The following is a 72,089-nucleotide window of genomic DNA, read 5'->3' on the forward strand; positions in this document are numbered from 1 at the left end:
CATTGTTTTGAAAATTTTAGTTTCTATTTTTGAATGTGTGTATCAAAGGTTATATTAGGGGAGAGGAGGTCTGCCACTCTATCACAAGGATGATGTCATCAGTGATGTCATTTGAGATGTCATCAGTGATGTCATGAGTGATGTCACTGACCATGTCATGAGTGATGTAACATGTGACGTCATCAGCAGTGCATTGCGGGACGCGGAGTTATAGTTAGCTGAACTAACTATAACGGGGGAATTTCAATGGTTTTGTACGAGTGAAAAGTCCAGCTAACTATAACGCCCCTGAAACCTATGGTTTTTTCAGTGAATTTCTAAGGTTTTTTAAATGCTAATTCCTAACTATAACATGCCTGAAACCTATGATTTTTTCAGTGAATTTCAAAGGTTTTTTAAATGCTAATTTCTAACTATGCCTACAGAGATAGGACATGTGAAGAAAGAAGAAAAAACGCACAGAAAGAAAAAATAAGAAATTCAGAAAGAAGCAACAGAAGTCCTCAAAGACGAAGAAAAGTGCAGGAAGAAGGATAACGTGCAGAAAGAACAAACAGAAGAGCAGAAAGAAGCCTTGTTGCAAAATCATCCTGTACCCTCAACTTTTTCAGACGGATACTGGTGGTAACTGAGTCTGACTAACCAGTCCTAGAGCCAGTGCTATGTTAAAAGACACTCAGAATACAGTGAAAACACCTGCATAAACTAGGAAACACTATGCGTTGGGGTCCTCCTGTGATAAGCATGACCTCCTCTGTAAGCCCCTAGTAAATAATAGGGCAGTGGATTAAAACTACCTCTTAAAACGCGCCACAGGGCGTGTTTGCACACGTCACATCAGGCCCCGTCCCCTCACTTCCCCACTGTGTAAACACGCCCTGTGGCCGTTTTAAGTTGGGAGATTAAGTCCCCTTGAATCCTGAGGGTCCCTAGGGTCCAACTAGACCACTAGGTACCTCCAGTAAGCGCCACAGAGCTGCGTTGCAGAGAGATGTAAAAAGGGGCACGGCCTAGACCACCTCTCTACAACACAGCGCAGTGGCGCTTACTGGAAGCACCTGGTGGGCTAGTTGGTCCCCAGGGTCCCTCAGGATTGAAGGGGAATTATTTCCCCAACTTAAAATGCGCCACAGGGCTTGTTTGCACATGTTAACTCAGGCCCCGTCCCCTCCCTTCACCACTGTGTAAACACGCCCTGTGGCCGTATTTAGTTGGGAGATTAAGTTCATTTGAATCCTGAGGGTCCCTAGGGTCCAACTAGCCCACTAGGTACCTCCAGTAAGCGCCACAGAGCTGAGTTGCAGAGAGGTGTAAAAAGTGGCACGGCCTGGACCACCTCTCTGCAACGCAGCTCAGTGGCGCTGACTGGAAGCACCTGGTGGGCTAGTTAGCCCCCAGGGGCCCTCAGGATTGAAGGGGAATTATTTCCCCAACTTAAAACGCGCCATAGGGCGTGTTTGCACACGTCACCTCAGGCCCAGTCCCCTCCCTTCCCCACTGTGTAAACACGCCCTGTGGCCGTTTTTTAAGTTGGGAGATTAAGTCCCCTTGAATCCTGAGGATCCCTAGGGGCAAAATAGCCCACTAGGTACGTCCAGTAAGCGCCATTGCAGAGAGGTGTAAAAAGGGGCACGGCCTGCACCACCTCTCTGCAACGCAGAGCAGTGGCGCTTACTGGAAGCACCTGGTGGGCTAGTTGGCCCCCAGGGTCCCTCAGGATTGAAAGGGAATTATTTCCCCAACTCAGGCCCCATCCCCTCCCTTTACCACTGTGTAAATGTGCCCTGTGGCCGTTCTAAGTTGAGAGATTAAGTCCCCTTGAATCCTAAGGGTCCCTAGGGTCAAACTAGGTACCTCCAGTAAGCGCCACAGAGCTACGTTGCATAGAGGTGTAAAAAGGGGCGTGGCCTCAGAACACGTGTCTGCAATGCAGCTCCCTGGCGCATACTGGAGTTACCTGTTGGGCTAGGGACCCTCAGTATTGAAGGGGAATTAATTCCCCAACTTACAACTGGCCAGGGAGTGCGTTTGCAGAGTGCTGCAAGGAGGGGGCGTGGCCTCCGGCGCGATGCCGGTCTTTTATTTATTTTATTTTTTTAAGAAGGAGGGCTGTGTGGCCCCCCTTCTTTTTCTAATTTACTGGCCCTGGGGTCCCCATCTCCCAGGGCCTGCACCCTAATTTATTTTGTTGAAAAAAATAAATTTGGCCCTCTCAAGGCCTTAATCGGCCCCGGGGACACCAACCCCCGGGTCATGACCTTTTTTAAAAAAAAAATCTTTAGGAGGGGGCTGCGTTGCCCCCCTCCTCAGGCCACTTATGGCCCCGGGGACCCCATCCCCCGGGGCCGGCCTTTGTTTTTTATTATTTAAAAAAATATATATATTGATAGAAACACCTAGGACATGCTGGACAAACCGTATGTATCTATCACCATGACAATTTGCGTGATATTCATTAAAAGGCGACTATGCATAGAATGAATCCACATGGAATGTATTTACACCTCTAGTGAAGCTCTGACGTGTCTGACGCCCTACCGTGCCTAATCTCGGCACCCCTGCCGGTGGGTACTCTCCAAGTAGACACCCTTGTCGTTTATTTATACAAACATGCGTAGCTATTGACAGGCACATTTAATATACACGCATACCAAGCCATTCAAAGGGAAATCGACAAAAATTCGACCAAACTATGCAAGAAATCCCCCTCACGGTTAATAAAACACACATCCACCGCCGGATGTGTAATACTTTTTATTTTACTCTCTGGAAAGGAGACGAACCTCACTTGAGAGTCACAGCATGCTCCTGGCTGAGCCCAATGCTATGTTACACTCACCAGTGCCCGCCGAGTGCCACACACCTCTGTGTTGTATTCCACGAGCTAGTGCGTATGCTATGACACTCTCTAGCCCATGTGCACTGTAACACCAGCCCGTGAATATGTCATGCCACACTTGCCTCCGCACAGGTTATATTGCCCCATCTAATGTGCCTTCCTCGATGCCTATGTTATAACGCACAGCGCTATGCCATACATATTACAATCTGGGATCCATATCTTTGTCACAGTGCATATGCAACGTTACACTCCCCAGCACATATTTTATATTACAAATTTAGAGACTAGTTAGGTTACACAACACTGCCCTGTGCATATTACACTCCAAGGCGCATATCGCATAGCACGCGCTAGTGCCTGTGCTATCTCGCGCTCTCCCATGAATTGCGCACAATGTATTGCATATTATATTTCACGCCCCGGTTCATCTTATATCACACTTTTTGGTGCATTGATTGTACCATATACTATCTAGTTTTCATTTTCAATCGTGCTCTCAGGACTATGTTCTAAATACCACTGCGTCCACCTACCCTTTTCACGGGCATTACATTTTGCGATGGGGGTGGAGGATCAGGGGGTGTTTCTGCCAAGTGAGCCCGGAGTCACAGTCACAAACGTCCTCTTCTTCCTGAATAAAAGTGAGATTATGCTGCATACTTGTTCATATTTTAAGTAGTTTGCACAGACACACATTTTAAAAACAATAAAGTTCCTAATACCCACCTTCTCTGAACAGTTAGCTTGCTTCCCCATCCACCTCCTCCCTATCCTCTGTTGTCTAAATCCATGGACTAGTCTCCTCCCTCCTGCCATGCATGGTCTGATGTGCTGCTGCTGGAGCGGGTTATGCAAAATTTTTGTATACCTATCCCATTTTGCATGTCGTTATATTAATTAGATTAATTAATTAATCATAATCGTACTAATGGTTTGGAGTGATGTGGAAATAACTAATCAACCTTATTAATGACCGAAATACACGTGGGATTTGCAGCTGCATGGCCTAATTAATGACGTGAACTAAATTTTATACACATATTAATGATAGAGAATTAGAACATTGCATGATATATGTCGCTTTGGTGATGAAATTGTGATTCGTGCTTTATTTAGTAAGTATAAACCGCATTGAGTGTTGCTTTTGGCTAGATAAATACACACACATATGGGTATTAGCGAGGGAATAACATTTAATTAGTCATTTCTATGTATTAATTACGTTTTTGTGTTTCTTTGCTTAAGTTGACTATTCTGGCCTATCAAATGATGGCTGCTTTTGGTGCCTAACCCAACTGCCGACGCTGAACCAGGCTTGGGTGAAGTGCGCCTGCGCTAAAAGATGAGCAACAATGGCCCTGTCTTGACCCCAGGCAAGCTGTACTTATCAAGGCCACTGGGAAAGGTGCCAGTGCTACAGACAAAAGGCTTTATTAAAGAACCGGAACGAGCAAGTATGCTGACAACATGGACTAAACCTTATGGGAACGGAGAGGTTGACCCCTGATCAGCCAATCAGAACAGTTTAAAACTCAATATTGTTACATTTTGCTATTGAAAGTATTATAAAACCCATAGAATAGAGAGGTTGGAGGATCGCTGCTTCGATTTCCTGATGATATGCTGACGAAGAGGACGGTGACACTGCAGGACAGCTGTTAGCCTGAATCTTTGACGGACTGAATTAATGCCCAAAATCCTGATGAACTTAACCTGCTAAATTGATGGGCATAGATTTGCGAGATTGCCAGATTTGACATAGAGGACGACTTTAGCCAGAATAGGTAAATATGAATGACAACTTGATCAAATGAATGATTAAATCTGCAATTTTAATAGAAATTTAGATTTGAACATCTACAGAAATGAGTTGGGTTGTTTATTCATTGAAATGTGTTAATGAAAAGGTTAATTAGAGTATTAGAAATTCACTTAAATCTACAACTAACTGATCTATCCCGGTCATGAGGGGAATACCAAATGTAGAACCTAGGGCCTAATGAGTATTAGAAGGGTTTGTAGGTTTGTTGCTCATTAGGGTAAAGTGGTATCTTCCTCCCTCATTATCCAGCACTTGGAAGGATAATCGCCTCTCGTACGGACTGATGGTGAGTGTGTGTTGGTGTTATGGGCCCCACCAGCGAATGTATGGATAGTGTGCGTGTGTGAGATCTTTTGGTCCGCAACTGTAGGGAGGGATTTTGCACTCCGCGCTGGAGCACTGCCACTGCCCTCCATTTAGCATGATGTACCAGTCCACTCCTCCTGCCCTCCATTGCCCATTTCTATGGCCCATCATTGACCTCCTGATTAGCCTCTGTGCTTAGCTTGCTGCCCCTATACTCCTTCCCCCTGCCCTCCGATGTCTTTGTGCATGCCCCTGCTCCATCTTTTTTGCCCACCATGTTTCATGGACCTGCCACTCCTATCTACTCTGAGTGTTCTGTTGAGCTGCCACTCCCCTCCCACCTGCCTAGCATTGTCAGATGACTGTAACCTGTCCCTGCCACGTCCACCCTGCCTGTCCACATGCCATGCCCCTATCCCCTTCCTACTGTCCTCCATGGTCCATTTTACTGCCACACCCTTCTGCCTTCCCTGGTCTGTTGTGCTGCAACTGCTCCTCCTGCCTGCCCGTTCGGTCTGTTGTGAGGCCCCTTCCCCTGAACTCTCTTGTCTGTGCCCAGGTCCTGACCCTCCCTTCTATCCTCCATGGTCCTTTGTGCATGCCCCTGCACCCTCCTTTTTGCCCATCATAGCCATTTTGCTGCCACTAACCGTCCCGCTTGCCATGCATAGTCTTCTGAGCTGCCACGGCCCCTCCCACCTTCCCTGTGTGGTCAGCTAGCTGCCTCTGACCCCTCCCACCTTTCCTCCATGGTCTGTGTGTATGCCATCATAGTCTCACTGTTGCTCTCCATGGTGTGTCTTGCTTCTAGTGCCCATCCTGCCTGACCTCCATGGTCATCTTGCTGCTCCTGTCCTGCCCCCTTGCCCCCAGCCCTTGTTTCCATGTGCAGACCCCTATTCCCTCATTTCCTGGCTTGTCTGTTCCATTGTAATGCCCCTGATCCGTCCCTCCTGCCCTTTATGGTCTGTTATGCTGCAGCTTTCTCTCCTGTCTGTCCATTATGGTCATCTGGCTACCATTGCCTCTTTCCCCTCTGTTCTATGTTGTCCATGTGCATGGTCCTGTCCCCTCCCTATTGCTTTCTATGGATTGTTGTGCTGCACTCCCGGCCCGCATGCCCTGTGTGGTGTATTGTGCTGCTGCAAACCCTGATGCCTGCTCTGTAGGGTCAGTTTGGTGCACCTCTCCATGTCCCTCCTGTCCTCTGTTATCCAAGTCCATGTCCCTACCCCAATTCCTCCTGCCTACCATGATCCAATGTACCATACTTGCGAACATTTTGAACTTGGTAAGAGGGAGATTTTGAAAAAAACTGGGGTATTGATTTTCCCCATTGAGTTACATTGAAAAAGAGGAGATTGTAGACAAGAGACAGATCAAATAAAGCCCATTTGAGCTTAAAAACATTGGACGTTTCCTGGCTGAAACGGGTCTGTTGGCATGTATGGTTGTACTACCACTGCCTCTTCCTTCTGCCCACAATGGTCTATTATATTGCCACAGCCTCTCTTGCCAGTGCTGTATTGTTGGTTTGTTGCCCCTGCCCCCCTTTCCACTGCCCTCCATAGTCTGTTGTGCTGCCACTGCCCTTTCTGCCTACCCAGTGTGGTCAAGTTGTTGCCTCTGCACTCTCCTACCTGCCTTCAATTTTCAGAGTCTGTGCCCCTGGCCTCTGCCTCTCAACAGTATCCCAATGAACAACTAGATTGCTAACATTCTATATTTATTGCAAAAGTGTGAAACGCCTGACGTCATCTTGATGTAATCAAAACTGTAATACCTAGAGTATTTCCTTTAGAAATTACATATATGAGAGGGTCTTATTTGCATCAAAATTATGGTTAGTGCTCTAAAAAACTAAAATGAGGACATATTTTCTGAGTTTTCAAATAGCGACAAATAACTTTTACATTATTTGTATTCTTTATGTTTTTTTATACAGTTGACCACTTGATTAAATGTTGCACCTAGGGGAGAGGATGTGGTGTTACTTCCAGAGCTGCAGACTTTGCAACTGGGGAACCAGGTTGGAGTTTCTGCTTCAGCTCAACATTCTGTGATTCTGGTCAAATCACTTAATCTCCCCATGTCTACAACCAAAATGAATTTGATCTTGTGTGATGTAACCAATGCTCATGTAAAGCACTCCAATACCTGACAAGTCTGCACTATATAAAACTGCAAATACACAAAAAATAAGTGTTTTGCACACTTCTGTCATTGGGCTACATCTGGCTGATATTTTTGCTGCATTTGGGCTCTTTTGTCTCTGGTGGCCATCTTGGGTTTTATTTGTTATGAAGTTTCCTAATTTCCTCATTAACTGCAGTCTCCTCAGTAGGAAATGCTTTCAGTTTTTTACTTTGATTCCATCAAGAAGGTATTCAGATATGTCACACATTTGCCATAAATTCTGAATGTTAGCACTCTAGTTGCTCATTAGATCATTGTAGTAAAGCTGCTGCTCACCACGGAAGTCTGCAGCTGGTATTAAAAGTGCATGTTTCAGTCTGCATATCAGAATTGTTTAATGAAATAGAACAGGATGTGAGAAGTCACACAAATTGTGCCCTAATTTTTCTTTCTTCAGCAATAATCATAATTTCTATGGCAAAATGAACCCCCTCATTGTGTTCCTTTTTAAATTAAATGTTTTAAGTGTTACCAGTTTATTTTAATCAAGATGGCTTCAGGTGTGCCATACTTTTGTCATACGTAAGACAGTAAGCGCTCTAGTTGTTCTTAAGAACACTCTGGGACATTCTGTCATTGGGCTATACTTGGGCTACATCTGGGTGATATTTGGGCTACATTTGGGCTCTTTTGTCTCTGGTGGCCATCTTGGGAGATTTATTTGTTATGGAGTTTCCTAATTTCCTCATTTACTGCAGTTTCCTCAGTAGGAAATACTTTCAGTGTTTTACTTTGGTTCCATCAAGAAGGCATTCAGATGTGTCACACATTTGCCATAAACTCTGAATGTTAGCACTCTAGTTGCTCATTATATCACTGTAGTAAAGCTACTGCTCTCCAGGGAAGTCTGCTGCTGGTATTCAAAGTGCATGTTTCAGTCTGCATGTCAGATTGTTTTTATGAAATAGAAGAGGATTTGAGAAGTCAAAGTGTGCCCTAATTTTTCTTTCTGCAGCACTAATCATAATTCTATGGCAAAATGAACCCCCTCATTTTGTTCCTTTGTAAATTAAATGTTTTAAGTGTTACCACTTTATTCCAATCAAGATGGCTTCAGGTGTGCTATACTTTTGTCATAAGTAAGACTGTTTGCGCTCTAGTTGTTCGTTAGAACACTCTGGGACATTCTGTCATTGGGCTATACTTGGGCTCCATCTGGGTGATATTTGGACTACATTTGGGCTCTTTTGTCTCTGGTGGCCATTTTGGGAGATTTATTTGTTTTGAAGTTTACTAATTTCCTCATTTACTGCAGTCTCCTCAGTAGGAAATACTTTCAGCTTTTTACTTTGGTTCCATCAAGAAGGCATTCAGATGTGTCACACATTTGCCATAAATTCTGAATGTTAGCACTCTAGTTGCTCATTAGATCACTGTAGTAAAGCTACTGCTCACCAGGGAAGTCTGCTGCTGGTATTCAAAGTGCATGTTTCAGGCTGCATTTCAGAATGTGTTTATGAAATAGAAGAGGATTTGAGAAGTCAAAATGTGCCCTAATTTTTCTTTCTGCAGCACTAATCATAATTTATATGGCAAAATGAACCACCTCATTTTGTTCCTTTTTAAATTATATGTTTTAAGTTTTACCACTTTATTCCAATCAAGATGGCTTCAGGTGTACCATACTTTTGTCATAAGTAAGACTGTTAGCGCTCTAGTTGTTCTTTAGAACACTCTGGGAAGCTGCAGTAGAACACAAAGGAATCAACTGACAGTCTCTGCCCTTGTTGGATGTACATGTTTTACTGAGAATGTCAGACTTCATTCTCACATGACTGAGAAAGATAATGTGAATTTACAGAAAATATGCTCTCAGTTTAGCTTATAGATCACCTTCCAAACCTCTGTGGGAAAAGCATGAGAAAATAGTTTTCTCTCAAACATGATTCATGATATCACAGCAGAAGGCTTTTTCACATGGTAAAATCATCTTAAAACACACCACAATTCCTAAAATGAGTATGGTACCATCAACAAATGATTTATAATGTAACTAAAGTCTTAAAACCTTCTATTAACTGCAATGCTTTTTAATGAAGTTCTATCATGTATATTGGTCCCAAGATGGCTGCCAACACTTCTTGGATGAAGTACTGACAGCCAATCAGATCTCACGATGAGATGTGTGGTTAGGCTCTGCCCAGATATATCTATATTTTTAACTCAAATGTTCTCAGAAACTACTGAAAGGATTTACACCATTTAAGCAAAAGGCACGAGTCTGAACTGAGGACTACCTCTTTGCCAAATTTGGTGTAATTCCGTTCAGCAGTTCGGGCTGTAGCTGCGTCTCGGCCCCCGCTTGACGAATCACCGTAAAATTCAGGATAGGAGCAGACCGGAGCTGGCCAAAAGTTTGGAAAATTTCGCGAAGATTCGTCAATTGGCGCCAACGTTATTCCAAATAGAATGTTGCAGATTTCCTATGGAAAATAGGTCCTAACTATAACTACCTACTGGAGACTGGCCCTTTGGCGTTCTTCCTCCCGAACACCCAATCCGGCGGCACCCAGTCAACAATCTGCAACTCCACTATTCCAATATGAGTTTTTTCAAAAAGTTCATATTTATTTTGCTTTTACATGGCAAAATGTACAGTCCCTTAAATCCACAATCTCTGACTGATGCGTTTCGCAAAATTGCCTTCCACTGGGTCCTCAGATTACACTCGTACAAAAACATAGTAGTATATATGTTTAACAATCATAAACTCTTAGAAAACACTTACACTCACCAGATGATGTCATCAGGAATGTCAATTGAGGGCCACAAGTTATAGTTAGCTAAGGACATTATAACTGCTGAATTTCTATGGTTTTGTACGGGTGAAATCTCAGTCTAACTATTACGTTCATATAAACTTTGCTTGTTTTAAGTGAATTTCTATGTTTTTTTAAACTAATAATTGTATTTGCAGAGTAGTGGAGAAAGGGGGCAAGACCACTGACCAAGTCTCAGCAATCACACTGTGTGGGACTTACTGAAGGTAGCAGGAGGGGTACTTGACCCCCATAGACCTCAGCATCCAAGGGAACTTCATCCCCCAAACAGTAGTACACACGGAGGTGCGTTTGCAGAGTGGTGGAGAAAGGGGGCAGGCCTGGCGCCTAAGTTGACCTCTCCACAATCCAGCTGTCTGGGACTTACTGGAGGTAACAGCTGGGGTAGTCGGCCCCCAAGGACCTTCAAGAGTCAAGGGGACTTCGTGCCCAACTAGTAGTTTGCCAGGAGGTGCATTTGCATGGTGGTGGTGAAAGGGGGGAGGGTCTCTGCCATGTTGCCTGGGTGGGCTTTTAAAAAAATGTTGTTTGTTTTATTAGGGGAGAGGGCAACTTGGCCCCCTTCCCTGGACCATTTCAGTCCAGGGGACTCCATCCCCTGGGGCCAGGCCTTTTTGGTATGGAGGCCTGGCAATTTCCTTTTTTAGAGAAGGGGAGAGAGCCACTTGGCTCACCTCCTGGGCCGATTTCAGCCCAGGAGCCCAGCCTCCATTCATGGGTGCCCTGGTCCCACACTGGGCACTCAGTAAATTTGTTGGACACCACAGGGAAACCCTGAAGTCTCCTGCAGTCACTGCCAGTACCCTGCCTCCTACGGGAGATCACAAATTGTTTGTCATTATTTGTTCGTTCATCCTTTGAATTGTCCTGGTAAATGGAAGGCTAAAAAACTAAAATAATTAAAAATATTGATTAATTCAAGAAAAAGAAAGGTCTTTGACACTCTGGTGCCGATCACGATCCGGTAAAAAATATCCCCGTGCGACTCGTATCCGGTCTTTTTACCGTACGAATCGTACAAGTGCCGTACGAACTGGCAATCACGATTTGCATGGTAAAAAGTCCATACGAACCGCATTGGGAATCATTCCCCACACGTCCTCGGGTCGGAAAATGTGTCCGACACGTCCTCGTACGAATTACCGTACAAACGTGAAAGGTGAAGTCCGACCGAGGAATCACGATCCATCCCGTGCGTCCGAGGTTACAACCGGATGGAAAAATCACCGTCCGCACCGAACTCCCATAGCAACCATGGAGACGTGCCCGCATACGCGCCGCCCCCCCAGCCCCCGTAGGTACGCGCCGACCCCCCCCCAGCCCCCGTAGGTACGCGCCGACCCCCCCCAGCCCCCGTAGGTACGCGCCGAACCCTCCCCCAGCCCCCGTAGGTACGCGCCGAACCCCCCTGTATGTACACCCGTGTACGTGTCGAACCCCCCCGTGTACGTTCAAGTCGTACCCCCACCCGTGTATGTACGGTGCGTACCCCCCGTGTACGTACGAGTCGAACCCCCCGTGTACGTTCGAGTCGAACCCCCCGTGTACGTTCGAGTCATACCCCCACCCGTGTATGTACGGTGCGTACCCCCCGTGTACGTACGAGTCGAACCCCCCCGTGTACGTTCGAGTCGAACCCCCCCGTGTACGTTCGAGTCGTACCCCCACCCGTGTATGCTACGCGCTGGGGGTACGCACCATACATACACGGGTGGGGGTACGACTCGAACGTACACGGGGGGGGTTCGACTCGAACGTACACGGGGGGGTTCGACTCGAACGTACACGGGGGGTTCGACTCGTACGTACACGGGGGGTACGCACCGTACATACACGGGTGGGGGTACGACTCGAACGTACACGGGGGGGTTCGACTCGAACGTACACGGGGGGGTTCGACTCGAACGTACACGGGGGGGTTCGACACGTACACGGGTGTACATACAGGGGGGTTCGGCGCGTACCTACGGGGGCTGGGGGGGGTCGGCGCGTACATACGGGGGCTGGGGGGGTTCGGCGCGTACCTACGGGGGCTGGGGGGGGGTTCGGCGCGTACCTACGGGGGCTGGGCGGGGGTTCGGCGCGTACCTACGGGGGCTGGGGGGGTCGGCGCGTACCTACGGGGGCTGGGGGGTGGTCGGCGCGTACCTACGGGGGCTGGGGGGGGTCGGCGCGTACCTACGGGGGCTGGGGGGGGTACGGTGCGTACCGGGCCACCTACTCTGGTCGATTCGCGCCGTACTTCGCTTTTGCGGCACTTTTTGGGTGCCGTGAAAATATTGCCGTCCGGACTGCTGTCGGTTCGAATCGTAATTCCTGGGTCGTGAAACGCTGCCTGAAAGCGTCCCGACGTCGCGTCGCAGCATTCCCGGATCACATTCGTATGTATATTTTCGTCGGTCGGTGTTTTTTACGATTCGTACGGAAATGGTGTTTCCGTGCGAATCGTACTTCCATGTTTGTAAAGTTTTACGACCGGGTACGAGTCGGACGGGGAAAACGCTCCGACCGACGGTTCGTACCCGGTTTTTACCGGATCGTAATCGGCACCTTTTTGTTTTCTCTCAAGATGTGTCCTCATAAAAGAAATTGAGCTTTAAGACTTAGTGCAGTACTAGCAGTTGTATTGTTATATATCCTACGGGAGAAGGCATTGCTTTCACACACAGGGAACTGCAGAAAAGGCAGCTCCCTGTATGTGAAAGAAATACTGCTCTGCTTCTAGCAAGGAAGAGCATTTCTAATGCTTATGCTTGCTAGTTGTGGAGCATTTGCACCACACGAAACAGCTATGTCTAGGGGTGGGCACCCTGTTACATATCAGGAGCCAGTCCTGGTGGTCTCTAGGGCCATCTATGGCTCCAGGAGGGGGGCCATGCACCCGGGGAGCTGGCGGTCACCAGGGCCAAGAACAACCCAGCTGGGGCCACACAGCCCTCCTCCCAATTTTTTTAAAAGACGTTTGCCCTGGGGAGTTGGTGGTCTCTGGGGCCAGGGGGGTTCCTGAGGCCACCCAATACAACTTGATTGAGGCCCAGGGAGGTGATGGTCCCCTGGGCCGGGGGGACGAGAATCACCATAACAAAACATAAGTTTCGGGAGGTGGTGGTTCCCAGACTATAGGGGTCCATGACGCCCTCTGAATTTGTTTTGAAATGTGGCCCTGGGGAGGTGGCAGTCCCCCGGGTCTGGGGGAGTCTGAGAGGCAAATCCATTAAATAATAAATAAGGCCCGGAGCGGTGGCAGTCCCTGGGTCATTAATAAGACCCATGAGGGGCAGCCCGTACACTCCCCTCTATTTAAAAAAACACCCCCGGACCATTGGCTTAAGGCGAGTCCCAAGATGGCTGCCAATACCTCCAGATTTGAAGTGTTGGCAGCCAGTCAGATCTCAGCCCAAGATCGGGAGGGGTAATGGATCCTCTGCATCCCTATTTTTCTTAATATCTCAAAAACTACTGAACGTATTTGTGCCAATTTACAAAAAGGTCACTTTCTGGACCAACAGCTACCTTTCTGCCAGATTTGGTATAATTCAGCTCAGCAGTCCGAGCTGTAGTAGTGTCTAAAATCTCTATATGAATTAACATGGGGAAAATGAGTTTTGGGAACCCCCTTTTTCTCGGCTCCCACTTGACGGATCGCCACAAAACTTTCAAGGAGGCAGGTGGAATGAGCATCATACTAGTTTTGAAAATTTCACGAGGATTCGTCAAATAATGCCAAAGTTATTGGCAAATGAAAAACGCTCTTCCTCTGGAAATTACATCGTAACTATAACTACCTACTGTAAAGTAGGTTATTTATATATTTATTCACAAAAAAACAAAGGTTACAGCGACGTTATAGCTAGGCTGACATTTCACTCGTACAAAACTAGAGAAATTCAGCGGTTACAGTTTACTATAACATGCGCCCCCCAATGCACTACTTATGACCTCACATGTTAAATCACTCATGATATGGTCAGTGACTTCACTGATGATATTACTGATGACATCTCAAATGACATCACTTTAGATTTTTTTCTGTGACCCCCCTCCCCATGCCGATTTTGACCCCAGGTACCCAATCCCCAGGAGCCCGGCCATTTTTTAAAAATAGATTTTTTCAAGGCTTGGCCCCCCCTTCCCAGGCCTTTTTCAGCCAGCCATGGGGACCCCATCCCCCATGGCCAGGCCATTTTTAGGTCTCGCCTAGCGCTTTGTTAGGCATGAGTATATATTGTAGTGTGAAGCTTCGTGGAAGCTCCGCTCACTCTTTGCCCATTGGCTTTTGTCTTAAATGCTGCCTTCAGATTGGTTTGAGGCTTGTTAGTCACTCCTCATTCATCATTTGTATCCTTCCACAGCTATTGGCCCCTTTACTACTAACACTATTTTCTTTTAGGTCTCGTCTAGCGTTGCCACGCGATGCGCTGCCATCGCTTTGCGAGACATGCAGTATATACTGTAGTGTGGAACCTTCGTGGAAGCTCCGCCCACTCTCTTCCCATTGGCTTTTGTCTTAAATGCTGCCTTCCGATTGGTTTGAGACTTGTTAGTCCCTCCTCATTCATCATATGTATCCTTCTACGGCTCTTGGCCCCTTAACTCCTAACACTATTTTCTTCCCTGTCTCCCCACCCCACCACCCCCTCCCTCAGTCTGTGACTTCTCACCCTCCCCCGCTCAATCAATCAATCAATCAATCATCGCATTTATATAGCGTGCTACTCACCCAGAGGGTCTCAAGGCGCTGGGGGAGGGGGGTCCGCTACTGCTCGAACAGCCAGGTCTTGAGTTGCTTCCTGAAGGCGAGGTGGTCCTGGGTCAGGCGGAGGTGGGTGGGGAGGGAGTTCCATGTCTTGGCGGCGAGGTAGGAGAACGACCGTCCCCCTGTGGTGGCTCTTCGGATGCGGGGGACAGCGGCGAGGGCGTGGCTGGTCGATCAAAGCTGGCGTTTGGGAGCGTAGAAGTTGAGGCAGCTGTTGAGGTATCCTGGGCCTTGGTTGTGTAGGGCTTTGTGTGCGTGGGTGAGGAGGCGGAAGGTGATTCTCTTGTTGACCGGGAGCCAGTGCAGGTCTCTCAGGTGTCCGGAGATGTGGCTGCGACGGGGGATGTCCAGGATGAGTCGTGCTGAGGCGTTCTGGATCCGCTGGAGTCTCTTCTGGAGTTTGGCGGTGGTTCCGGCGTAGAGGGAGTTGCCGTAGTCCAGACGGCTGGTGACGAGGGCCTGGGTGACCGTCTTCCTGGTCTCGGTGGGGATCCACCGGAAGATCTTACGTAGCATGCGCAGGATGTTGAAGCACGACGAGGAGACGGCGTTGACTTGTCTGGTCATGGAGAGGGAGGAGTCCAGGATGAAGCCCAGGTTGCGTGCGTGGTCTGTTGGTTTGGGTGCGCTGCCTAGGGCGGGGGGCCACCAGGAGTCGTCCCAAGCGGCGGGTGAGGATCCCAGGATGAGGACTTCCGTCTTGTCTGAGTTCAGTTTCAGGCGGCTGTTCTTCATCCATTCGGCTACCTCTTTCATCCCTTCGTGAAGGTTGGCTCTGGCGGTGGCGGGGTCGTTGGTGAGGGAGAGGATCAGCTGGGTGTCGTCGGCGTATGAGATGATGTTGAGGTTGTGCTGGCGTGCGATGTCTGCGAGGGGGCTCATGTAGACGTTGAAGAGGGTTGGACTGAGCGGGGAGCCTTGAGGGACGCCGCATATGACTTCAGTGGCTTCAGATCTGAACGGAGGGAGACGGACTCTCTGTGTCCTTCCGGCGAGGAAGGAGATGATCCACTCCAGTGCCTTCTCCTGGACTCCGACGTTGCTGAGGCGTTGTACTAGGGTACGGTGGCAGACAGTGTCGAAGGCCGTGGAGAGGTCGAGGAGGATGAGGGCCGCTGTTTCTCCATCGTCGAGCAGCGCTCGGATGTCATCGGTGGCTGCGATCAGGGCGGTTTCGGTGCTGTGGTTGGCCCGGAAGCCAGACTGCGAGGGGTCGAGGGATCCGTTTGTCTCGAGGAAGGCGGCCAGCTGCTTGTTGACGGTCTTCTCGATGACTTTTGCAGGAAACGGGAGCAGCGAGATGGGGCGGTAGTTCTTGAGGTCGGTCGGGTCGGCCGATGGCTTCTTGAGTAGGGCGCTGAGTTCGGCGTGCTTCCAGCTCTCCGGGAAGGTGGCGGTGTCGAAGGAGGTGTTGATGATGTCCCGCAGGTGGGGTGCGATGACAGCGTCGGCCTTGTTGAAGACGTGGTGAGGGCAGGGGGTCGGTCGGAGATCCGGAGTGGATGGAGTTCATCGTGCGGACGGTGTCTTCGGTGCTGATCGGAGTCCAGGCGCGGAGGGTGGTGGTGGGGGGCGGTGGTTCGGTCGTGGCGTTCGTCGGTTGATTGCTGAAGCTGTTGTGTATGTCCGCGATCCTGTTGTGGAAGTAGGAGGCGAGGGAGTTGCAGAGGTCTTGCGAAGGGGTGATGTTGTTGTTTCCGGCGTTGGGGTTGGAGAGCTCTTTAACGATGTTGAAGAGTTCCTTGCTGTTGTGGGCGTTGTTGTCCAGTCGTTCCTTGAAGGCAGTTTTCTTGGTGGTGTGGATCAGTTGGTGGTGTTTTTGGGTGGCGAGCTTGAGGGCAGTCATGTTGTCCGGTGTTGGGTCTCTGCGCCAGGTTCTCTCGGGGGCTTGGCAGTTCTTCTTGGAGCTCTTGAGTTCGTCGGTAAACCATGGGGCTTTCTTGCTGCCGGGTCTGCTAGGTGGGGTCCTCAGGGGGGCGAGCTCGTCTGCGCAGTCGCTGATCAACTTCGTGAGGTTGGTGGCCGCCTGGCTAGGGTTCGTTGTGCTGGTGGGAGGGTTCATGTTCAGGGAGGTCGTGAGTTGGTCGGCTGTGATCTTGTTCCAGCTCCTGCGTGCAACCTGTTGCTGGTGGTTGTGGGTCGTGGTCCTTCCGAAGCTGAAGTGGACGCAGCTGTGGTCCGTCCAGTGGAGTCCAGTGGCGTGTTTGAAGGCAATGTCCTTGCTGGATGAGAAGACGGGGTCGAGTGTGTGTCCGGCGTAGTGGGTGGGGGTGGTCACCAGCTGCTTGAGTCCCAGGTTGGCGAGGTTGTCCAGCAGGGTGGTGGTGTTGCGGTCGTTGTTGTTCTCCAGGTGGAAGTTGAGGTCCCCTAGGAGGATGTAGTCAGCGGAGCAGAGGGTGTGCGGGCTGATGAAGTCGGCGATGTCTTCGCTGAATTGTGTGCGTTATCCCGGGGGTCTGTAGATGAGGGTGCCTCTGAGGGTGGTCTTGGGGTTGATGTGGACCTGAAAGTGCAGGTGCTCGGCGGTTGCGAGGGTGTCGTCGGTGTTGGTCGTGATGCGGATGGTGTTCCTGTGGACGATGGCGATGCCTCCTCCGGTGTGGTTGATGCGGTCCTTTCGGATGAGCTTGTAGCCGTCTGGGATGGCGATGGCGATGTTGGGCGCTGAAGAGGCGTTCATCCAGGTTTCCGTGAGGAAGGCGACGTCTGGTGAAGTAGTGTCGAGCAGGTTCCAGAGCTCGACGGCGTGTCTGTGGACGGAGCGGGTGTTGAGCAGGATGCACTTTAGGTGGCTGCTGCTGTTGCTCGTCGAGGTCTTGAGCACTGCTGGAGTGGTGCAGGTCCGTATACAGGTGAACTTGCAGGTGTTGCAGCAGAAGGGTCCGTGGGTGCGTCTCGGGGTGGCTCGGTAGCACCCCGGGATTCTTCCGGCGTTGAGTGCCTAGAGTTCGGTGGCGTCGTAGGTCCGGCGGGTGGGCATGGGTCTGCGGGTGCCAGGGGTCCTGGCACTGGGCGCGGTCCAGGCGTGGACGGGCGCAGACGGGCTTACCTTTGGCGCACCTTCAGCGCTCAGTCGGTGCTCCCGCTGCGCGCGTCCGCTGCGCGGTCGCTGAGGGGGCGACATAAGAAGGGATCCGGGAGGGCGGGTCAGCTGGGAGGCGGGGTCGCGTCCACCAATCGTCTGGCGAGGGGGTGGGGCCGCATGCAGGAAGCGGCGGGAAAACGAGATCAGGCTGAGCGGGCGGCCCTGCGGTGGCTGGGGCGCTGCTATCGGCGGCGGTGAAGATCACTCTCAGCAAGGAGCTCTGGAGCAGGAGCGTAGAGGAGCGAGGGGGAAACCAGGCCAGAGGCGCAGTGGTCGCTCCCCATGTGCGTGCAGGGTCCCCTTAAGGGATCCGGGAGGGCGGGTCAGCTGGGAGGCGGGGTCGCGTCCACCAATCGTCTGGCGAGGGGGCGGGGCCGCAGGCAGGAAGCGGCGGGAAACGAGATCAGGCTGAGCGGGCGGCCCTGCGGCGGCCGGGGCGCTGCTATCGGCAGCGGTGAAGATCAAACTCAGCAAGGAGCTCTGGAGCAGGAGCGTAGAGGAGCGAGGGGGCAACCAGGCCAGAGGCGCAGTGGTCGCTCCCCCCCACTCCCGTTCGTGTTTTCTTGCCTGCCGGCACTTCCATTTCCATCTTTATTATTGGCCCCTTGAAATATGCGAGTTCAAGATGCGTGCTGTACAAACACTTCTCGTGTTTAATGAACTAGATTTTAATGTTACTTTAAATATAATAAGACTCTAGTCAACATTTGGGGTATGCATGGCAGCTGACGCCTCTTAGTTCACAAATGGCATTGTTGTCAGGTGGGAGGAGCGGCAGTGTTTTAACTCATGCTTAAAACAAGCACTTTTAATAACTTCCTCTCAATTCAGTGCAATAATCTTGTGTACTGAGGTGACGCGCTAAAAAAATGCACTTTTTTGAATTCTGAAGATACAATATTGCACATTTACATCATGTTTACTGTATGATTAACTTGCCGATCATTTTCACGGCTCGCCCACTGGCTCATATACGCTTGGCTCGTCTCCGGCTGGCTCTATCTGCTAATTAATATATTGGCTCGTGCACCTCTAACAAAGAGGGATGAATGGATACATGACAGTGAGCCCGGTAGATGGTAGAGAAATAGACTGGTGCAGACAAACAGACAAAGTCAGTCTCCATCGCCTCACGTCAGAAATATCACTTTCAATAACCTGGAAATCTGCCGGCAACTCCCGCATGCCCCAACCTCATCCCCCTCACCGATTCTTAGGAGAAGCGGCAGATTCTGAGCTGTGCCCTGCTGGTGCGGAGGAGCACGGCAGAGTCTGTAGAAGTGCTGGGATCCCTAGCCTCTCCGGGCAGGCACCTAAGCCTTCAGGGTGCCTTCACACTCAGGATAAATGAATACATTTTGTTCTGTGCTTTAGATGCCCCTCTGTGAGCACTGTCTAGTAGATGAGTACCTCATTGACTGATCATTCCATGGCACTACCAAAATTACATTTGGACACATTTGCTCAACTGTAAAACACTCCCTTCTATGGGTCATTTAACAACTTGGAGCTATGGGGTTAGGTAACCTACTTTGGATGCTGTGTAAAAGAGTAAATACAAAAATTAATGCAATGAAACTAAGCAACCAGTACTGTCTAAAACACTGTGAAAACTGACACGCATTCTGGCATTTTGTTTAGTTAATGTCAATTTTCTCATAGATGCGAGTAACGTACTCTTAATATCTTAATGAAATCTGCACACTTTTAACTAATAGCACCAGGCGACCTTTGACAACTAGGCAATGAATACATTTTCATGTACCCCCGAAGCCCCCCTGCCCCCCGCCCCCTTGGCAAACTTCATTGCCTCCCAGTGTTTGGGGGATAACCAAAACGCAGGAGAGTGAGTCAAATAGTCTAGAAAATGAAAGAGAAGACGGGATTCGGATTTACATGCTCCAATCCCGATCACGTTGGTTAGTCTGTAAGCACTACTTTTATTAATGAATTTTGCATTAGTAAAGCACCACTGTGTGCATGTGTGGTGACACTTCACCCATGAGGTACATGCCAAGCAATTGTTGACACAATCCACACTTTGCGTCTTTTTCAATATATTTATTACGAAGTGCAGGACCTTTCCAAGGGATTTTGCACGCTACATACATTCACTCCAAACATAAAACGTGTAGGTAAAAAACACTGCCATTTATAATGCCAATAGCTCTAACTCACAAATGCGAGACCTATTTGCATTTCAAATGTTTTTTTTTATTGACGGGCCCCCCTACTGAGGCTACTTTCGGCCCCTTAGACCCCATCACCATGGGTGAGGCCACAACCTTTTTTTATAAAAAAAAGGGGAAGGGGAGCCTGCGTGGCCCCCCTACCCGGGCCAATAATACCCCGGAGACCCCATCCTCTGGGACATGGCCATGTCGTTGGGGACCACAGGGGGCCTCAAAGCCCCCGTGGTCCCTGCAAGCTCCTCTCCTCCTGCGGGAGCCGGCATTGCTTTTGGGCAGAGGGAGATGCAAACATGGGAGACAGCACCAGCCCTATCTGCTTTCACATGTATTTTATTGACTTTTCCTTTCATTTTCCAATCCTAAAGTGCTCAGTGCTGATGCAACAGGCTGATGCGTTTCGGCAAAAGCCTTCTACTGAGCCATGGATTTCCAGTGTCAAGAGAGTCCATTTGAAGGGAAAAGTCCCTCCTTTTTCCACCATCACCCAATTAAAATTGTTACATTGAAACTTGTCCTGGTTTTTTTTTTTTTTAATATAAATATTTTCACTGAAAAAACCAAAGGTTACATGAATGTTATAGTTAGGTTCAGATTTTACACACACAAACCCATACACATTTAGCAGTTATATTTATAGTTCACTCGTGCCCTAAGGTAACTTTAACTTATGTCCCCGCCATGCACAGTTATAGTCTTTTGAGTTAACTATAGCTGCTGAATTATTATGGATTTGTGTGTGTAAAATCTGAACCTAACTATAATGTCCCTGGAACTTTATGTTTATTCAGTGAATTTCTAAGGTTTTTACATTTTGTTTCCTAAAGTTTTGGAATGATCCATCAAGCAGGGGTCAAGAAAAAGAGGCGGAGGGAAAGGTGCATTTCCCATGTTAATTCAAATAGGAAATTCAGATATAACTACAGCCCGAAGCACTGAAGCAAATTTGGCCGAACGATCGCACTTGGTCCAGAAACTGTGTTTTTTTTTTATTTAGTGTAAATCTGTTCAGTTGTTTTAGAGGTAATAAGAGAAAAACAAATTTGTATATGTAGAGGAGCAAAACCTCCACAAATCCTCCCAATCTCATGCAGAGATCTGATTGGCTGCCAACACTTGAACCAGGAAGTCTTGGGAGCTGAGTCCCAAGAAAAGCGTAGTAAATAAAGACAAGAAGTTTGGTTAGGAATTCCCTGCCCCCGTAGGCCTGGTGCTGAGATACAACAGTGCAAAAATACCTTTTTTTTAAACTTTTGCCACAAAAATTGCAAAGGAATCACTAAATTGCAGCAATAATTAAACAAAAAACAAACACGGTCTCTTTTGCTTGTTTACAGTACAGCCCCAAGGTGGGCCAGGTCCCGGGGGTATGAAGGCACAGGTCCCCCACCTAGGGATATTTGTATCCCTGGGTTTAAAAAAATATATATTGTCGGGAGCTACACAGACCCCCCTCTACGGCGGGCTCATGTGAGCCCCAGGGACCACTACTTCCTTAGGGCTTCAGTATTTTAAATGGAGGGAGCTATGCAACCCCCCCTCCAGGGGCTATTTGAAGTCCCGGGGACCACCACCTCCCAGGGCTAACATAAAATATTTAAAAGGGGGGTGTGTGTACCCCCCAGGCCCTAGGGACCACCTCTGTAATTTATAAAATATATGACCCCAGGGACCCCTACCTTCCAGAGGCGGGCCCATGCCAATAAAAGGAGGGGGATAGCGCAGCCCCCAGCCTGGAGCCTCTAATGGCCCTGAGGCCTGTCACCCCCCGGGCTGGCTCCTGCTATCTCCTAAGGTACCCACCCTCAGGAGATAGCAGTTTGCTTTCACTTAGTGGGAGCTGTGACGGCTCCCACCTAGCGAGAGCAAACATTAACTCCACTTCCAGCAAGCGGGTCTGTCAAACTACTGCTGCTTGCTGGAAGTGGAGTTTTCCTCTGTTTCCTTGATCGCTGCCATGCGGGCAGGAAAACAGATGAAATATTACTCCCGCACACAGGGAGCTGCATAATTAGCTCCATGCATGCAGGAGCGATTTTGCCTCCCGCAGGAGATGGGGTGACGGCTGGTACTGCGGTGGCATTGAGGATGTCCCCACGGTCCCCATCAAGGCACATTGGGTGCTCTGGTAGATGTGGCCGGACCTTGGGAGATGGGGCCCCCGGGGCTGGAATCGGCCCAGGAGGGCCACATGCCCCCCTCCCGCATTGAATTTTGGCCAGGTGATGGGGTCCCTGGGGTGAAACTGGCCGAGGGAGGGGGACTGTAAAGCCCCCACCCCCATTTGGTTTTGGGGGTGCCATTCTGGCCCTGATGCTCGTTTCACAGAAGTTAAACCTCAACGGGAAAGCCCTTACAAATATACATTTAGCACTTTCTCTAGTTGAAGCTCCACTTATGTAAAGGACAAATTATCCTGACCTCCTAGGCTAGAGGAAGGCAAAGCAAATGTGTTTTCTCCGCAATTCCACATTGTAAGACGATCTGAAATTCATTGTTGATCTATTGGAATGCAATCTGTAGTGACTGTGACTAGTGGGTTCTTTTTTGGCTTCTCCTGCTGAGATCAGGGTCCATGGTTCTCCCTTTAAATGACTGCAAGTATACAAATGTGCAAAATCACCTGAAGACCCACCCATTTGGCCCCGCCCTGCTCAACTTAGTAGTACACAATTGTCTTCCTGCCTTTTGCCAGGATGATAGGCAGCTTACCTAAAGGACCACCAGCACATTTCCTGCTGATTTTTGTGGCACGTTCTTGAGGCAGAGGAATATGAGGACATCTCCATCAAACAAAGAAGCACTTACTTCATATAGTTAGGAGGCAGGACCATATTTTGGTGGACATTTACCTCTTTGTAGTCTTGCTACCTTCTCTATATAAGGATTCATGTTATCACCGAGTGCTGGATGAAGACGCATGAGAAACAATCACGTTGCCAAAATGCACACAAGGTCACCAGAGACATTTCCTTGTGGTTTGTAACACAACTGTAGTGTGGAGCATGCAGTAAATATTTAACCTTTTGATTTAAAGAGAATAGATAGATAGATAGATAGATAGATAGATAGATAGATAGATAGATAGATAGATAGATAGATAGATAGATAGATAGATAGATAGATAGATAGATAGATAGATAGATAGATAGATAGATAGATAGATAGATAGATAGATAGATAGATAGATAGATAGATAGATGGATGGATGGATGGATGAATATATGTGTGTGTGTGTAGATATAGATGTGCAATTTCTAATCAGAGATCTCTTAAATACATGCAAATTGATTTTATTCATTTAGGCCAGTTTGTTTTGTCAAATCGCCATCCTTTAGAGCAGAAATTGAATTTTAGGTTTGTGCAATACAGAAATGTAAGTGAACTGTCTTATAGAATTAACATGAATGTAAAGGTTCCTTGGCTTCTGAATGAATTTTTTCCAAAGATATACATGAGATGAAAAGAAGGGTGAAATATTTAGAGGAAAATGCATTTCAAAGGCTTCAGGAGCTCTTTTCTTGGCTGTTACTAGCTCAAACAGACCTAAAATAACTCTTGATGCTACTCATATCCCACTTACGCTTCACCTCATTGATTTATGATGTTCTAAATGCCTAGTTTACCCTTCTAATCCTTTTACAGTCAATTAGCTGTCTTAAAACCAGAACTATGCACGACAAGCATAAAATTAATGTAAATTATAAAGAAGGGACTTTAAAGGGCTGTATTATTAAAGATGTTAGCTCATGTAAAAGCGGCTCCTAATTAAATCAATGTACCCACGCTCAAGGAATATACAGCGCATTTGTAATCTTGAAAAACTCGAAGATATTTTTCATGGAATCAAAAATCAGTGTCAAATATATTCAAAGTTATAATCCTTCCTTCGTATTGTAGATACTGTATTATACAATGTTAGTTTTGTAGGCCAAAAACAATTTGGCGTTAGTTATATTTCTACTGTTGTTTCAGTAAAGTTTGGGGAGCATCCACGGCTGATGGATATTGTTAGGACTGGGAATGATTTTGATGCTACTGGTGAAAGTAATACTGTCAGAGGGTTGCTCAAGGAGGATAGAAGATGGTGAAAGATTTGAGAGAAAAAATGGAGAAGTTAGAGCATAGAAGGAGTTGGAAAAGTGGAAAAGAGGGGCAGATAAATGCAGGAAGGTGAAGGGATAGAGATGGCAAAGAACCAGAAGAGAGGAACAGGGAGAGAGCCCGAAGAGATAAAGGAATGGGGGCAGAGAAAATGCATGAAGGTGGAGAGGAGACGAAGACAAATGCCTGTACATCCTAATATTAGTAGTTTTTTTTCAGAAATGTCATACCACAATTGTTAAAGTGAAAAGATTTAAGAGAAGGTGAAAAACTACTACAAGTCATGTGGGACAGCTTGAAACGCATGAGGGACACAGATCAGTTAGCTGGAATCAGTGAAGATGAGAGAGAGAAACTCGGTGGCAGGGAAGTAAGCGGGAGTAAGTAATGGGTAAGGAAATAACAAAAAGAGAGGGATGGATGTAGAGCAAATGGCTGACAGAGTAAATGGAAGGAATGTATGAAGATTGAACATTTAAGGAGAAAATAGAGACAGACTCATCGGAGAAAGGGAAAAGGAGTAAGCAAAAAAGAATCAGGGAACTGGAAGATATGAGGTGCCGAGTGGTACAAAAAATGCTTAAGTTTAAACAGGAGGCAGGAGAGAGAACTTAACAGGAGATACAGCAAGAGGGAGGCTGGAAGCAGCAATCTGATGCAATTTCAAGTCAGGAGTAAGGAGTTTATCTAGTCTAGCCTATTCATTGTATTCTGGTACTTCTAGTCTTGCATTACCTATTTAGAATACAGGACTTAAAGTACCCCGTTATGAATGAAATTCACTGACACATGAGTTAGAAGTTAGAAATAAGTGACTGCAGACAAGTTGAAATTTCTAAAGAAAGTAGATGTTGGAGAGGAAAAGAGTCAAAAAGTAAGTGAAGAGGGCAAGAGTAGGATGGGAGCATTTGGGTCTAAATGGAGAGGTGCAAATAGGGAATCTAAGGTGAGCAGAACAGAGGTGTGACAAAGAATGAGGGGGAGCAACAAAAGAGAAAAATAGGAAGAGATTTAATTGGCGATGCACGACGAGAGGGGAAGAGGAAAAGGGGGTGCTATGACAGACGTGGAGTGCAAAGAATGGAAGAAGAGAGAGCGGGGTGAAACAGAGAACTGGAGTGCAGGAAAGGAAGAGAGAAAAGGTGGGATAGTCTTTATAAATTATTTACCCAAGAATCTGTCCCCCTAATTCCTTCCTCCACATATCTACCTCTACAAGTACCCATTCTCTAATGACTGTCTAAATGAATCCCCAATCTGCCCACAGTAGCACACTACCTCTACTAACCACTATCTTCTACCCACATCTCCAGTACTAGGACCTCACTGTAAGCCTCAATGTATGCGCCAATTCACCAATAGTGCCAGACTCTCTCCAAGGATACCGCCACCTCCTTGTTACCAATCACCATTCTTTGCATTTTCCCCCCAACTATGTTTCCCCTAGTACTAGTGTACATGATTCCCTTAACTCGCCCAGTATCAGTCTTAAAGCATTGTCAAAACCCCCATCCAACAAATTCTTCATTCCCTATGTCGTGTGATTTAACTTTGTGTCATGTCACTTACTGTAACATCACTTCCTGCTCATTCAGTTGCATCAAAACTCACAGCTTAAGGATGAGCACTCCCCAGGAACCTTGGAGGTTGACACCATTGCAGTGGCATGAAGGGCTTGATAACTGAGTTACGTTACACAGGTAACCATTTTAACCTGGGACGGGAAGCAAGATGATGGCCGTGTGAGGCAGTTGTTATGGAGCTCTCTGTCTAGCAGCCGGAGCTGCAAGCACAGCATAGGTTCCATACCAGAGAGTATGCTCCCTGGTGCTGTGGTCAGTGTTTGGCTTGCCGTGATCCAGCAAGATACGCATGGCGACAGGAAGCGCGATCTTGTGCTAAAGGGAAGAAAGCTCTTCTTTACATGGAAGCATCTGGTTGCAGTAGCTGGGACGATTTGCAGCTGCAGCGGCAGAATCAGAGTGGCAGGAAGAATGGGTCCTTAGGCAGCTGGTGCGGGGGATAGGCAAACCAAATGTCAGGGGGGCCCTAGCCCCATCAACTCAGTCTGGTGTGGCTGTGAAAAAGATTTCTGGCAGTAATGTGGCTCGACAGAGTGGGTCATGCCCCCTCAAGGAGGAAAGCAGACTCGGCAGAGCAAAGAGGGAAAGGTCATCCCTCCCCCAACCACGGACCTCAAGAACTTCAATGATTATTGAGTTACAGTGGAACCAAGCAGGGGCCCACCAGCATGTGGCTTTGTCGGAGACCAGTTCTGAGGGCACAGGTTTAGTGCTCTGGGTGAGCAAATGCAGCAGGCAACAGCGGAGCCAACTGGAGGTAGAACGGAAGGAGGAGGCTTGGCTTAGGATGCCCACCCTCAAGGACAGCAGGCGCAAAAATTAAAGGTAAGAACTCTACCACTTCCCCGCCTCTCAAAGTGACTGGGTGTGATTCGGCTGAGGCCTTGCTGGCATTCATGGATGCCCTGTCAGGCTCTGATATTGGCACTAAGGCAAAGGTGGGAAAGGCACTAAATAGTGGAGAGAGTAGCCCCCAGCTGGGGGACATGGGCTATACAAGGTTGCCTCTTCCTTATAAGCTCAGCAGGCACGACAAATGCCAATACTCTGGTGCAAGAAAAACTGGCTTAGACCTGGATGGAAGTCAATCTTTTCTTCACTGTTGGATAGTACTGATTGGTCTGTCTAGGACTCAGAGTTGATCAGCAAATCCAGCGATGGTGCTCCAGATGAGCATAGTGATGGTATACCCTCTTCAACAGCTTGTAAGACGGCTAAAAAGAGTGGGCGGCAGGCTCCAACAGTGAAGTGCCTAAAATGGGATTATTCACTGATGGAGCAAATCGTTGGAGGCATAGCTGAGGCTCACCAGGAGACTCTTAATTCGAAAACCTCTGGTTTAGAGTGTATATACCAGTGCATTGTGTTGCAGCAGTAGGAAACCCGATGGACAGCCACACATCCCAAGCTGAGACTCTTAAGCTACAAGGAGTTGTTCGCAAAGTGGCTGTCATGTGCTGCAATAGTAAAATCAATAATAAGTAAAAGGTGCCTTCAAGGGATTTTGTTTAAAGATTCTTACTCTGATGTGCTAAACACAGAGGGGCAGATTTATGTTGCACTTGCGCCACTTTTGCGCCGCCGTTGTGTCACTTTTGTGACGCAGCAGCGACGCAAATCCTGCGCCATGGTGTGGGGTATTTACAACGTGACGCATCTGGGAGATGCGTCACGTTGTAAAGCCCTGCGCCACATGTAGGCGTTCCAGGGCAGGTGGGAGCGTTCCGGCGCAGGAACGCCTCCTAAAAGTGGCTGAGTGAAATCTACAAGATTTCACTCAGTCACTTTTAGGCCCATGCTGCGTCAAAACCCTACGCCTGCTTGAAGCAGGCGTAAGGATTGACGCAGCATTGTACCAATAGGGCCCCCCAGAACATTGCTGGAGCTGCGTCGCGCTTGCGACGCAACTCCAGCAATGTGCCACTTTTACGGCACAGATGCGTCACGCATCTGTGCCGTTTTTGCCCCATGGTGCGCCGCATTATAAATGCGGCGCATCCATGGTGGCGCAGCTGTGGCGCATAATAACTGGCGCATCCCTGCTGATATGCAGGGATGCGCCAGTTAACATAAATCTGCCCCAGAGTTACCTAGGGGAATATTATCAAGCACCGCGTTAAAATTATCGCCGCTTTAGCGGCAGAAAACTGCCGCTAAAGCGGCGATAATGGGCTTGATAATATGCCGCAGAGAATTCCAATAGAAGCCCATGTTGACACCAGAACATGGGCTTCTATGGGAATTCTCGAGGGCATATTATCAAGCCCATTATCGCCACTTTAGCAGCAGTTTTCTGCCGCTAAAGCGGCGATAATTTCAACGCGGTGCTTGATAATATTTCCCTAGGTAACTACGTGTTTAGCACATCAGAGTAAGAATCTTTAAACAAAATCCCTTGAAGGCGATAATTTTTACGCCGTTTCTTGATCATATGCCCCTTGGTTGTTCAACCCCAATTGGTCTTGAACCCTTAAACAATTAAAGCATATGTCAAATTATTGAAAATGAACACTCAATAAGTGAGACAATGATATCAAAGAACATGGGAATATCTTTTTTCAAAATAGTTCAAAATTTTATATAAATAAAATTCAGTAGGGTACAATCAAAAAAAAATAATATAGCAAAACACCATGAAAGAGGATTTACAAATCAACCTACAAATCGTGAATGTGTACATCTATTCTAAAATAATCAAACGAGTAACGGAACTAGGGATACAAAGAACAGTTACTTAAATACAATGAATATTTGGGAAATAGATGAGGAAGTCGATGGTTCTGTCTGTTGTAGCGGTTGCCCATCAGACCATCTTCAGGACGTATAATCAATTGCATAAAAATGACCCTTTGTAGCAGTCTGAAAATCGAGTGGGACCCAGACAAGTCTTGAGACAGAAGCAGATTTGTAAATAAAGTTCACTGGTGAAATGTTCACTCTAACGTTAAATCGCTTGTTGCTATATTATTAGGGAGCATCAATTGATACGAAGTTTGCAACTATATGGGTAAGTTGAACGACAACACTTAGAGTGTGAAGTTTGTAAAGATCTTTCTAATTCATCAGGTCACTGTGTTGCGCATTCACTGGCATAAGTCCTGTGGATGTAAAGCAATTCCGAGTTTGCTCGACTAACGCGCGTTAAATTAGGTGGCCATAGTAAAATAACTGACATCTGGAACCCAGGGCTTCGGCCCTTGAGTCGGACGTTGTGGGGTCTCAAGAGCAGACCGAGGCACACGGGAAAATTTTCATGACTATATGTGGTAGACTTGTTTTGTCAGACTTTTGCTGAACTAGAGGGCTGGAACTGGGCCCAGGAGATCCAACGAGTCCATAGAATCCCATAGGTCCAGAAGCAACTCAAGATGAAATTTGGGAAACCACGGGCAATCCTGGTTTATATGGGCAACTTTCTGCTGAGACAAGCAATTTATGAGAAAGCAAGGCCAGAAGGCAAACGTAGTGTGGGGTACTGCTCCTTCTTTGTGAAGCTTGATTTTTGTCACATAACTGTTGAGAGGTGCTGAAGGCTTTGCCAACTAATCAAGCCCTTCCAGGGCAAGGGGGCTCAGGCATTTTTGCTGAATCTCATGCCTAAAGGCGGTCTGGAATAACAAAATGTGAATGTTTACTATTGAAATGAAGGCAAAGGAATCTTTGGAGGACATGTATAGTTAAAATCGGTGGGCCTAGGGCACAGGGACATTTGACTGTCGAGTAATGCCTATGATGTGGTTATGTTGAAGCACAATATGGTGGTGTTCACATCCCAACAGACCAATGTGTTGTCTGCTCACTTTTCATGGGTGGTGTGGATGTAGGTGGGGATGGTATGAGCAAAGAGGTTGTTTTATGGGCAGTAGGGTGGTTGGGTAGAGGGGGAGAGTGTTCAACATAAAAAATAAAAAGTGAGCAAGAGTAAAACCAAAGGCTAAGACAAAACAAAATGTTGGGCGAGAAGTGAACCAGCTGAGTATGGGTATAGTGGTGGCTAGCGTGATGTGTGCTAATTTTGATTCAGTGCCAGAAAAAGAAGAAGGGGGCTGGAGAGCATCTGTCTTGGTAACTATCTGGTATTAATATAATACAGACAGGTAAACCTACCATCTGTTTAGTTAATGTAGGTGGTCTAAATGCTCTAAGCAGCAAAGAATGGCAGATATTCTCAAAATTCTGGGACCTGATAATATATGTGGACAAAAGAGACATATTACTTGGGGAAAGAAGAAGCTGCTTAGGTGAGGGGGTATACCTTTCTTGCCTGTACCACCCAGAGCACCGCTATCAAGGGAGAGGCTATAATGGCTAAAGAGCCTGGTAAATGTAAGTTAGAGGATAAACTAGTTAGATGAGCGACCATTGAGTGTCAGGTTGCAAGAGCCAGATGTACAATCTGCTCTCCCTATCACTCCAGTCAGGATGAAATGCAAAAACAACAATTGATGGACAGAATGCAGAACAATGTCATACATTCACCCCAGTACAGAGATCAGGGTCTAAATATATCAATATTTTGCTCACCATGCCATTCCAGTTTGGACCCAGCCATATGCAAATCATTGTTGACCCTGCGCCCAATGGGAAGAGTCCAGGCTCAACTGCAAGGCCAGGTCCTTTCTGGACTGGAAACAAGCATCCTAGGACCGGTTTCGGGCTTTCAGCCCTCATCAGCCAGGATAGCTTGACTCCAGTGGCATGGAGAGCACGGGACCCATGTCTTGGCATACCCGTCCTACTCGGGGTGACAAAATGCAAAAACAACAATTGATGGACAGAATGCAGAACAATGTCATACATTCACCCCAGTACAGAGATCAGGACCTAAATCCTTTGATTTTTTACTCACCTTGCAATTCCAGTTTGGACCCGGCCATATGCAAATCAGTCTTGACCCTGCGCCCAATGGGAAGAGTCCAGCCCGAACTGCCAGGCCAGGTCCTCCCTGGACCGGAAACAAGCATCCTAGGACCGGTGTCACGCTTTCAGCCCTCATCAGCCGGGATAGCTTGACTCCAGTGGCATGGAGAGCACGGGACCCAAGTATGGGCATACCCGTCCCACTAGGGGTGACGAAATGCAAAAACAACAGTTGATGGACAGAATGCAGAACAATGTCATACATTCACCCCAATACAGAGATCTGGGCCTAAATCCATTGATTTTTCGCTCACCATGCCATTCCAGTTTGTACCCAGCCATATGCAAACCAGTCTTGACCCTGCACCCAAAGGGAACAGTCCAGCCTGAACTGCCAGGCCAGGTCCTCCCTAGACTGGAAACAAGCATCCTAGGACCGGTTTCGGACTTTAAGCCCTAAGTGCGCCAGGTATACTCAGACTTGGATCCTGGGCTCACAGTGCCACAGGAATTTAGCTATCCTGTCTGAAGAGGGGTGAAACCCCGAAACCGGTCCTAGGATGCTTGTTTCCGGTCCAGGGAGGACCTGGCTTGGCAGTTCGGGTTGGACTGTTCCCATAAGGCACACGGTCAAGACTGATTTGCATATGGCCAGGTCTAAACTGCGGTGGCATGGTGAGCAAAACAATGATGGATTTAACCCAGATCTCTTGACTGGGAGTGACTGTTTTGATTTGTTCTACATTCCGTCCATCAATTGTGTGTCTTTTGCTTTCTCGTCCTAAGTGCGCCAGGTATGCCCAGACATGGGTCCTGGGCTCACTGTGTCACTGGAATCAAGCTATCCTGGCTGAAGAGGGGTGAAACCCCGAAACCGTTCCCAGGATGCTTGTTTCCAGTCCAGGGAGGACCTGGCTTGGCAGTTCGGGCTGGACTGTTCCCATGAGGCACAGGGTCAAGACTGATTTGCATATGGCCAGGTCAAAACTGGGGTGGCATGGTGAGCAAACAAATGATGGATTTAACCCAGATCTCTTGACTGGGGGTGAATGTTTTGATTTGTTCTACATTCCGCCCATCAATTGTGTGGCTTTTGCTTTCTAGCCCTAAGTGCGTGAGGTATACCCAGACGTGGGTCCTAGGCTCACTGTGCCACTGGAATCAAGCTATCCTGGCTGAAGAGGGGTGAAACCCCGAAACTGTTCCTAAGATGCTTGTTTCCGGTCCAGGGAGGACCTGGCTTGGCAGTTCCGGCTGGACTGTTCCCATGGGGCACAGGGTCAAGACTGATTTGCATATGGCCAGGTTTAAACTGGGGTGGCATGGTGCATAAAAGAATGAAGGATTTAATCCAGATCTCTTGACTGGGGGTGAATATTTTGATTTGTTCTGCATTCCGTCCATCAATTGTGTGTCTTATGCTTTCTCACCCTAAGTGCGCGAGGTATGCCCAGACATGGATCCTGGGCTCACTGTGCCACTGGAATCAAGTTATTCTGGCTGAAGAGGGGTGAAACCCCGAAACCGGTCCTAGGATGTTTGTTTCTGGTCCAGGGAGGACCTGGCTTGGCAGTTCGGGGTGGACTGTTCCCATGAGACACAGTGTCAAGACTGATTTGCATATGGCCAGGTCTAAACTGGGGTGGCATGGTGAGCAAAAGAATGATGGATTTAACCCAGATCTCTTGACTGCGGGTGAATGTTTTGATTTGTTCTGCATTCCGTCCATCAATTGTGTGCCTTTTGCCTCCAATCAGGATGAGGCAACTGGTTTGAAGGATGTGGAGGTGGAGCTAGAGACTTTTGTGGGGACTTTAATTTGCATCTTGAGGTTGGTATGAAAACTGGGGTCAAATATCAGGGGAGAAAGCCTCAGGTATCTAGAGCTCTGTGGCACCTAATGGGCAGTCACGGGCTGGTGGATTTGTGGAATGGTATAAAAACTCTTGACACCGGGTATACCTATTTTTTGTCCCCCCACAAAAAGGAAGTCTGGCTGGATTATCTTTTGATATCCACCAGCCTTCTCAGCAGGTTGGGTATTAGGAGGCTTCCGATGCTCTCTTTTCTGATCACAATCCCTTAATCTTAGAACTTACCATGCTGGGGGTAATCAGGACTCAGGGCAAATGGACGTTCAATAGGACATTGCAGTTAAAAGCCCAGTATGGTGAACAACTGAGAAATTGGACAAGGGACTTTCAGAAAAATAGTAGATTTAGCCCCTCAAAAGGGGCAGTCTGGTATGCATGAAAGACTGGTGTGAGAGGCGAGACCATCAGCTTTGTTGCACATGCCCTTAAGCAACATGCTGAGGAAATTAATGGGTTGTATGAGCAGTTAACTGCCTTGTTACTGCATCATATCAAGAGGATAATATCAGGGCATGATTTATCAGAGCCAACAGAAAGCCATGATAACCAGCTACTATGCCAGGAAGCTGATGGAACGGTTCCAGGCGTATAGAACCAAAAGCTATGAATATGGAGGGGCAGTGGGCAGAACTACTGGCCCTTCGTACTCAGAAAAGGGAGGTTGGTAGGAACAATGAAAGTATCAGGAAGGATAATGGCACCTCAGCTACAGAGCTGTCCGATATTGTCAGAGTGTTCAAGGAATATTATCAGACTTTATATTGGGATGATTGTACACCAACACTAACCCAGATAGAAGATCTCCTAGAAGAAGAGGATCATCAGGCATGCTATCACGCTAGTTGATGTCTCTAAGGTGACAGGAGATCCTGTGAATATGATCCTCCTTGATGCAGAGAAAGCATTTGAAAGAGTGTTTTGGAGTTTTCTTTGGGCAGCCTTGAGGTGTAAGGGATTTGGCCCAGGGCTGATTAAGACGATAAGGGCTTTGTATTACTCTTCATTTGCCCAGATTTAAATAATTGCCAAAGAGTCAGGAAGGTTATCTATCACCAGGGGAACAAGGTGTAGTTGCCCCTGCTTCCCTCTCCTCTTTGCGCTGTATATTGACTCGATATTAGAACAAATATCAAGGAACCACATCATAAAGCGGGTGATGGTAAATAATTATGACATAAAGGCATTAGCATATGCTTATGTAATTGTGATGATACATCCAGATCCCATAAGTGCTGTATCTGAAGTGGAGAAATTGGTAGATGAATTTTGTGCAAAATCTCGATACCACCTCAACAGGGAAAAAATTGCAGGTTGTATGCACTGATAATATAGTTATGTCAGATAGCCGCAGAGTTGAGACAGCTACATACCTGGGGGTTAGAATATTTCCTAAGGTTGGTTCCATCTATGAGATCAACTTCAACACATTACTGAGGAAGATCAGTACAGATCTGCAACGCATTAATGTGTTGCATCTCACCCTAGTGGAAGTTTGCAATGTGTTATAGATGATAGTACTGCCAAAACTTATTTATTTGTTCAGAAATATACCCTTTGAGTTACAAGGGTCAGTGCTTAGGAGGTTGGACTCCATCTGTGTACGTTTTGTGTTGCAGTATAAAAGGAGAAGGGAGGCTGTTAAAGTTTTAGCTCTTCTACATGAATGGGGGAGTTGGGAAGCTCCCAGTTTTTTGGTTTATTACTGGGCAGTGCTTTTGCAGCAGATGGAGGGTCTTTTGCAACTGGGGGGGAGCAGGATGAAAGGCCCAGTGCAGATTCCAGGACTTCCCAAAAATTTTGAGTTAGTCCTAGGGGGTCGGCATGGGGCTGTCTCCTGAGGCAGATTGAGCCATGTTACTGCAAAAAGGTGCAATTTAAGACTGTGATGGCTGCCTGGAGAATTTGGACTAGGGTTAAGAAGCAGCTAGGCGTTAAAAAATATAGCTGGCAAAACACAGTTGTGGTGATCCCCATTGTTCCCGACAACATTTCACGATGGTATCTGCAAGCAGTTTGAGCAATCTGGGTAATGTAGGCTGGGGGATCTTTTCTTGGGTGGTCAGCTGTGTCTGTTTGCAGACTTGCATGAGGATTTTGGGATGGGGTTAGGTCTTTTCAAAATACTTACAGATCAGGGAATGTCTGAACAAGATAATGGAAGGAGTGATCTTGGTTGAGAGAATCCCCCCTTCTAAATACAGTCCACCTGTCGGGAAGTAAGATTTTCCAGATCTACAAAATCTTTATTGATATGGCACCGGATGATCTAGAAACACAAGCGACAAGATGAGCAGGGAAACTGTGGCGGGGGGTTATACATCTGCAGGCCTCCATTGGGATTTGAAAAGTACTTCTCTCACCCAACTGAAGAACTTAACATTATAAAAACCTTTATTACACACCTGACAAATTGTTCAGCTGGAGCAAGAGGGATGATGACAGGTACCCCCTCTGCGGGGAGGGGCTGGCCAACCTGGTTCCTATGTTCTTTGAATGTGGGAGCTTACAGACATTTAAAGAAGGTATCAAAGTCTTCTGGAACAAGATGTTCGGAATTGATATCCATATTAGTCCAGCTCGGATGCTGTTTGGCTTTGATCATGGCTTCATAGAAGATCAGTGTCAGTTGTACATTGTTGTTATCTCCATGGTGATAGAATGCCTCTTAATTGCAACAGCATGGAAAAGTGATGAACCGCCTACTATACAATTATGGTTGGGACATTAAGTTTAGAGAAGGCATTGTACAACTGTAGGGGGAGGGGGGCTAGGAGGCGAGAAAGAAGGATTTGTTCCCCTTTGATAGATTGGATTGCAGTCAATCTAGGCCTAGATGATTGACTAGTGGCTTACCCGGCTGCTATGGGGGACTAGAGTGTGGATATACCGGCCCGTGTATTGGTGTATACATTTATGGGCTATGGTACATGGCTGCTTTTAAGCCTGTTGGAGTGACTAAGAATCTGGGTGGCAAACTTGTATCTCAAGTTATTAACACAAAGAAGGGTTATATTGGTATGCATTCATTTTGATGAAATTGCTAATTAATTGATTATTAATTATTGATCTGGCTGGTTCTGCAAAGGTTTTTTTGCTGATCTCTTTTTTCCTTGTCTGAGGATGAAACGTATAGAATTCCTGATAAAAGTGATGATTTTTCCCGTGCCGACAATGAATTGTATAGAATGTTTTTTTTATGAATGAATGAATGAAATCCAATTTATAATGCGCTACTAAGCCCAATGGGCGTCAAGGCGCCTAACCAAAGAATGCTAGTTAGATCAAATGCACTTGCTTACTGGTAGGCCTTGATGAAACACCACGTTTTGAGCACTTTTTTAAAGAGGGCTAGTGAAGGTTGGGCCTTAATCTCCGAGGGGAAGGCATTCCATAATCGAGGGGCCACGTTGGAAAAGGCCCTGCTGCCCCATCTGACTTTCTTGGAACGGGGAACTACAAGAAGATTCATCTCGGAGGAGCGAAGACACCTGCTTGGGATATAGCAGGTTAGCAGGGAACCTAAGGCATCAGAGGATCCGGCCAATAGGGCTCCATACGCCAAGCACAGAAGTTTGAACGAGATCCTATGCTGGATTGGAAGCCAGTGCAAACTCTTCCTGGCTAATGTAGCCGAGGAAGCATTAGGTACAGCCAGAACAAATCTTGCTGCAGCGTTCTGCACAGCCTGAAGGCGTTGAATGAGACCCTTGTTGATATCTGCATATAGTGCATTGCAATAGTCCAACCTTGAACCCACTAGCGCAACCACAATCTGCTTACGGGCCTGGGGGGAAAGATAGTGAACGATTCTCCTAAGAATCTTGATAACCCCCCAGCAGGTGGCCACCGTTCTATTGACCTGGAGAGTCATAGTCAACGAGGTGTCAAATATAACGCCAAGGTTCCTGGCAGAGTGGGATGGAAAAGGGCAGGTTCCCAAAGATGAGGGCCACCACTCACTGGACCAAATATCCTGATTCTTACCAAAGATCAGGACCTCGGTTTTATCGCCGTTCAACTTTAGGGAGTTTTGGATCATCCATTCGGAGACTGCTTGCATGCAGTTCCTAAAGTTGAACGCGGATGTACTAAACGAGTGAGCCAGGGACACCATGATTTGGGTGTCATCGGCGTATGACACCACCTCCATCCCCTGCGATTTCACAAGCCTAGCAAGTGGGGCCACGTAAATGTTAAACAGGGTCGGGCTCAAGGACGACCCCTGTGGAACCCCACATTGCAAGGATTTGGCAGGGGAGAGGAACTCTCCAAGCTTGACCCTCTGCTCTCTTAGATCTAAAAAAGAGGACAAAAGGCTCAGGGCTGGACCCCCCACTCCTATCTCCCTCAGACGTGATGTTAAAGTCGAGGGAGACAGGGTATCAAATGCTGCCGTTATATCAAGTAGGACCAAAAGAGTGGTCTGACCTTGATCCACCTTCGTTCGAATATTATTCACCACCATAGTGAGTGCAGATTCCGTACTATGGAATTTCCTGAATCCATGCTGGGAGTTGTCCAGAAACCCACAGGAATCCAGGAAAGCAGACAGATGAAAATTAAGGTGGGATTCGAGCATTTTGGCTGGGGCAGGCAGCAGAGCTATGGGTCTGAAGTTTTTGAGCATTTCTGGGTCCAGGGTGGGCTTTTTAAGCAGGGGCTTCACTATCGCCTTTTTCCAGGCTGCCGGGAAAGTACCCTGTGCCATAGCATCATTCATCACCTCCATCAGAGGCGGTAGTAGGGTGACCCTACATGCTTTCAGCACTTTCAGGGGACAAGGGTCCGAAGGAGAGGCCGACTTTGTCCTGTCCAACAGAAGATCAAGCTCCTCAAGGGAAAGCAGTGGGAAATGAGTTAGGGTCTTAGTGGGATCTCTGGTCCAGGACTCCAATTTTGTGAGGGCCAAGGGAGAGTGAGCCCCCAGGGTACTCCTCTGTGTTTCCAGAGCAAGATAGATATCCTCAATTGTATTATGGAAAAACTCTGAGATTTTATTACACAACTCCTGTGACCCCACAACTGGATCAGGCACTTGTAGGGAACATAGGGAGTCCACAATCTTAAAAAGTTCCTTAGATGATGTGAGGAATGTGGTAAGGTTGGAGAAAAACTCCTGCTTTTCCTTTATCACCCTGACCTTGTATTCTCGCAGCAGACGTTTGTGTGCCTCTCCTTCAGTGGGGTCCCAGGATTTTCGCCATCTTCTCTCCTGTCTCCTGCAGCTCTGCCTCAGGAGCCTTAATGGCTCAGTGAACCAGGCAGCTGAAGGTTTACACCTTGCTGAGTACCGAAGGGATGCAGGGGCTAGCACATGTGCATGGTTTATACTGCTCCTTTTTAGAAATAAAAAAGAAAATAAATAAATAAATAAAAATCATTTTGACTTATTGCTTTTGAACATACCTTGGTAAAATAGATTGTCAATTACAGTTACTTTTCCATGTGATATAATGACAATTGATTGGCTGTGGTATTTCTTGTACAGGTAAAACCATGACACTGATTGTCCTGTCCAAAACAACTGGACACCACAGACCTCTTTCAAAAGAATGTCATCTTAATGCATGCAATGTAAGTATTTAAAAGTCTCAAATGTATGTGACAAGTTAGAAAAACTGAGCAAGCAGGTTGTGACAACTTATACACAATCCCCTATCGAGATGAGGAAGTATTTGACCAGTGCTCAGACAATTTGAGGACTGATTGAACAGAGTCGAGTGAAAATGCAGACTGTAAAACATGGACGGAAAAAACAAAGCCTGAAACATTTGATATCCATCTAATGAATGACTGGCTTAGTTTAGTGCGTAAACCAACTGTTAGCAATGTTATGGGAAAGTGCTTGATCAAGGGGTGTTACGTTTTTTTGCCGGGAAATATTTAAATAGGGTCCCCAAATCAAAGCACTGGTTTCAAACGTGAAACTCATCCAGACGAAGTGGGCCTTCTTAAGGTGTGGTTATATTTTTGTTTGTCTTGAGTATACTAACAGAGCGAGGATGGGTGTTAATTACTGATGGTGTTTAATTTGTGTCAAAGGCTGCGTGTGGTGGACTCCGTCGCTCAATGTTGGGATCTAGGGCTAGTTTTTCATTCTCAGACTTTAACTCAGAACAACAGAGAGGAAGTCAGAAAATGCCAAAAGAAAGAGGAAGGGAATCATAGTAAAAAGTGGCAATGAGAGAAAGTGGTGATGAAAAAGAATCTGCAACAAAGAGCTAGAGACACAGGAAGAGTAGAGTGAAAAAGAAAGAGAGATGAGGTGGAATCAAGATTAGGCAAGCATGTAATCGTCAGCCCCAGCATTTGGTCAGTCTGGCTGCAGTCAGCTAATAGAACGACTTATGCTTTATTAAACTACTACACCGGTTGTATCTGCATATGTAAATGTTAAGTCGTATCTATTCCAGGTAGCAATAATGGGTGGTATTGTGCAATTGTTTGTAGCCTTCAGTATTGTACAGTTTTGGCCTAAATGTATATTTTTGAAGAACGACTAAAAGGAAATATATTTGTTTTTGATATGAACGTTTTGGAGTTCGGCTGACCAGATTAACTGAGGACTAGTGCATCTCTTCTCTATTTTTCGCGACCTTATCTTCAAAGCTAGTTAGCATGATACACTAGTATCAATAATAAGAAATATGTATTATAAGGAAATGTGGAGATTTACACATCCGGTATTTGTGTGTGAATTATTTTAGAAAACAAAGCCTTGAAATTGTATTCATTTCTAGGTGGTTAGAGCTTTGACGTTCATTGCAATAATTGTATAAACAATTACACAGTCCCAGATTAAGCTTGAACTGGTGGTTACATGCTTAGCACTTATACTACGATGTGTATGTTTGAATTGTGTGAGCATAGAATATGTCTTGGTGATCAGCTTTCATTGAATACCCAAGGGAGACCTTTGCAATGTTTTCTGCAAGACACCATTTTCCTTTCGGCAATTGAGTGAGGGAAAGCAAGGTTGATCTGTTCGAGTTTTAAAAAGTTGATAAAGCAAATTGTAAAGGAGTGTTTTGGAGGTCGTGCATTGAGAGTTAAAGGGTAAAACGATAATATGTACTCCCAACGTAGAAGCTGTGCCCTCAATCCTATATAAATGCCCTTTAATTGAAAAGTCAAAATTAGTCATGCTGTCTTGGATATTCATTCTGGGAACTGAGCAATATAAGCATACTAATTATAAAGATGGACTAATGCCCATCGCTTAACCTTTCTGTGTTTCTTTCTGAGATGTCTCCAAGTTCCAACCTCTGTATTACCCCAATATGCCACATTCCACCTTCTAAAAATGTCGAAAGTCATCAAGAGTTTTTCATATTTAGATTTATTGAGCTGCCTATTAGTGAATTCAGTTTTAGTTTGCATTCAAGCTCTTTTACAGGAAAATTGTGTTATTCTTGCAGCTAATAAACCGAGCTACAACGTATGTACTATACCTGTATCCTCAGTTATGCAGTCAAAAAGTTCATTTGTTACCATGATCTCTTGCGTACTTGAGACTCACGTTAGAGCTGTAGTGGTATTCCATTTTTATAGACTTGGGAATTTATTTAGGATTTTGCAGAGTGGGAGTACTGCTGTAAAATGCCTGTCATCCCACTCACCAAATCCACAGATTTACCGCTCTATTTAGAGTGGGAGAAACTGTTGAGTAACTGTCGGCATAACCTCCACTGTTTCACCAGCAGTAACCCCTAACCTGGCGTCCTGTGGCAGATGACCATCATTCACTTTCCCTGCTTGAATCTTTCATGCGAAGCATGATGAACACAGAAAGGAGAGCTGATTAATGGTCCCCATGACCAGAGAAAGGCGCCATACATTTCAGGACACTAAGTGGTTTGTTTTCAGTAAGCAAACACCCACTTTGTTGCCCACTTGGGAAACTTCACTGTGGTCGCAACTCCTTTTTACAGCAGTTAGATCCCTGACAGGCAGGCAGGGATTGTCAATACGGAGGGTGGCCCACTGCCAGTGTAGTTGAGGTCAATCAATCAATCACGGAATTTTGAAGTGTGCTACTCACCCAGGAGGGTCTCAAGGCACTGGAGGGGGGGAGCAGCTATGGTCAGTCGAAGAGCCAGGTCTTGAGGGTCTTCCTGAAGATGTGCAGAGTGGTGGTGCATCTGATGTCGATCGGGAGCTTGTTCCAGGTTTTGGCCGCGATATAGGAGAAGGTTCTTTCACCAGTTCGTGCTCTGTGGATGCACGGTGCTTCGGAGAGGGCTTGGTCGGGGGATCAGAGGTTTTTCTTGGGTACGTGGAAGGAGATTCTTTCATTGAGATATTGGTGTCTGGTGTTGTGGAGGCATGTGTAGGCATGGGTGTGTATCTTGAAAGTTACTCTCTTCTCAACGGGGAGCCAGTGGAGGTTTCTCAAGTGTTGGATGATGTGTTTGTGTCGAGGGATGACGAGGACAAGTCTGGCTGAGGTGTTCTTTATGGTCTGAAGTTTGCAGAGCAGCGACTTGTTGATCCCAGGCTTTGAGGGAATTTCCATATCCAGTCTGCTGGTTATGAGTGCGTGGGTGAATTTCTTTCTTGATTCAGGGGGGGATCCATTTGAAGGTTTTCCGAAGGATGCAGAAGGTGTTGAAACAGGTGGTGGTGACGGCGTTAATCTGTCGGGTCCTGAAGAGGGAGGAGTCGATTATGATGCTGTGGTTCTGGACATGGTCTGTGGGGATGGGGGGGCTGCCAAGGGCAGTGGGCCACCAGGTGTTGTCCCATGCAGATGGGGAGGGTCCAAGGACGAGGAACTCTGTCTTCTTGGAGTTGAGCTTCAGGCAGCTGCTGCTTATCCAGGATGCAAAGTCCTTCATTCATTCATGGAAGCTGAGTCTTGTGGTGATAGGGTCCTTGGTGAGGGAGAGGATGAGCTAGGTGTCATCAGTGTAGGATACTATGCTGAGTCCGTGTTGGCTAACGATGGTGGTGAGGGGGGCCATGTAGATGTTGAAGAGTGTAGGTCTGAACAACGATCCTTGAAGTACTCCGCAGTTGATCTCTCTGAGTTCAGAGAGGAAGGGTGAAGTCTGGTTCTTTAGGTTCTGCCGATAAGGAAGGAGCGGAGCCAGTCGAGGGCGGTTCCCTGTATGCTGGCATCGTGGATCTGCCGGTGAGTGTGCAGTCGGAGACGGTGTCAAAGGCTGCAGAGAGGTTGAGTAGGATCAGGACCACGGTGTGGCCTTGGTCGGGGAGAGTGCGGATGTCGTCAGTGGCGGCAAGTAGAGCGGTCTCGGTGTTGTGGTTGCTGTGGAATCCAGATTAGGAGGGGTCAAGGATTGAGTTCTCTTCGATGAATTTCATTATTTGGATGTTGACAGTCTTCTCAGTGACTATGGCCATGAAGGGTAGGAGGGAGATGAGGTTCGTTGGATCTGCTGAGGGCTTCTTGAGTAGTGGCTTGACTTCTGCGCGTTTCCAGTCTTTGGGAAATGTGCCAGTTTAGAAGGTGGCGTTGATGGTGTGTCGTAGTTCTGGTGTGATGGCGGCAGAGGGTCTGTGGAAGGTATGCAGGGGTCCTGAGTGAATGCCTTTCATGGTTGATGCGGTGTCTTTGGTGGTGACTGTGGTCCAGGAAGAGCTAGTGGGCTGGTTGGCGTTGCTGGAGTAGGGAGTGGTTTCAGAGTCAGGTGTTTGTTGAAGTTTTCATGGAGGGACTTGATTTTTAGATGGAAGTAGGAGACAAGCTTGTTGCAGAGGTCCTGGGAGGGGGTGATGGCCCTGGTTTTGCTGGAGGGTTTGGTGAATACCTAGATGATGCTAAAGAGTTCCGTTGAATTGCTGGAGTTGGCGAGGATCTTGTTCTGGATGATGGTCCTTTTGATGGCTCTGATGAGTTGGTGGTATTCTGCCATGGTGTTACATGTATGTAGTGCGGTCTTCCAAGGATTTGCTGTTTCTCCAGTTCTTCTCGAGACGTCTGCAGGTGCGTCGGGATTCTTGGAGGTCAGCAATGAACCAAGTGGGCGTTCTTTGCCTGCAAGGTTGGCTTCGGTTGAGGTGGAGGGGACATCGCAGTTTAGGGTGGAGTTGAGGTGTTCCTCGGTGATATTACTCCAGTTTCTTTGCCGTGGGCAGGGTGCAGGTATGGGGGCGTTGGGCTTTTTGATGCTGAAGTGCCCACAGTGTTGGTCCGCCTATTGGGGGTTGCATGGTGTGGCTGAAGTGGATGTTGTTGCCTCCTGCAAAGTTGGGGTCGAGTGTGTGTCCTGCCTTGTGGATGTGGGTGGTGATGAGAGTTGTTTCAGTCTGTGGATGGCAAGGTTGTCTAGGAGGGTGGCGGAGTTGGGGTCACTGGGCTTGTCGACGTGGAAGTTGAGGTCTCTGATCAGTATGTAGTGCAAGGAGGTGATGGGGTGGGATGAGGTTGGCGATGGCAGAGGTGAACGCGGTTCGAGGTCTGGGAGGTCTGTAAGCGAGGGTGCCTCATAGGGTTGTTCTGGGGCTGGTTTGGATCTCCAAGGAGGTCATGACCTTTGCCTCCTTGGAGGCAGAGCATGCTTCCCACAATAGGCTTAATAAGGCTCTTGATCGTCTTTGGATCCCAGTGAGTATGATATTTTTAAGAGTGTGTGCCCAATCAAGCAGCCAGTGGGGAGGTATCTCTGCTGGAGATGCCAACCCTCATTATTATGCAGAGTGTCACATTACTCCCCATAAAATCAAATGCATATACTTGTGCATTGAATGTTGTCAGAAAAGGGTCCAGTACTGGTGAATCCCATGTACAGTGGGCCCTGTACGTCTGTAACTGCATATTATTTCCCATTTCAGGCCTGAAAACTTGTAATTGCATAGTACAGTGGTAGAAATAACAACCAGAACCAGTAATTTATTCTCTAACATTCCTGTTCCCCCCTATAGTGTGCAATTTAGAATGAGGACCATATGTGTGTTAGTTGTGAAACTGTTTTAATGAAATTCTTGCTCCTTATGATGTTTTGACACAGGAAATCAACATGGAAGTTTATACCATGAGCTTAGCCCTCTACTTGTACTTTTTGTAGACCTTTTTGTATATGGAGGAGGGAATGTTTTCAATATGAAACTGCTGATGTGGGCAATAGCATACAAATGTGTCTACCAGCACTTAACTGGCTGCAACATAGCATTCAAAGAGAAAGAACAAGATTCCTCAAAAAAGACAATGGCCAATCAATAGATGAAGCCACTTAAGAAGATGAACTAAGAGCCTCATTATGATGTTGGCTGGAAAGGCTCCAGACGGCATTCAGATTTTCCCATCCGAGTCAGAACCCATATTTGCGCCCGACTCGGAAACATTTCCGACCGACCGATTACGGTGGTAGTTATTTGCTCAGTCTGTCCGACGCAGTTCTGACCGGCATTCGGAGGCTCTGTGTATGTTGGAGCGGAATCGTCCAGCTCTATGGACTGCGTTTCCGACCGTCGCATTAAGATGTCGGATTCGGACAGCCTTTCCGACCCAGTTTGTCAGAAACAGAACAGCTATGGGAAACTGACTTTGGGGACCTGTAGCAGGTCCACCTTTACTCTGAAGTGTCCGGTTGGGGCCCATGGGGGTACCCAATAGACCCCTCTTTTTCACCATGCTCATTGTGGCAGGCACCATGGGGTGCCTGCCACAGGGTGCAAGGTTTTCCACAACCACCCCTTACTTCAATGGGAGCATGTGTTGTCGGAACACAGGCTCCAATAAAAGTCAATGGGAGTCTGACCGTACGGTGTTGGGAACCATCGGAATCGTTTGGTCAGACTCCCCGAACCCGAGTCGGTCGGAAAGGATTCCAACAAGGAGTCAGTCAGAATACTTTCCGACTGACATCAACATCAGGCCCTTAATATGCTGTAATAACAGCACAATGGGCCTGATTCAGAAACTGCACTTCTTAGTAATTTTTTGCTGCACTACAGTAGTAATCTATGTATTACAAAGTGCTACTCACAAAGTGCACTTTTAGAGTAACTTAAACTTTTGTACTAACTTAGACTTTTTTTGTAGTTTACACTTTTAAAGTAATTTACATGTGTAACTTACACTTTTGTAGGAACTTAAACTTTTGTGGTAAGTCCAGCACTACAAATGGCCAACCACTGGTACTGCTACACCTGCCCGTAGAAAATATTGGAGGTAAGGACTTAAAATAAAATCCCAAAGGAAATAATGTTAAAATAAATTAGATCATTTAAAATAGGTAAAAATATACATAAATATAAATAATGTTAAAAATTTATTAAATTAGTACATATTTGTTATTTAATTGTAAAATATGTACTAACATATTTTTTTTTAAAACATAATATAACAGTACATTTTATTAAAAGTAATGACATTAAGTGTGATTCACCCTAAACATCATTTTTAATAATCGTTAATGCACAATGAAAAATGAATTTCAATTTATTTTAATATTTTTCTGTTAATTGAAAAAAAACATTCAACATTAATTTAATAGTGCTGTAGTTTTTTTCTGTTTTGTTCTATATTTAAAGTAAATATAGAAAACAAATTGACATTAATATTTAACATAAAAATATTTGAATATTTTCTTTTTGAGTTAAATCATTTTCTAACATTATCCATACACTTTGCCAGGTGAAGATCCCCACCCCAACGGTGGAGTCTCCCTTTGGTAAAGTATAGGGAAAATAAATAAAAAAACATATTTATAGATAATATGAAAGAATATATTGGACCACCTTAGACTTATATCTGGCTCACTTTAACATCTTTTTCAATGATTATACGGTTAATATTTGTGGTTTTTCTTAGGAGGGTGGTGCATGGAGAATACATTCAAGATGTAGAAAATCTAGTTGCAGCCCTAAAAAAGTAAATAACCAAAATGAAATTCATAGTTACCAAAGAAGAGTCTTGAGAAAGAATGGTAGCCTCCTTGCTGCAAAATGGTGTGTTCTGCAAGCAATTAGATAATCTTAATTCTATGAGAAGTAGAGACTGTACAAGTGTCATACATTTTTCATCCTAATTTAGATGACATCTTGCCTGAAAGTCCCTTTGCTAGTGAATGACACCGACACTGTATGAACGAATGTTTTCTTAAAATTAGAGGCACACTCTTCCATGCACAACACTGATTCTTCTCTCACCCTAGAGAATTATAAGCAGCTATCTTGTTATAACCATTATGCTGAAAGGTATCAACATATGATAAATGCAACAAGAGAGCCATATCAACACTAGAAATGATTACAGTGGCAATTTTGAGTAAAACGGAGTAAATCTGATTGTGAAGCAAAATTTCCTGTTTTTAAATCTCCATTGAAATAGAAAAATGAGCTGAAACATTTTTTATGATCAAAATGCAACAATCCTCACTTTTTTGCTTATTTATAAGCACAAGGTGATCTACTCATTTGAATTTTTAGATAAATATGCTGAGAAAGATTATGCAGCTTGGGATGTAACCTTACCAGTAAAATCAGTAACGGAGACAGAATGTCAGCAGATTCAATGGCCAGATAGATTATAGCATTTTATTTTTCAGAATATATTGAATAATTGCTAGTAACTACAATATCGAAAGACAATTATTTGAATTTTTGAAATTGGAAATTAGAAAGAGCATTAAGTGAACGTAAAACACCGGCATTAATTGCTAATGTACTTTACAAATTATGTCTCCTGAGCTTGGGAGAGTTTTTGGTTTGATTTTGTAAACAAATTCATGCTCTAAAGCATTTGCTAAGGGAGCAGCAGGACCAGTTGAAATAAGGCACACCCTAGGTATAACATGGTGACCACTGACACTTATAGTATAGGCAAGCTTTCAAGAACGAGGGATTGATTACGATCTTGGCGGAATTGGTCCTGCCATCACTTTTTTGGCAGTCTTCACACCTGCGGACTTGGCGGTCTGCCAGCCATATTTATAAGTTGGCGAAAACATGGAAAAAAGACCACCGCTATCCTGCTGACAAAGCCAGGAAATCTTGACCACATTGACAGCAGGATAAGCTAAATTGTGTGTCAGAGGGAGGACCACCAGTTTCATCACCAGCCCAATCATAATGTGCCTGCCCGCCAATGTAAGTGTGGTGGTTAAACCTCCACACCTGACTTGGCGGAATGGAACGCATATAAGGCACAAATGCAGCTGTACTTACCTTCACAATTACTTTCCTGCCATGGATTTTATCCTAAAAGTCCTGCCGCTGCTGCTGCTTGTTGAAGAAGCAGAAAATCAACACAGTCATGCATGCAACCGATAGTAAGCACCACTTTTATACCTGTTCCCCTTGACTTGTCACCTAACATATGCACAGGACATGTATTTTTAAAATACCATGTACTAGCAGTAGCATATCAATATTCATTGCATATGTGGGTAATGTTCAAATGTTCGCACTTCAAATGAACATGCCTGTAACAACACTCGAATCGTCCATAAATATGGTGGAAGCAACCTAACTGAGAATGGACACATGCACAAAAAAGGATGTCAAATTATATGTCAAAATATCATCCTCTAGGTGTGGATAAAGAAATATCTAACCAGCACACATGAAACACTTAAGCAGCACATAACATAGTGATAAGTGCGATGAAACATGATGTTGACATTGCTCTAGACAAGCTGTAACCATAACATAGGGATAAGTGCGATGAAACATGATGTTGTCATTGCTCTAGACAAGATGTAGCCATTACCATTTGAAATACCTGTTAAATCAATGTCAGTCCCAAATGTGAATTCTGCAACAATTCCATCCATGTAACATTTACCCTTGTCTAGTGTAAGTCCTGCACTGGATCCAAGTACAATAGATACAAGCCTTTTTATACAGATCAGCAATCAAGGGGAAACAGGCACACAAGTAGTGGTTCACTGAATGAAAATCGACCCTACAAATATCGAGGTCAAAAATATCATGACCAAAATATCGAGGGGAACATTTTAATCATGCTATACTTATAATGGTAAGTATAAAAATATCAAAATAAAAATATTGATGTCATTAATATCATTGTATTAAATATCATTTTTTAAATGTATATAAAGTAAAAGAATACATATTTAATTTATTAAATAGTAATATTAATTCTAAAAACATTGATTTAATATACATTTTAATAAATAAACCTAATATATAAAAGTTAAATACACATATATAATAATTAAATAATTAATATATGTATATATATATATTTATCTATATCTACTTTTAAAACTAATATTAAATTAATAATTCTAATATATGTTATAATTTATTTATTTTTAAAATAATATAAATATGTAACAAATAAATAAATATATCTAAATATATATGTGTATATATGTATTGTAAATACCCTGCTATTCCAACTTTTTATCATTTAATGAAGCTACATAAGGACAGTGTGAGCCCCCCGGGGCATCCTATCATCTCTTCGAAGGGACGTTTAACCGAGAACATCTGCACATTTATTGATTTCTTTCTGTTTGATTTTGTCGTGAGACTGACCTCTTACATTCAGGACACTAAGGACTTCTTAAAAAGAATTGATAATATACCTTCGGAGTCAGACTTTGTCATGATCACTTTGGATATTTCCAGCCTCTACACCAGGATTCAACATAGTAAAGGCTTGGAAGCTATTGATTTTTTTCTCAAGGATGCTCCTTAAAATATTTAGATCATAACACCATGTTACTTGAATTTGTTGAATACTGTCTGACGAATAACATCTTTCTTTTCCAGGAACAACTATTCAGACAGACACAAGGCACTGCCATGGGTACCTGCTTCGCCCCCAGTGATGCAAATCTTTTCGTAGGCTGGTGGGAGAAGCAGTTGGCCTGGTCTGATGCCAATGAAAAGTGGACCAGTAGACTGGTCAGCTGGGACCGATATATTGATGTCTTGTTCATCATATATAGTGGGACGGAGCAATCAGCTAAGGAGTTTGTCACAATGAACACTAATGATCTGAATTTAAAATTTACTGGAGAAGTGAGTAAGACAGCCGTTCATTTCTTAGATCTAAAAGTCTTTGTATCTGAGGGCAGACTTTGCACCATCTTGGATAGAAAATCCACAGCGGGTAACTCCGTTTTACACACTAGCAGTTGTCATTTGGATAAACTGATTAACAGTATTCCGTATGGCGGACTGCTGCGGATAAAAAGGAACTGCACTAAAGTTTGTGATTTCCAAGCAGCTTCTGATGACAGCATAGCAAGATTTCAAGTACGGGGCTACTTTAGTGAAGTACTATTGAGTGCTAAAAAGATGGTGGACAGTAAGTCGAGAACTGAACTGATTACGGGAGTGTCTAACACCAAAAAGAAAAGGGAATAGAATGGATCATCACAATCTAATCATTGTAGAATGATCACCAACTATTCCAGTAATTCCAATGAGTTAAGACAGGTGCTGAGGAAGAGCTGGCACATTCTCAAATAAGATCCAGTGATAGGAGATGATCTGGCTAGATCCCCCCTATTGTCCTTCAGAAAGGCACGATCTCTGAAAGATAAGATAGTGCAAAGTCACTTTTGCTAAGAAGACCAGTGATTCTTGTTTTGGTCAGATCAAGGGTTTTTAACCTTGCAAAAAATGCAAGGCATGTAAGACCAGTAAAAAGGTCCTGACATATGATGTACCAGGTCTGAGGTCTCCTAGGAAAATAGAAAAGTTTATGAATTACAACACCAGCCACACGGTATACTGTTTAGTATGTCCGTGTGGGCTCAGGTACATTGGTAATACCATACACCCCACCAAAATAAGGATTTTGGAGCACATGAGAGTGATTGTTACTAAAGATCTCAAATATCCGGTGATTCGACATTTTGAAAGCCACCATAGCAGCAACAGGGATCTGTTGAGCTATTTCTGTTTAGATCATGTGTCCAGTAACATCAGAGGAGGGGACAGGCAACTCGAACTTCGGAGACTTGAGTCTAGATTCATGATAGACATGCAACCTAAAATACCTCAGGGACTCAACCGTGGGGAGGAGATGTCAATACATCTTTCAGGCAATTAAGTATGGTTCTGGATTGTATATAGCTGTAAATATTGCATCAGAAAATGTAAAAGGGTTTTGCTGCTTTTATACCCCTTTTTTCTCTTTTTTCTCTCTTCCTTCTCTTTCTTCTTCTTTTTTCGATTTTCTCTTTCTTTTTCATTTTCCTTTTCATTTGATGTAATGAATGTCTATAGTTGCACACTGATAGTATTGCTGTGTATTTTTTTATATAGGATATACCCATACCGGGTTCAATTATGTTCAAATATCAATATTTTGTTAAGAACAAACAGAGGTCTGAAATGGGTGTACACAATGAGTTAGATGTAGCCCATTCAGGGCGAGATATCGATCAAGTAATTTGTATATTTGTATATATGCATTTGAATTGTGTAACACAAACATGACAAAAGTAATTAATTTTGCATGTTACAAGATGGCCAAACTGGTTTTGCATGCCCATTGGCTCAGTCCTTTGTTTGTGTTTTTTAGACCTCATTCAAACTGCCAATGAATTGTGTTTATGAAAATTTAAAAGACGCCGTCGCGGGCTGCCGATTTGTATTGAGAAAGGCAGTCGCCGAAACGCATCTTATGTGCCATTGTAACCTAATAAAATCTAGGTGAAGAGTCTCCGCGAGTGCTGTACTTTGTACTTGGAGAATGATATATATATATATATATAAAAAACATTCTAATTAAATAAAAAAAGTAAACGACTTAGAAATTCTTGACATTTTGTAAAAACATTATTAATTGATAATTATTGTTTTAAATAAATAAAAACATAATACAATAAATTATGACAATATAAACAGATTATAAAATATAAAATGTAAAACATATACTGTTGAAGTTGAACAAATGTAGAGGGACAATCGCACTCCTAAGTCCTAAATAATGGTAATCCTCGTATGCACATTGAGGGGTGCAAATGGGTATCAGTAGGTGTATGAATCTGAGAAAAATGTGTCTTCCTAACAAGGATATATGAAAATAAATGAAGAGTGGATTTGCCACTTGATGAAATTATGCTCATTACTAAAGAATCGACTTTGAAAAAAAAATTATGGAGTGACAAGTGGGAAAGTTTCTCCTTGTTAGGAAGACACATTTTTCTTGGATACATAAACTATTCACACGATAATTTGCACAAAACTACACATATTATAGTGAATATATGCAAAAACGTACTACTCCAACTTCACACAATGCAAAAATACTAAAACTGGGTAAAATTGACAAATCTCCAACCAGTAAATGCAACAGTAGTGAAAGTGTTTGCGGATAGGTAATATTTACTATAACGATTCCAACCAGTACAACAGTGGGGAAACTGTTAGAGTGTGGCGGGGTAAAATTAATTATTCCCACTCCAATCAGTACAACAGAAGGAAAAGTGCTGGATTGCGTAGGAGTACAATTTACTTTTCCCACTCCCGTCAATACAACCGTAGAGAAATTGTTCGATTCTGGAGGAGTAAAATTTACTATTCCTACTCCAGTCAGTACAAAAGTTGGAAAACTGTTGAATAGAGGAAGGGTAATGTTAGAACTGGGGGTCTCTAGTTGGCAGACATAGGTACCTTTGTCCAAATAGGAGCCCTTGCTTCTAGTCAGGGTAAGGGGGTACAGTCCTAAAATACCCCTGCTTACCCCCTTGGTAGCTTGGCACAAGCAGGCAGGCTTATCTCAGAGGCAGTGTGCAAAGCATTTGTGAACACATACAGTAACCCAGTGACAACACTACAGATGGACACCACACAGGTTTTATATAAAAAAATAAATAATCTTTATATAGACTTAACACAAGACCACAAACGGCAAAAATCCACAATACTGTACTTTAATAATGGTAGAAATAGCTTAGTTCTCTTAAGATGTAAAATGCGACACTTTGAGTTCAATGTACTTTAGGATGCGTAACGCTATACAACAAAAGTGTTGCAGGGAAGGTGAGGCATCGGTTCCTTACACCCAAGAATGGTGATGCATCGGGTCCCTACTGATGCGTAGGGGATGCGTTGGTTCTTCTCTGCAAGGGGAGGTGATCTATCGGTTTCTTACTGCGCTTCCGTGGCGATGCGACCCGCAATGCTGTGATGCGATGAAGATCCGTTGCGATGAAACAAAGGCGTCTCCTTATTGACGCGACATGATGCGAGCCGCGATAGGCCTTGCAACACGCTTCCCGGTGATGCAGCGGCGTCTGATGCAACGTCGATCCTCTTCTCTGGCGATGCGAGGCACTTCGGGAACAATGCGATGGCCGTGCGGCGACTCAACGATTCTTTTGAGCCGTGACAGGCCCTGCGATACGCTTCCCAGTGATGCGATACCAAAGGGGATGATGGACGGAGCATTTGAGCAAATCAAACACTCACCCCCAGTCAACTGATATGGGTTAAATCCATCATCATTCTTTAGCTCACTCCACCACCCCAGTTCAGACATGGCCATATGCAAATCAGTCTGACCCTGTGCCTCATGGGAACAGTCCAGCCCGAACTGCCAAGCCATGTCTTCCCTGGACCGGAAACAAGCATCCTGGGACCGGTTTCAGGTTCATAGCCCTCATCAGCCCAGGCTATCTCTAATCCAGTGGCAAAGTGAGCAAGGGACACACGTCTGGGCATACCCTGCCAACTTAGGGCGAACAAAGCAATACCAAAGGGGATGACAGACGGAGCATTTGAGAAAATCAAACACTCACCCCCTTGTCAAATGATCTGGGTTAAATCCATCATCATTCTTTAGCTCACTCCACCACCTCAGTTCAGACATGGCCATATGCAAATCAGTCTGACCCTGTGCCTCATGGGAACAGTCCAGCCCGAACTGCCAAGCCATGTCTTCTCTGGACCGGAAACAAGCATTGTGGGACTGGTTTCGGGTTCATAACCCTCATCAGCCAGGCTATCTCTAATCCAGTGGCAAAGTGAGCAAAGGACCCACGTCTGGGCATACCCTGCCAACTTAGGGCGAACAAAGCAATACCAAAGGGGATGATGGACGGAGCATTTGAGCAAATCAAACACTCACCCCCAGTCAACTGATCTGGGTTAAATCCATCATTATTCTTTAGCTCACGCCCCCACCCCAGTTCAGACGAAAGTGATGCCGTGGCATCTGATGCGACATCGATCCTCTTCTCCGGCGAAGCGTGGTGCCTCGGCAACGATGCGACAACTGCAGCTGCGACATGCTTTCCCACGATGGGGTGGCCTCTGGTGTGATGTTGATCCTCTTCCCCGGTGATGCGAGGCGCTTTCGTGTTGTGAAGCAACAGCGGCAGTTCGGCAACACGCTTCTTGCTCGTGAGTCGCGCTTCCAGCTCCTTGCGACACGCAGTCCTTCAGAAAGCCTCACACAGCAGCAGGCACTTCCAAACACTCTTGGGGAGCTGGTTGGTGAAGTCTGTTCTCCCTGAGACTTCAGCAGGAGGCAAGCTCTTTCTCAAACCCTTGGAGATCCTTCACAAGTTGATGAAAGTACACACAAAGTTCCTCTCTCCTTTCTTTGGCAGTTAGTCAACCACTGCAGGCCAATACCCCAAGCAGCACATCAGCTTAGGGATAGTCTCTCCTCAGTCTCTCTGGTTCCTCTCCTTAGCAAAGGTTTCTTCTTGTTTCCCAAAAGCGATCTAAAGTTCTGGGGTCTGGGTCCCCATATTTATACTAGCAAATCCTTTGTCCTCTGAAGCCACAGGGGCCTTTGCCTAGTCCAAACCAGTTCTGGTCAGTCCTGGAGCACTTTGTTGACATGACTCCTTCTTTCCTTTCACAGTGCAGGGCATAGACATCAGATGTACCACAGGAGGTGGAGGCAGCATTGTGGAGGGAAGGCACAACAAGCTTATTCAGGTCCCAGGTGCATCCCAGGTGCATCTCCTCCCACCTATCTACATGCAGATCTCTCTATTCAGCCCTGTGCTGACTCGCCCTGTCTCCTGGAATCTCCCAGCCCCTGTCGCTCAAAACTCCAGACAAGGAATAGACAAACTAGCAGAGGCAGGCTTGGATGGTTAGACAAGAAAGTACCTACTTTCTAAAAGTGGTAGTTTCAAACACAGAATGTTAAAACCAACTTCACTAAAATATGTTTTATCATATGGTGTTCAGGCATACTAAACTCGAATTTCTACCTAGTTCCCTGAGTCAGTTAGGATTATAAGATGTAATACTGGCCTATGGGGAACAGGTAGCTTTGCAATAGTGAAAAATGAAAATGACTGTAATTCACTCTTAGGACATGCCACAAACACTATACTTACAATGCCCCCTGCCCTTGTGCCTACCTTAGGGGTGTCTGATATGAAGAAAAGGGAAGGTTCAGGGGCTGGCAAGTGGGTGCACTTGGCCAGTCAACATGGCAGTACCAGACTGCACACAGGCTCTGCAATGGCAGACCTGAGTCACACTTTAGAGGCTGATCGTGTAGGTGACACAACCAGTGCTGCAAGCCCACTAGCAGCATTCACTGCACTGTACTAGGGTCTGACAAGTAAACCAAGCCAGCCAATCATGGAGTCACTAATCCATACATCAATTTACAGTAGGGAGAGCAAATGCACTTTAGCACTGATCAGCAGTGGTAAAGTGCCCAGAGTCATAAAACACCCAACGACAGGTCAGAAAAAATACAGGAGGAAGGCACAAAGTTCAGGGATGACCCTGCAAAAAGGCCCAAGTCCAACAGGTACAATTTCTATTCTCACTCCAATGAGTAAAACTGTAGGAAAGGTTTTGGATTGCGATGGTGTAAAATGTACTATTCCCACTCCAGTCAACACAACAGTAGGGAAAGTGTTGGAAAGCGGAGGGGTAAAATGTACTATTCACACTCCACTCAGAACAACAGTAGTGAAACTGTTGCATTGAGGAGGGGTAAAGTTACTATTCCCACCCCAGTCGGTGCAACATTAAAAACAAATAAACATATCTTGAACAAAATAAAATTATTTCAAAAACAAAGTAAATGAAGAAAAATATAAATATGTTGTAAAAAAAAATGAAATATATTTAATACTAAAAATAAAAGAAAACATATTTAAATGTTATACACATATGTCAAATACCTACAAATATTATTATGAATAAAAGACGAAAAAAATTATCATATAAATAAACATTTTTATTTTGAGATTATTTGTTAACAAAAAAATTATTTATTACATATGTTTAATGTATTAGCTTCCCACCGTGTAACCTAACAAAACTCCCAACCTGCAATTTACACTTAACTTTTAAAAAACAAAATCACACTATTAATATTAATATTTATCAACAGACTAAGTATCATTAATTACATATTAATTATTGATTAATTATAATTAATGTGCTTCCCACAATATACTCTTAGAAAACATACAACACAGTCATAGAATGTAGCAAAAAATTATTTACACGAATAACATAATTGATTATCGAATTTATAGTTAATATTAATTGAATATTTAAAAATTACTTAAAATGTATTTATTTACCGCCCCATACCCCTACAAAACCCACAACTCACATCTAAAATTAAAATAATTACGCAACTTACAAAATTGATGAACAATTAAACAAATATAATTTATCAAAAACTAAGGGGCTGATTACAATGTAGGGCAGAGGCAGTATTGGTTGAGTATAGATCGGCAGTTCCGACATCCCAATTTGGATGCAACTGCTTATAGGGCAGTCAGAAAAATCCATTTCCTTATGGTAGCTAGTGCGGCAGGCAGAAAAGACCCGCAGCACAAGCTGCCATAGTGAAATGGAGGTTTTTTAAACATCCCGCACCATGTGGCAGGAATGGTTTTGGGAACACCACATGGAATGGCTGTCAGAAACCAAAAATCATAATACCGATGGTGAGCCGCCCCCATAAAGGGATTATACTGTCTTTCCAACACACCGACAGGCTCCTTGAGCCTGTCGGAACCACATCAGAATACTCGCAGGTTTAACTCTAACCGCTGTCATAATACAGTGGTTTGACGGTGAACCTACCATGCTAGGCGCAAACCCTCTGACCGCTGGTTATAGGCTTTCTGCCTGACATCTTAACGAGGCCTCATTAGATGTAAAACAGCATAATCCCTTTGTGACAGCATAATCCCTTTATGACGCGGCTCTGCCGTTGGGATTATGATGTCGTTTCCGACAGCCATTCCATGTCAGCCTTTCTGACATGAAAAAGCTGTCAAAAGCGACATTGTGGGCCCCTAGCAGGCTTGTCGCATATGGTGGCATTGTATCCTTTGTTGGTAACAGACGGAGTCTTAGTGCTAAAAATCTATATCTATAAAAGCCTTTGATGGTTTCGAAGACATAGCTCTGTGGTGTTGGCAATTTGTATGTGCTCATGTATGTCATGACATGACATGTGTGTCTACGCTTGTGGAAGCATTCCTTGTCTGGGGCCCAGGATAATTGCTTTCTTTGTTGGTTCATTGCAAGTTTAAAAGTATGATGTGGTAAGTGTGATTCCCACAGATGTTGGGAGGCCAGCACTTCTAAAGCATTACTTCTCACTGTGCCCCAGCAATGAGTTTGACAATTATGCTGAATCTCTTTCCAGATTAATGCTTTTAAAGTATTTAGAGAGCCCATTCTTAGGGATGACAAATACTTGAGGAGGGCGTTTTCCTATGCTAGTCCTTGCTCGTGGATCCCAAATTCTAATAAAATTTGTGCAGGTGGCATGTATTGTGGGAGTTTAAATAGCAGGAGACAGACTTTACTCTGGGTGTTGTTCAGAAATATACTTAGCTTTCCCACAAAGGCTACTGATCTGTAAGCCAGTGTTGGCATCAGTTTTGCTTTGATTGCTGCCAGAGTTGGTTTCCAAGTTGGCATGAGAAACTTGCTGTGTAGTTTTTTTAATGACCTCCATCAGTGATGCAAGGTGAGATTATGGTGAGTTTAGATGAGCCTGGGAGAGTGGCGCTCATGTAGCCAAACCCCAAGGACTTCTTTCTATTGTGCTGCTTCCCAGGTACCATTTGTCCTCCTTTTTGCGGCAGTCCCCGAAGATGACTGTAGGTTCCATGCTGCTGGTTCAAGTGAAGGGACAAACCAGAAATTATCCTAAATGGTTTGACCACACCTGCTCCAAGGCAAGCAAAGACCTAAAAAAAGCATTGAAAATCACACCTAGGGATTCAGGCCTAATTAAAAATTTACGTGCGACTTATAAAAAAGCACTTGCCAGCCGTAAAAAGGAAATTAAGGCCCTTACCTGGGATTCTTTGCTTGACCCATCAACTCTGGGTAACAGCAGTAAATTCTGGGAAATTGTTAACAAACCCCTATTTGACAACCCCAGTGACTCAGACTTAGGAACTAATATCCCAGAGGATGACTGGGTTAATCACTTTAGTGTAATCTTTAATAGTAATAAGCAACAAGCAGAATATGATTTTTTAACTAAAAGGGCGAATCCTCTGTGTTTTCTGGACAACGAGGTAGAAAAGGCCATTCAAGGGCTAACTGGAAATAAGGCACCTGGTCCGGATGGCCTACCTCCGGATCTTTTTAAATCTTGCACTTCACTTTGGGCCCCCGTACTTACTAAAGTAATAAATGCTGCCACGGTTTCGGGATGCTCGAAGACATGGGGGCACTCGACAATAGTCCCCGTGTTTAAAAAGGGTGACCGCAGCAACCCATCATGCTACAGACCAATCTCATTGATAAATTCAGTAGCAAAGGTAGTGGGGGGTGTAATCCTGACTAGATTAACAACATGGGCCCAAGAGAATACAATTTTGTCTCCAATACAATATGGATTCAGACCTGGCCACTCAACAGTGGCCCAATGCCTGAATCTATATTTGATTATAGGTAAATATACTTTGGCCCGGAAGGGAACTATTCATATGGCTTTCATGGACCTTTCGTCCGCTTTTGATTGCGTGGATAGGGGTAAACTATGGGATATCATGTTAAAGATGGGTGTTGAGCAAAACATAATCCATCTTTTGGCTGATTTGCATTCTGACACAAGAGCAAACGTCCGTTACACCCAAGATTTGAAAGTGACTGGGGACATAAGAATTAATCGGGGTGTTAGACAAGGGTGTATCTTGGCCCCATTCCTCTTTAACCTGTATATCAACGAGTTAGAGGATTATTTGTTGAGATCAGGTACGGATTATCCTCATGTAGGTCTAAGAGGAGTTCCGGTTCTGCTTTATGCAGATGATGCCGTCCTGATTTCAAGGACAGCGAATGGTCTCCAGACACTTCTAAATTCATTTTATTTTTTTATGGAGTCTCGAGGCCTCAGTATTAATAACTCTAAGTCGTTTGTCATGAAACTTGGCCATGGCTCGCGAAAACCAAATTCCTTTACTATAAATCGGGAAAAAATTCCAACATCTAAAACTTTCTCATATCTTGGAATTCTTCTCGATGACCAATTATCTTGGGGCCCAGCAGTCCACAAAAAAAAGGACGAAATGACTCGTGTCAATGCAGCCATACTAGGATTTGCGAGAAAAATGGGCAACAGCCCGGTGGCGGCCTTGCTTAAATTATACCAAGCAAAGAGCATCGCAGTTGCCTGCTATGGCAGTGAACTCTGGGGCTATAGCCAGACGCGAGACCTAGAGGTCACAGAAAATAATTTTTTAAAGAAGATCCTAAGGCTGCCTAGGGGCACCGGAAACTTCTCGGTTCACGAGGAGCTAGGTGTGCCCTTTCTAAGCGATAGACTAGCCGCAAATCCCATACTTTGTTGGTTGAATTCTTGGTTGAATAATGACATACCCCTCATCCACGATATATTAAGAGAAGCCTTAACCTGGCATGGTAGATTCAAGGTCCCATGGCTGAAATATATAAAAGATCGCCTTACTGAACTTGGACGGCCAGCCCTGTTTTTAACCCCTTCCATTATAACAAAAGCTGATGTCACATTCGTGAAAAAAGCATTTTTTACAACCAGGTGCTTTGCCCGGGAGGAGGCCGAGTTTGTGAAATGCAGTGTCAGGAAACACGCCCTACTTAAAACATGTTTACATTTGGAACCTTATCTCTCATGGCCTATATCTGGCTATGACCGATTTTTGCTGACCAGGTTCCGATTCGACCTGTTCCACCTCCTACTGGCAGTACCAAGAGGGTCCCATTGTGGACAAGTGCTACCCGCTTGCGGCTGCGACGGAAAGTCTCCGCAAGATTTGGAGCACTTTTTATTTTTTTGTCCTTATTATTCAGTACCTCGAAGGCTATATCTAAAGCCCTGTTTAAAGAAACTAAAATTTACACAGATTAAACCAGCACTTTATTTCCTTCAACTTTTGAACTGTGATTGTACTTTATATGTAAGCAGTTTTTTAAAACTAGCTATTACTTTCAGGAAAAGTATGGAGGGATAATTATGCTGCTATTATTGTCCTATTCCCTAATGATTTTTGACCTTGAACAAATTATTTATATTCTTAACCTGATTATCCTGCCTGATGCCTTTACTCATATTGTTTACATAGTTTGCCTATCATACATAAGTATTGGACAGCCTTTTTAAACAATTTATCTGTGAAATGTTTATTCATGTATTGTGCTTTTATGATTGTTAAATTTTACAATCGAATAAAGTTATTTGAACTGAACTGAACTGACTATTTTAGTTTTGTCTAATTTGACTGTCATACGGTTTGCTGGTTTAATGCACAGTAAAGAGCAAGTGTTAAACATGTTTTTCATCAAATGAGAGTTAAATTCATGCAAACTATGTCATCCACATATTGAAGTGATGTCAAAGGATGTTGTCCCAGTTTTAGGAGGTGAGTGTGCTTCATCCAGAACTGTGCTCAGACCTGAGATAAACAGGTTGAACAGTGTTAGAGCATGGCCACAGCCTTGTTTTAGGTTTCGTCTTGTTGGAATTGGTGTAGTTAGATCCTTATTTGTGCCCAGGCTAATCTTTGCCCAAGTGTCAGCGTACAATAGCTGTAGTGTTTGCTGGAGGTAGGCTTGATGATGTCAATGTACGCCACAGCAAATGCCTGTAAACATGGTCAAAGGCTTTTTAAAAATCAATAAATTTTGTATGGAGCATTGTTTTTTCTCAATGTGTTTTGATATTATGGTACAAATAGTGACTAGATTGTCTGTCCTGCTCTAGCAAGGAAGGAAACCTCTTTGGTTGCACGAGACCCGACCTGATTCTTCCATCCAGTTTTCAAATTCCTGCAGTAGGATGCAGGTTAAGATTTTTGCAGCACAATCAATTAATCATTCAGGGGTTTGCAAGCGTGCTATTCACCCATGAAGGTCTCACAGCAATGGGGGGCGGGGGGGGGGGGCAGCAGTTCCATTCAGTCGAAGAACCAGGTCTTGAGAGCCTTCCTGAAGGTGTTCTGTGAGGAGGCGCATATGATGTTGATCGGGAGCTTGTTTCAGGTCTTGGCCTCAATGTAGGAGAAGGCTCTTCCCCCTGTTTTGACTCTGCAGAAGCGTGGGGTTTTGGCAAGGGCGGGGTTGGTGGATCAGAGGTTCCTTTTGGGTGCGTGGAAGGTGATTCTGTCATTAAGGTTTTGGGGTCTGGTGTTGTGCAGGCATTTGTAGGTGTGGGTGAGTATCTTGAATGGGACTCTCTTCTCGACGAGGAGCCAGTGGAGATTCTGTAGGTGTTGGCTGATGTGTTTGTGTCTAGGGATACTGAGGATGAGTCTGGCGGCGGTGTTCTGTATCATCTGGAGCTTGCAGAGTAGAGACTTCTTTATGCCAGTGTAGAGGGTGTTTCCGTAGCCCAGTCTGTTGGTGATGAATGCGTGGGTGACTGCCTTCCTTGGCTTGGGCGGATCCATTTGAATGTCTTACGGAGGATGCAGAGGGTGTTGAAGCAGCTGGAGGTGACGGCGTTGACCTGTCGGTTCATGGAATGAGAGGAGTCTACTATGATGCCGAGGTTTCTGGCTTTGTCCTTGGGGGTCGGGGGTGCCGAGGGCGGTGGGCCACTAGGTGGTGTTCCATGCTGATAGGGTGGTTCCAAGGACGAGGACTTCTGTCTTCTCTGGGTTGAGCTTCAGGCAGCTGTTGCTCATCCAGGTTGCGAGGTCCTGCATTATTTCCTGGAAGTTAAGTCTGGTGGTGGTGGGGTTCTTCATGAGATAGTTGATGAGCTGTGTGTCATCGGCATAGGATACTATACTGAGGCCGTGCTGGCGAGCAATGGCGGCGAGGGGGGCCATGTAGATGCTGAAGAGGGTTGTGCTGAGCGATAATCCCTGGGGCACTCCGCTATTGTTTTCCATGGGTTCGGAGCGGAAGGGCGGTAGTCTGATCCTTTGGCTTCTGCCGGTGAGGAGCGATCGGATCAAGTCTAGGGCGGTTGCTTGTATGCCGGTGTTGTGTAGTCTGGCGGCAGGTGTGCGGTGGGAGACGATGTCGAATGCTGCTGATTGCTCAAGTAGAATCAGGGCTGCAGTGTGGCCTTGGTCAAGGAGGGTGAGGATGTCATCTGTGGCAGCGTGTAGGGTGGTCTCGGTGCTGTGGTTGCTGCGGAATCCAGATTGGGACGGGTCAAGGATGGTTCTGACCTCGATGAACCTTGTCAGTTCTGTGTTGACGGTCTTCTCAGCGACTTTTGCCGCAAAGGGGAGAAGCAAGATGGGCCGGTAGTTCTTGAGGTCTGTTGGAGTTGCTGATGGCTTCATGAGCAGGGGTCTGACTTCTGCGTGTTTCCATTTGTTGAGGAAAGTGCAGGCCTCGACGGTGGCATTGATGGTGTGGCGTAATTCTGGTGCTATGGCGGTGGTGGCTCCGTAGTAGATGTGTGGTGGGCAGAGGTCTGTGGGGGCCCCTGAGTGGATGCCTTTCATGGTTGAGGCAGTGTCTTCGGTGGTGATCAGTGTCCAGTAGGAGATGGTGGACTGGCTGGTGTTGCGGGAAGGTGGGGTGGTTGCGGAGTCAGGTTTATGGTCATTGAAGTTGTCGTAGAGGTTTTTGATCTTCAGGTAGAAGTAGGATCTGAGCTTGTCGCAGAGGTCCTGGGAAGGAGGATGTCTTTGGCTTTACAGGGGAGCTTGATGAAATCCTGGATGGCGCTGAAGAGTTCCTTGGAGTTGCTGGAGTTGGCGAGGATTTTGTTGTGGATGAAGGCCATTTCGGTGGTTCTAATGTGCTGGTGGTATTGTGTCATGACGTTCTTGTAGGTGGTGTAGTTTTCCGGCGTCTTGTTGTTTCTCCAGTTCTTCTCCAGGCCTCTGCATGTGTGGCTGGTTTCTTGGAGGTTGGTGATGAATCAGGCGGCTTTCCTGGGGCGTTGTCCGTCGGAGATGCGTAGCGGGGTGATCTTGTCTGCACAGTTGGAGATCCATGTGTGGAATTTCCTGGGTGCGTGGTTGGCGTCAGTTGTAGAAGTGGGGGTGTTATGGTTGAAGGTGGAGTTGAGCTGCTCCTCGGTGCCTCTGCTCCAGTTACTTTGCGGGGACGCGGAGCTGGTTTAGGCAGCTTGGGTTTGTCGACGAGGAAGTGTACGCAGTGGTGGTCCGTCCACGGGGGTTGTGTGGTGTGACTGAAGTTGATGCCGTTTCCTCCTGCAAAGATGGGGTCAAGGGTGTGTCCTGCCTTGTGGGTCAGTTTGGTGATGAGTTGTTTTGTTCCGATGTTGGCGAGGTTGTCCCAGAGGCTCATGGAGTTACGGTTGCTGGGGTTGTCGAGGTTGAACTTGAGGTAACTGATGAGTATGGAGTCTATTGACGCAATGGCGTGGGGTGCGATGAGGTCGATGATGGAGTCAGCAAAGAGCACCCGGGGCGAGGGGTCTGTTGGCGAGGGTGTCACGGAGTGTGAAGTTGGGGCTGGTCTGGACCTAGAAGTGCAGGTGTTCGGCGGGGGGTAAGGTGTCGCTGGAGGTGATGAGGCAGAGGGAGTTTTTGAGCGCGATGGTGAGGTCTCCTCCTGGGTGTTTGGGGCAGTCCTTCCTCTGGATGTTGTAACCGTCAGGGATGGCGATGTTGTTTCTTCTGGGGTTCAGCATGAGGAGGGTCTCTGTCGCTGGTCGCGATCGGGTCATGGACGGGCGCAGACAGGTGCACAAGGGCTTGCCTTTGGTGTGCCTTCGGCCCAGCAGTGACGTGACCGCTGCGCGCGTCTGCTGCGCGACTGTGCAGCGGCCACCATTAAGTAGGGAGGGGGAGGGACGTGCAGCTGGGAGGTGGGAGCGGGAACCGGCAGGGGGCGGGTCCACAGGGGCAGCAGCAGCGGGATGGGAGTGGTCAAAAACGAGTACAACAAGCACAATAAGTAAACAGCGCACAAAACAAGTACAACAGGCACAAAAAGTAAACACAATTACAGCACAAACACAGCAATGAAAAGCAGGGCACAGTGACATGAAACAATATCAGGGCAAGAAAACTAGCAGAAGCGGCAGCACACCAGAACGGGCAAAATACCAGACCTTGGCAGCAGCAGCCTCGAAAAACCTCCCAAGGAGGAGGTTGAGCGGGATCAGAGGAGGTGGCATAAGACAGTGGAGCTTCTGGGAAGAGAGCAGGTCTCAGATAAGGGGCAAATAAGGGCCTTTTATATAGATTGGGTGGAGGATTGACTATTGTCAAGACTCTGGTATGGAATTTTCATGGAGGCAGTAGTTGAATAGTTGGCAGAGTTTTTTGCTCGATAAGTCCAGCTCATGTTTATAGATTGAGGCTGGAACTCCATTTGGGCCAGGTGTCCCATTCGCTCTTATTTTCTTTATTTGTGTCACAATAGTTGCTTAGGGGAGGGAAAGAGCAAGAATGTCCATCTTGTTGTTTATATGCAGCATGACTGGTTTGTTGCTGTGATAAAATGATCCAGTATGTTCAAGCAGGAATTGTTGCAAGACATTATTGCCAGCAGCACCAGTGGGGCCATGCTCTAGCTGATTGATCAGGACCCATAGAGAGCTGCTGTTTTTTTGATTTGCAGACTTGTACAATTTCATTCCAGTCTTGCTCATTCCTTGCACACATTGCCTCCCAAATAGCTTTCTTACATTCCTTCCTGATCTCTGCAAATGTAGGGGAAGGAGAACCAGGTGGGTGCAAGTGGTGCTTTGCAGCTTTTAAGGCCTACTTCCGCTTTTGTACCATCTGTTGTTGGCTGGGCGTTAGTGGAGCAGATGTTGCCAATTGTTTGCTCCAAGGAACTTTTTTTTTATCTGCTAGCATGTTTGCCCAGGCAGCCACCTGATTCTGTGATTCCCAACTGACTAGTGGATTGGTCGTTTTCCATCTCTTGTATTTCTCTTGAGTGACTCTGTCCATCTTATTCAATGCCAAATTGCTCTTGGATCTTGAAGGCCTTTTTGTTTATAATCCCTACATTAAAGGGTGGTGGTCATGTTCCCAACAGCCTTCTACTAAAAAAGCTGTGACCCTGTGGAATAGGTGGAATGAGACCAATATGTAGTCTAGCACTGACTCTTCTGATTTTGATTTTCAAGTCTCCGCTATTTGGCAGGTTAAGACAAACCATCCATTCGGTGCCCTAAGGACCATTGTTTCAGGCGTTGACAGTAGTTGGTGATCAGCTCGGTCAAGATTTGCATATTTTGAGGCATGCCCAGGTATGTTCTGCCAGCATGCAAGGTGCGTGCTTCCGTGATATTCCTGAAGTGGATAGCCAGATTTAAGTTGAAGTTGCCAGTCACTATTTTATTCATCTATTTTTATTGATGTATAAAGTTTTATATAGCGTGAACATGACCCCAGAGGTTATCAGAGCGCTTTACATGAGAGGGAGGCAGGATATAGTTGTGAAAACAGAAACTCGTCACACATATGAATGAGGAATAGTAAATTTTACCTCTATAGAGAGGCATCAGTGTTTAGTCACAAACCATTCAAGAATAGTAGGCAGGTGTACAGTCAATAAAACAGAAGGGGTTATCAGTACAGTAACACATAAGGTGATTATCTTAGAGCAAAATCTTGGTCATCAGAAGTGTTTATACTTCTTTCTTGAAGGAGGTGGTAGACAAAATTAGGCAGATATCCGGCGGCAGAGAGTTTCAAATCCTCGAGGCAATAACCAAAAAGGCTCTGTAGCATGCTTTATTTTGGTGGAAAATCTGTGGTTTCAGTAGCAGAGAGCTCGAGCTTCATGAGGATCTTCATCCTCCCGATATTTCTAACTTTTGTGTCAAATATGTGAGGGTCTTGAAATGAAGGGCTTTATGAGCAATTTCTGCAATCTTTAGTTATATTCTTGCCTCATGAGGGAGCCGGTTCAGTGCTTTTAAAGCCAGGGATTTGTGATTGGTTCTATTTGTTCAAGAGACAAGTCTGGCAGCAGCGCTAAGGGAGCCCTTAGCGAGTCTAGCTTGTATCTAAGTAGTTCGCTTAGTGTGGCACTTCTGTAATCCAACCTGGGCAACACAAGAGCTTGGGCCGCCAGCTTAAGGGCTTCCTATGGGAGGAAGGGTTTAGGTTTCCTTAAAATACTCATATGTTAATTTGCTTCTTTTGTTGCATTACTTATATGATTTTGCATATTAAGGTATTTGTCTAGTGTATTTTCCGAGGATCTAGCAGACTCCATAATGTGAGGAGAATGGTTGAGGGCTGTTAGATGCTTCTTCCAAAGGTTGATCTTGGGAGTGTGGTTCGGAGTAGTAATAAGGAGGAATTGCGTTTTGGCAGTGTTGAGCTTGAGACGGTTGCCAGTGAGCCAGAGTTGAGTGTTCTGCAAAGTAGAGTTGAGGGAAATTATGTCTTCTGGGAGGATCATTTTAACATACAATTGAGTGTCTACTGAATACAAGTGATAAAGAGTATTGGCAGATTGCAAGGCGTCTTCTAGAGGTTCCAAGGATAAATTGAAGAGAATGGGTGAAAGGGCGGATGCCTGTGGCAACCCCAGGGTGACCACAAAGGGCTGACAAAGCGATTAATTCACCTTGACTCTTTGGGTTCCGTTATGGAAGAATGAAGTAAACCATTGCAGCACAGGTCCTGATAGTCCCATCCTCAAGTCAAGTAATGCCACTAGACTGTGGTGTTTAACAGTGTCGAAAGCAGAGGATAAGTCAAGTAGTATCAGAAGACATGAATCATTATGGTCTAGCATTCCTATTATTTTATCCACAATGTGAGTGAGTGCAGATTCAGTGCTGTGATCTTGACGAAATCCAGATTGATGTTGGTCCAGGAGTTGAAAGTTATGTATGTGGTTGCAGAGCTGAATCTGAACACATTTTTCCAGAAGTGTCGCCAGAGTGGGGATGTGTGAGATAGAGTGGAAGTTGTTAAGATCTGAACAGTCTACATTAGGTTTTTTTAGAATGGGGATTACCTGCCCTACTTTTAGGCAATCAGGGGTAATGCCTTTCGTAGTGAAGCACTTACAATCTTCAGCCATGGGGGAGAATAGCAACTTCTATCTTCTTGAAGATTGTTTGAGGTAGAGGGTCGATGAAGTGATGTGATGGGTTTAAGGCTAGAAGAATGTTATATATGTCACTTTCTTTAATGGGAGTGAAAGTGTGCTTGGAGGCATTGTTCTTGTGGACATCCCCAGGAGGACCAACCAGATCCACTACCTGGGACATGAGTGGAAAGAAGTGCGAGGCTACTGGAAGTAGTTCTCTCATTGATTGTAGATCATTTTCAATGGTTTTACTTTTTCCCAGGAAGAAGGAGGCGAGTTCCTCAACATCTGGGGGAGTGATGTATCCAAAGCCAATGGGCTTAGAGCGTTGAGCGATTGTTGCTTGACAATTTCCAAAAAGTTTTTGGGGTCTATTTCTGGATTGGTTAAGCTGGGTTCAAAAGAAGCTGGCCTTTGCATTTTTCTTTTTCTTTTGTATGTGTTCCTTACTGATCTTAAACGTTTCAGGTGTTCAGTGGAAGGTACGGATCTCCAGGCTCCTTCTGCTCATCTTAGATTGCTTCTTTCAGAGTTAGATTGTTATTGAACCAAGGTTTGAAGACTTTGGTGGAAATATTTTTATGTTGAAGGGGGCCGATAGTGTCAAGGACATCCAAAATAGAGGTATTGTAGAACTCTGTGAGGACATGGACATCTACCATGTCCATCTTAGGAGTCAAGGCATTGTTACATCAGGTAGATAAGTCAATAGGATTTATGTTTCAAAGATCCATTTTCCTTTGTTTTGTTTTCTTGGGTTGATCTCTTTGGAGTCAACTTCATGTTGATGAGGAAAATGATACTGTAGTGGTCTGACCAGCTGCAGGGGATAATGTACTCCAATGTGATGTTGTTTATTTTAGAAATGATAAGGTCCAATGTCTCACCCTTGTTGTGGGTGGGACTGTCGCAGAATTGGATCAACTCATGGTCTGATAGGAAGGTTTGAGTCTGTTTACTGCACGGTTGTTCAGATTATTCCAGTGGAAGTTGAAGTCTCCAAGTAGGATCTGAGCCACTTGAGGGTCATCATTGGATGTGATGACTTCAATGATTTGTTCAATGAAGGCATAGTGTCTCCAGGGGGTGGTAGTATGTGTGTAGTTTGCAAATGAGGCCATTGTTGCTAGCGATATTGATGCAAAGATATTCACAGGCAGACAAGGTGTCAGTTTCTGACTGATACACAGAGAGTGTGTTGCGGTAGATGTGGGCTAATTCACCACCAGGTTTCTTAGTTCTATCTAGTCAAATTGTGCTATGACTAGGGGGAATAATAAGTCTAAAAGAGGAGGAGATGAGGTGTTTAGCCAAGCTTCCACAAGGATAATGATATCAAGCTCATTTGAGAGAGTGAGTTCGTAGATATCGGGTGCATGTTTACTACATGATCTGCAGTTGAGGAGTACGCATTTCATTTGGATGTTGGTATTGACACTGGCAGCCTGAGAAATGCTAATGCGCTTGAGGTTTTTGTTATTTACAGCTCTGTGATTGTGGCTGAGTTCTCTGTAAGGGTTAGCCTGAATGTTTTTGCTATAACCCCGATAGGCCTTGTTAGTATCTATCGAGTGGGAGTAGGAGAGGAGGAGGTCGTGGATGTCACTGTCAGCTAGAGCAGCATTCAGTGTCCTGGTCAAGAGGAGGTGTTGGAGAAGAGTACAGTGTTTGAGCTATGAGGACAGGAGTAAAAGTTATGAGAGAGATACATGCTTGTATGAGAGCTGGTCCAAGTCATCAAGGCACTATTGAGTCTATGAGTAAGCAGTAGCTCTATGGTGATGGATGTACGTTTCTGGAGTTCATCCATGAAATGGAGCAGGCTAAGTGAAATCTCATCAAGGCAATCATCCCAGGCAGTGTGGTGACAGATATTTATGGGTTGGGGTGAGAAGTGTAGTAAAGAGGAGAGGCTACATGAAAGGCCTAGTTGAGAAGAAAAGGCATCATTGGGGCCATGGGGTGTTTGTGGGTCAGAGAGGCCTTGCAGAGGTCTTGATTATGTGGAGATTGGGGCAGGGGGAGGAGGAAATGTATGGGGGATTATGGGCTGAGTAGAGGACATGGGTAGCAAGAGGTTAATCAAGTTTATGGGTACAGATACGGAAGAGGAGAGCTTCTGGGTATAAGGGGGCGCTGTGGTAGTACCTGAGGGAACATTGCTGGAGAGTGCAACGGGTGGGAGTGATTAGGCGGGAGATGGTCCAGAGAAGAATGAATCTCTGTTTGCCCAAATTGGGGCAGGGGAAGCATGTGCCATGGGATGGCGAATCACAGATTGATTCTCAGACCCTGCTGAAGATGAGTTCTCTAGAGTGGATGGGACAGGAGAGTTGGTGGTGTAGGGTTAGGGTGGGGATGTAAATTCTTATTGTTCATAGCCTTGTTGAGGATAGGGAAGATCTCATCTATCATTGCTAGATTGTCATTCGAAGATTACATTAGAATGTTACCATTGTTGTATAGAGATATGTTAACACTACCTCTGCAGAATGGCAAAGGGGAGACAGATAATTTGAGACCATGAGGTATTTTCCTAGTTTCGGTTATTCGAAGCATGGAATATAAGACATTCCTACATTGTGCACGTTTTTTGTGTAAAAGATGAGGTCATTGGTTAATATGCCCTTGCTAGAGCAGAAATATGGGTCTAAGATAAGTGTTTCAGGGTGTGTTTTGAGGAGCCCGTATTTGAGTCTTTTTGATGCATTTTTGGGATAAATTGGTTGACTTTGTTATGGTAAAGGCATTGAGACCCATGGGTTCTAGTTTTGTGTCTATTGTTTGATGAGAGAGGGGATATCCGGGGAATGAATAGGCCCATCAAAGAGTAGGGGTAGGTGCTCAAGTTGGGGTTCTAAAACACTCTCCAAAATCATAGGGTGGAGAAGAGTGTAGTAATTAGGAAGGTTAGATACTTCTGAGGCTCTAAGAAGGGAGGCTGTGACAGATTAAGGCAGAAACTTTGAACTGTTGTAGCACTGCAGTGTGACACAGTCAACCCTGTGGGGTGGAGAAAAAAATATATTCTAAAGATAACGAGTACCAATCATAGGCAGTTTAAGATGGCCACCACCTTTGCAAGGTTACATGCAAGTAGGGGTTAGTCCTATTTTAGTTTCAGTTGCCTTTCCATGTGAAGAAGCACCATCTTCTGTAGGTGAAGGAAGTTGTGGAAAGGTGAATCACTCAAAATGGAAGTTTGGTCACTGAGGGGCCTATTGATTGATTGAACTAGGGCACCCCCTCAGGAGTGAGCATGTCCTTGGTCCCCTCTTTCCAGGGCCAAAGACCTCTGATCAAAGAGGTGGGACACTATGATATTGTATTGAAACAAAGTGACAGGAGGCGCAGGGATCACATGTGACTTCCCCAATCACTAATCCGGGTAGACGGAGGGCCCAAGTGCCGTAACGGTCAAGGGTAAGAGGGCGAGGGCCAGCCAGACTCTTGTGAATTCTACCCCCCAGCTCATGCTAAGCTGAAATCAGCCGTTAAATGCCTAGCAAGCTGGCGGAGCAGTAGAATGGCGTGGGAGGATACCAGCTAGTGTAGGCAGAAAGTCGTTGACAATGGAGGCTGCAGCCCAATTACTGTCGACAGAAGGAGATACAAGAGCAGCCAGACCCTCAAGAGCTCCACTGCTCCCCAGCTCGAGCCAAACTGAGTCCAGGTACGGGTAAACAGGTGGGGGAGGTTGGTTTGTGGGAGCTGAACAGCCAGCAAGAAAAGAAAATCCTGCGGGGAGGAGAAAAAAATATATTCTAAAGATAACGAGTTCCAATCATAGGCAGTTTAAGATGGCCACCACCTTTGCAAGGTTACATGCAAGTAGGGGTTAGTCCTATTTTAGTTTCAGTTGCCTTTCCATGTGAAGAGGCACCATCTTCTGTAGGTGAAGGAAGTTGTGGAAAGGTGAATCACTCAAAATGGAAGTTTGGTCACTGAGGGGCCTATTGATTGATTGAACTAGGGCACCCCCTCAGGAGTGAGCATGTCCTTGGTCCCCTCTTTCCAGGGCCAAAGACCTCTGATCAAAGAGGTGGGACACTATGATATTGTATTGAAACAAAGTGACAGGAGGCGCAGGGATCACATGTGACTTCCCCAATCACTAATCCGGGTAGACGGAGGGCCCAAGTGCCGTAACGGTCAAGGATAAGAGGGCGAGGGCCAGCCAGACTCTTGTGAATTCTACCCCCCAGCTCATGCTAAGCTGAAACCAGCCGTTAAATGCCTAGCAAGCTGGCGGAGCAGTAGAATGGCGTGGGAGGATACCAGCTAGTGTAGGCAGAAAGTCGTTGACAATGGAGGCTGCAGCCCAATTACTGTCGACAGAAAGAGATACAAGAGCAGCCAGACCCTCAAGAGCTCCACTGCTCCCCAGCTCGAGCCAAACTGAGTCCAGGTACGGGTAAACAGGTGGGGGAGGTTGGTTTGTGGGAGCTGAACAGCCAGCAAGAAAAGAGAATCCTGCGGGGAGGAGAAAAAAATATATTCTAAAGATAACGAGTTCCAATCATAGGCAGTTTAAGATGGCCACCACCTTTGCAAGGTTACATGCAAGTAGGGGTTAGTCCTATTTTAGTTTCAGTTGCCTTTCCATGTGAAGAGGCACCATCTTCTGTAGGTGAAGGAAGTTGTGGAAAGGTGAATCACTCAAAATGGAAGTTTGGTCACTGAGGGGCCTATTGATTGATTGAACTAGGGCACCCCCTCAGGAGTGAGCATGTCCTTGGTCCCCTCTTTCCAGGGCCAAAGACCTCTGATCAAAGAGGTGGGACACTATGATATTGTATTGAAACAAACTGACAGGAGGCGCAGGGATCACATGTGACTTCCCCAATCACTAATCCAGGTAGACGGAGGGCCCAAGTGCCGTAACGGTCAAGGGTAAGAGGGCGAGGGCCAGCCAGACTCTTGTGAATTCTACCCCCCAGCTCATGCTAAGCTGAAACCAGCCGTTAAATGCCTAGCAAGCTGGCGGAGCAGTAGAATGGCGTGGGAGGATACCAGCTAGTGTAGGCAGAAAGTCGTTGACAATGGAGGCTGCAGCCCAATTACTGTCGACAGAAGGAGATACAAGAGCAGCCGGACCCTCAAGAGCTCCACTGCTCCCCAGCTCGAGCCAAACTGAGTCCAGGTACGGGTAAACAGGTGGGGGAGGTTGGTTTGTGGGAGCTGAACAGCCAGCAAGAAAAGAGAATCCTTGTGGATGGCAGAACAGAGGCAGTGCTACTCTCTGACAAGCCGGTTGACCTTTTGTTCATTACTAAGTGTGGGCGTAGTGCTCCGCTCCTTCCACGAAGTGTGCGTAGTTCTGCCTACTCCGTGGTCCACGAAGTAGGAGTAGCAGGCAGGCTACGCACACACCACGGCAGAGCAGAGTTGCCCGCCACCCGCCTCCCACTTAAAATGTTTAAAAGTAAGGAAAATGACTTACCTGAACTGCAGCATCCCGGGGCTTCCTCTTCCTGCTCTATCGCCGACTTCTTCCTCACAAATGCCCATGCGTGGGCGCCCGCGCATGCGCATTTCTCGCTAGAAATGCACTGCACTACATATAGTCTACTATTCAGTGCTCCTACATAACTGTTGCAAGTCGCAGCACGCCCCAAGCAGTAGATGCTTGGGATGGCCCCAATGATGAAGCATGTCACCTAGGGGAAACCCTTGGTGAGTGAGGGGGCTCAAGAAAAGTATTTTCCTTTTCTTTAAATTGTGGTGCGTCTGACTCATTGAGTTGACCCCTCCATTTCCCTACTAGCTAGGTTCACTGATCCACGATCACAGATCTTTTTTTGTCTTACATCCCACTGTGTTCCTCATGCAATCTTCTTTCCTAGGATGATTGTTGTTGTCGTAAATGGCAGGGTTAAGCTAAGGATATGTACTGATAGGTGATCCCAAACCCCGGCAGCCGCCGCAGTGAGCTCCTACAAAGTGGCCATCTTGTTACAAATTTGTAGAAGGCATCTTGTTACAATCCATTCTGCACATGAGTGTCCACTGTTAAGTTCAAACAGAGCTTGTTCCAAGGCTGCAAGTGTACTTTGACTGCGGGCACCCTTATGGTTCAGGTGGACGTTCACTACCAGGTTCTTTATTTCTAGACACTGTTGTTTCAGGTTGTTAATTAGTAGAGCTTGTATGTAAGGAGAATTTGTTTCAAGTTTGGCCTTGTTTATAGTTTTGTTGAGAGAGATGTGAATGCTCTGCCCACCTTTTGCCCTACCTTTGCCTCCATTTTTTTCTATAGATTTAAGCAATTGTGGGGCATATTCACAAGGAGCTAGCGCTGAATTAAAGGCACTTTATCGCAGCCAAAGTAGTGATAAATTTACCTCCCCATTCATAAG

The sequence above is a fragment of the Triturus cristatus genome, chromosome 6 (genome assembly GCF_964204655.1).
Source record: "Triturus cristatus chromosome 6, aTriCri1.1, whole genome shotgun sequence".
Classification (NCBI taxonomy): domain Eukaryota; kingdom Metazoa; phylum Chordata; class Amphibia; order Caudata; family Salamandridae; genus Triturus; species Triturus cristatus.